The following is a 72,089-nucleotide window of genomic DNA, read 5'->3' on the forward strand; positions in this document are numbered from 1 at the left end:
TAAAACCAAGAGTTGTATGGGTAAAACCTCTTCCCTATGAGGTGAACATTGATGAAGAAAAAGACATAAGTAAAACCTTAATAAAAGAACCTATTGATCCAAAGGTACCATACTTTGGAACATATGATAAGGCTAAGGCAAGGATAGAGCTTGAAATCAAGTTTCCATAGGTCATTAACAAAGGTAAGAGGAGAATAGAAAAACTCAAATCTAGCACACCTCTTTTGTTGACCAAGGGTAAAGGAGAATATGATGATGATGTAGAGGTTGAAGATGAGTCAGAAAAGAAAGAAAAACCAGTAAAGAAGAAAGGCAAGGTAATCATCACCAAGCCACCCAAGCCATCCACAGTAGTGTTTACCAGGAGATCCATAAAGAAAGGTAGTAAAGTTGTGTTTAGCAAGCCACCTCTCACCTTCAAAGAAAAATTGAAACAAATGGAAGGTTTAGGCATAACCAATTTCAAATCACTAAAGTATGAGACTAGGACAGAGGCTGAGGAGAAGAAGATTGAAGAATTATTCACCTGATTAGATAGCTTCCCATATTTCTAATGATCTATTAGAGAGATTGAAGCCAAGATGGGACTTAGCCATGCCATCAAAAAAAGATATCTATGAACAAACCCTAAGGCAATTGTTACCAAGCATTACCAATGTTGAGGTAAAAGAGTCTATGAAGAACAATGAAGACAAGATGACTCTTAGATTTCATACTTGTTTAATTTTGTTAAAAGATATAGAGCATGAAGTCAAGAATTCTATAGGCATGTGGAAGAATATTTATCACTTGCATGAGTAGAGTGACTCTCTAATAGAAGTCAAGGATGATGATAGTGATGATGAGGAAGAATGAACAAACCTTGAGACAATACAGTTTGACAAAGAAGAAGTTGAAGAAGATAAAGAGGAAGAAGCCATTGAGGAAGTCAAATAAAATGATGAGGAGAATGATCCTATGAAGATAGCAGTAGAATTCATTGCCTCACCTCCTCATTCTCCAAGAAAATTAGTAGCTACAGCAAGTTTGGAGACCACTTTAGCAAGTTTAATTGTGACCACATCAGATACATCAAATGTCCAATCACTCATTGCTCCGTGATAGCTCAACACATCACCAATGGAAGTGTCTACCACTTCATCTACTAAGCTATAACCTCCCTCATTTTTAGTTCTTGAGTAAGGTTCATCAGTAGTGAGTACAACATGTTCTATGATTCTATGTTCTTTAGCAGTATGTTTAGTTTCAAGTTCTACAATTTTGGATTCTATAGTTTTGTTTTCTACAAATTTGGATATGTCTGTAAGTATATCAATTTTGGATTCAATAAGCATACCAGTTAGTATTCGAACTGTTAGTATTATATCAACTTTTACTACTAGTCTTTCTATCTCTACTATCGTTTCCATTCCAGATTCTAAGGCATTATGTACAAAGGCAATTGAACCTAAAGCTCAACCAAGTATAAGACTTTTGAGTGGAAATGAGATAGAGGAGGACATTAATCTAGATGAGGAGATTGAGATTCAAAAGTTGGATTTTTATAATACCATCGTAGATCAAAAGAAAATAGCTAGTAAACTCTTCCAAAAAAAAAAGAAAAATAGAAGAAATTAAGAGAGGAAAGAGATAGAGAATTTATAAAATCATAGAAAGTGCTAGGAATATTTTGATTGAGGTAATAGGTGTTGAAGTTGATACTTCTCAACACATTTTGTCTCAATTAGAAGAAGCAGTCTAGAAGTTTAATGAGGACTCCAGTGGTCAAGACAAATTGATCGAGAAATCAGAGAAGAATTTTGATAACAAAGTGCTTGAACACATTGCTCAACAAATTGCCATTCAGCAAGTGGAGCTTTCCTCAATTTTGACTAATCTTGAAAATTCTTGCACAAATGTAACATCACTTTTAGGAAAATTATGTAATGTTATGAAGTTCACAAAGGAAATAAAGAGGAAACTAACAAATATTGATGAAGATCTGAAGGCTAGTGCACAACAAATGCAACGTGACCCTAGTTCAAGCTCATCACATCATATGAAAATCAAATTCTTATCAGATATGTAGGAAGAGTTTTTGAGAGAGGAAGCAAGGATCGGGTCTTCACTGATAGATATCCAAAATATGATCCTTCCCATCATGGAAACAAAGAAACAATGCATTGTTTACTCAAAAACATTGATCCATGATAATAATTTTTCATTTGCAAATCACATGATAGAACTCTCTGTAGAAGTCCAAGTTGCTCTACATAAGTTCAAAGTTTTGCAAGAAAATTTGGATAAGACTTTAACAATCATGCTTAAGGTAAATTATGAGTTTCTTTCTTATATTGGTGTCTCTATGTAAATAAATTTTGAATAAATCTTTGGCATTATTGTCAAAAAGAGCGAGAGATGGTGTGGATATATGAAAGGCAGTATGTATATTGTATGGGGGAGAATCATGCAAAAGAAAGGAAAGTATATTGTACATACTTAGAATTTTTTTGAAAAATCTCAAAAATAGTACTAAGCCAGTATCACACTATGATGTATATAAGTTTTTATTGATAAGTGTTTTTGTCACTAATGCTAAAGGGGGAGATTGTTAACATTAAGTCAATTTTGTTATTAGTGACAACACTTAATTAGATTTTGTATGGCTACCAAGCTTATTGATTATTCTATAGTATTTTCCATGTAATTCAATAGCCACTGAGCTTTATAGTTCCCACCAAACATCCTAGTGGTTACCAAGCTTCATAGTTTCTACCGAGTCAGCAATTCATGAGAAGTGAAGATAGTATTAATTGAGCTATGTGATGATCAGTGTTTACTAAGTTCAAATATGGTAAACGTGTAATTTTACCAAGCCTCTACTTCTATCGAATGCATGATAATGCCAAGTAATGATAGTGGACACCATGTATCCAAACTTCACCAAGTGTCTTCATTTGAGCTGACTTTCTCATATCGCTATTAACTTGTATATTGGCCGACTTTGTAAGTTTTGTAAAATTGGATTGATATATATGTAATGTATTGTATCATATCCAAGGTGAAAAAAAAATGAATAGATGAATGTATGTATGCATGTGAATATGAATTAGTAGCAAAGTATATTGTAAGGCCATATTAGAAAAGGAGTAGCAAAGTCATATCTATCACATAAAGGTGATCAGTACTGCAAAGAGTCTCTATTAGAAAATCAGTTGTAAGATAGAGATCAGTTGCTTCATTCTAATAGGCGAACCAATTCAAATCCTCTAACAAGGTAGACTTAATTGTGTTTTGTCAAATCTCTTTACCGAGTGCATATTTCATTGTATATTTGCAAATCTTCTAACAAGGTGGACCTAGCAGTCCTAATTACTCCTAATAGCATAGATCATCAAAATTGATCACTTAATAGGCCAACTTTATGTTGCAGTATTAAAGTTTTGTGGGTATCATCCCCACCCCAGTTTTACTTTCTATTTGGAAGGTTTCTGGGTCACCAAATTATTGTGTTCATGTGCCATGAATGTTTTTAGTTTCTTATGCATGCAGTTAGATCTAATTTATTGAATTAAATGGTTATTCGATTCTTAAATTTAAGATTTGATAAAATATTCAAATTTATTGTTTCACCCCTCTCGTCTTAGTAACTTAGCATAGTCTTGAATATTTCCAACAGGAGTCTAGGGTATTGCTTCATTTAGTGGCCAAATAGAACTGACTATAGTTGGCATACAAAGCAAGAAGGCATAAGAGTATGAATTCTTGATGGGTGAATAATCTATTAGACCTTAAGTGTGTCCATGCCAAGCAAAATGGAGAACTAAAATAGAGATCTATAATCTGCAAGTGAGTTGTAATTTGTTATTAGATCAAGCCTTATTATTATTTTCTAATCATTGTACCAGCCTAGGGTAAATCCTTTTGATTAAAGTTGACCTAAGAGTCATTTGTAAATCCTTTAACTGGGTGATTGAAATTGTTTAACTAGGTAAAATTTAATAGTGTGTATTGTAGCCTTTAATAGGGTTGACCTCTAAGAGGGCATAACTTGAGAAGACTGAGAAATAGTAGCATGTTACTGGTGGTTTTTCCCGAATTGGGTATCCATATAAAGTCCTTGTGTCAAATTGTGTAAATGTTCTTATGTTGATTCATGTTTATATTTATGAAAAGTTATGATGACCTAGGACAATAACCTACAAAGTTTAATTATTGTATGATCTAATAGATGCATGCATTTTGAAGTTTTATGGATATGGGTCTACTATGCATTGAAAAGTTTTATTTGTACATCTAAACCTTGGACAACTAATTTTCCACCACCACACCCACCCCACTCTTAATTATTATATTGAATTCTAATACTTTGGGTCCTCCCCTCAAGTGTGCATGACATTGCCCTACTTATTATTCTTAATGAAGAAAATTTAAATAATATCTTGAATAGATCCATTTTCTTCAGTAAAACCTTTCGGCCTAAAATATCTCATATAAAATCATCTATCATTGGGTGGGATGATTCTCCTCCTAAATGTGTTTTATATAAATGTGGTTATTGGTAGGTCTCCACAAGATTATGAGATACCTAGGCATTTGTTTCTCTGTAGACCCCTCTCTAAAAAATATATGGAATTGGATTTATAGTAAAAATGGAGAATAATAATTATAAGTGGTAAACCCACATGCTCACTTTGGCCAGTAGAGACTAGGTGGTTCAAAGTTTTCTATCTTCTCATGAAGTTTATTGTTGTTTATCTTGGATATTTTCCAACTATCTATAAAATAAACTGCAAAAAAATCATAGACAATTCCTTTGGTATGATGGAATTGATAATAAGAAGAGGCATTTTGTGAAGTGGGAGTGGTGATGTCTCCCAAAGCATCTTGGTGGCCTTGGAATGAGGGATATTAGTCTTTAAGGAATTTCCTTATTTTCCAAGTGTATAATCAAGGCCTTAAATTCTAATCAACCTTGGAAGATGCTGATCATAAATAACCTCTCAAGAAAAAAAATACATAGATGTGCGCAATGGACATAGGTTCCTATTATTAATATCTCGTGCTAGGGTTTGAAGTCAAAGAAGAATGTTATAGTGGTTTTTAGTCTCTATATGTTCTAGGGAATCATTTTGAAAGAATCATTTGTATGCTATAATTGATGGATATGTGTGGTGGGGCATTACTATTAATAATAAATTATCCTTAGCTCTAACTCAATGTTGTTTTGCTAAATCTTGGAAGAGAAAATGCATCTTTCTGCTAAAGGATATTATGAATGAGAAATAATTTCAAAATAGGGAACCTTGTAGAACCAAGTATCATCTTCCTTTCTCTCTAAAGAAAACTTATAATTTAGTCATCAAAGTTGTTTGTAATTTCTTTGTTGGAAAGATTCTTAATCCTAGACAGTATTTTGATCTAGTTATGTGGATTGATGATAAATTATAGAGAGAAATTTCGTGCAAAAATATTTATAACTTGATCAAAATAGTATCATTAATTTAGAATAAATCAAGATTGGAACTTTCGCTGGCCATGTACTAAATAAAAAATTGTATTTTATTTGTTTTGGCACTCTCATGTTGAGCCCAATTTTTTTTTCTTTAGATGGATGCTGCTCCACTAGAAGATTTTTTTTGGTCATTTTCTTTCCCCTTTGGGAAGGAAACCTATTATGTATTCTTTGTGTAAATGTTTAGAGTCTTTTGAAAATCTTTTCTTTCAATGCATTTCTCCTTGTAAAATTTGGTCTATATTTTTTGGTAACCCTATTAAGTGGAATCACAATTTTGGTCTTACTTGGCACAAGATTCTTATTGGTTTTGTTGATAACTTTGGTAATAAACTTAATTATTTTTTCTTTTCTCATACTAATGAATTTACTTTGTTTATCTAGAAGCAAATCAATGAGGTTCAATCTTTCACCATCAACCATGGTACCTTACTATGCTTAATATGAAACTCGCCCTCTATCACATAATGTCCTAGGTTATTGCCATTGAGGAGGTGCCAAGAGAAAGGTTTGTATCACTACTCAAGGAAAGAAACATGGTTATCTTAAAAGAGGACATTGAGCTATCTAATTTTGTGGTGACAATATCTTATATCAGCCACATCAATGATGGTACTCTATAGGACCCAGATCTTCACAATGTGGAATGTGGCAACAATAATCAAGACACTCAATCTCATCCTATAGATCTGATCATAGATGTGCATGAAAATGAAACTAATAGTTTCCAAGAACAATTTTTTTTATTTTGAGATAATTGAGATAATCCCATATATATAGGAGCATCCATAATGATGGCTAGAACTAGTTTTTTTTTTTTTTGTGATTATAGATAACATCTTGTTGTTTATATGTGGATAATGTATATCTTCCATAAAGGTAAATATTTTATGTCCAATCTAATGGTAATCTCAGAATGAACTTCTTGACATCTTTTGTGATGTTTTTAAAATTTTTCTCTTGTAAACAATCAACACACTATCTCGAATAGAAAACAAAATCATCAGTGAAAAATGTAATTTAAGCTAGAATAAGAGCAAGGTAAATAAACTATGTTGATGTATACTAGCTTTAAAAATAATAAATTTATTTTCTCTGACTAGCTTCTACATTTTCTTTATAGGATAATGTGGTTTTTATTCTGTACTCTATAATTAGTTGTATAGGGTGTAAAAATGCAAAAAGGGTTCAATTAAGTGTTCAAAATTTGCACTGTCTTTCAATTTATGTAGAATAATTGATATTTCATGACAGTTTTTTTTGTTCTCTTCTTCAAATACAATAATTGGAGTGATAGGGTGCACTAGAGCAATATTAAGACACGAGCATTGCATATGCTTCTTTGGGGATCATGCAAAATATTTGTGATCTAGTTCATAAGTATTGAAGTCATTTTGTTCAACGTTTTCTTTGGTAATCATCTATACATGATGGTTTAAAAATTAAAAGATTAAAATGGAAAATATAGATAACAATATTATTAACATACTTCTATTTATTTTCGTCAATTTCTATGCTCAATTTGTGGGTTGGTGTTTCTTTTGATTGAAAACTTTGTTTATATAAAACATTTAATAAAATAGTTTTTAAATTTAATATAGCATTTAATAAAACATTTTTCTAAGTTACTTGCATATTCAAGATTAGATACACCTTTCAATATTTGTGTCAAATTTAATTTTTTTTTTATAATTTATTTTAGAATCTTGATCACATTGAAACAATGGATCAGCATGGTTTGGGTTAGTATTTTTAATCTTGTCTATAGACTTCCAAAAAATAAGACATCTTTATGTTCAATTATATTAAAAATAGATACCAACCATTTTATAAGGCTGCAAAAGATGCAATGTCTAAGATACAATAACTCTTTTTAATGATCATTAGATAATCCAAAATCAATGGTATAAATCCTATTTCAGGTTAAAACGTTAAAGTAGAAAAAGTTTCCAAAATAATGACCTTCATCACAGCATAATATATTTTTGGCCAATGATTATAAAAATTAAAAAATTCCTTAGAAAATCTTCAGAATAGAGACACTTGTCAAATCTATGTACTTTACGTATAACCCAACTTAATATGACCATTTATTAACAAATGGCTCAAAAATTGTGGGTGAAAATAATTAATTTAACATGTGGAAAGATTGGATTCCATTGGTGAAGTCATCTTCAAAATAAAAAGAATTATAAATTTGGGGTCCCCGATGAGTAAGATTCGTTACTAAAGTAAACAGTGGTTTGGGAAAGGAAGATTGTTTTAGGAATTTCTACATGAAAGGATTTTATTGAGATTGTTGGATCTTTAGGTTTATAGTTTTTATTTTATTTGTGATATACTTAAGGAAATGAAGATGACAACTTTTTATATCATAACTAGAAGAATTGTGGCTAGAAAAGGGAATAGAGAAAAGGATTTAGTGAAGCTATTAGAACATGGTAGTAGTAAGTGAGTGCAATAAAAATTGAAATAAGAGGAAACTCAATGGTATGTAATTGTGTTGAAAGGATCTCATATAAAAGAGATAGTGGAAACTACAAATTATTTTTTACTATTATTCTTTTAACCATTCTAATAGTTGAAACCCTTAAATGTATTGTCCTAATAAGTCTATTGTAAAATCTTTAACAATGTACCATTCTTAGATTCAAGTGTTGAAATCCTTTACCAAGGTTATTCTTAATAGAGTAAAGATGCTAATAGATCTAGGGAAAAATCCTTTAACAATAGAGAATATTAAAAAAGAGTACAATATCTATGAGCATCAATGTCACACTTTGGTTTTAACCCAAATTGGGTTTCCATGAGATAAATATTGGTGTTACTACTATGTAATTTTTTTTACTATTCTACATGAATGTTTATGCACTTAACTAATAATAGTGTATAGGCAAAACTGAATTGTATTAGTAGTAGTACAAAATATTGTTCGTAAGTTTGAATTTTGCAATTATTGATTTACCCCCCCACCCTCCTCATTAATAAATCCTATACATACACCTCTACCATTAGTTTTATCATAAGGGCATCCATTTACATTTATCCCTTGTTGTACCATAAGAAGGATTAATGCATAAAACCCTATGAGTACTAGTATAACACAATCTTATAAGAATAATTTAACAATTTAAGCCTTGAGATATGTTATATGAGACTTTAATCTCAAGGACATTGTTTTAAAAATAATAGGTTAGAAGGGCTAGGGTTTCACTAGGGTCATTCTTGAAAGATGTTTTTTTCTAAAGGAAAATCCTTGCATAAGTAAACTAGAATAATAAAATTGATAACTAAGAAATGTCTAGATTTATAATTTTCTTCAAGCTAAAACAAAATACTATCCTACTTCGTATCTTATCCCAAATGTATCAAGAATATATTCATTGACCAAGATCCCTTTCCAAGTATTGAATGAGGTAGGTATGGATTATTTTTTAGATTCTCTAATGAGATAAGAAAATAATCTCCTACAACTCAAAAGATCCATCCAAGCAAATCTTCCTAATTAAACTAGATTCCTAGAAAAACAAATAGTGAAGACATGATAGTTATAATGGTTCTTATCTCATAGTAGAGATATGTGTATAGAGATGAAAATATGAAGATATGTCTATGTAAAGAGATTGAAATCCTAAAGAGGATGTCTGTGTAACCTAGAATGCAAAAAAAATTGTCTAAGACTTAGAATGTTTGACACAATAATAGAAAAGGATATAAAACATAATTTACTCTTTAAAAAGAAAAATGTAAAATACTATGAGTTTGTTGCCCCACTTTTCATTCTGTATGTATCTTGAAAAAGTGGAAATTGAACTTGTATCATGTTTAGTCTGGTCAAGTTAGTTGGTCCTTTCATCCTTAAGTGATAAGTATCTCCATTGGGTTTCCATCTTCTCCCTTCTCCTGCATTACATAATCGGGTGGGTTTCCTTATCATCATGAGTCTTGTGGGTAGCTTAAAACCTTGCTCGATGGAGATTCTTGGATTATGTTATCTCAGATGAACTTACTTGCAACTCATTTTGATCTAGGCATAAAGAAAATTGAATTTGCGAAAAATCTAGTTTTGTCTTCTCCTTGGCGGGTTTTTGCACCGTGAAGGTGAAACTCCGCAGAGATTTATGAGTATAGTTTGTGAGCTTGAAGAAGGAGAGTAGGGTTATATTATGGATTGATATTCCAAGTATTGCCATGTTTTTACCATGGGAATCATTCAAAATTCACTAAGATGATCAGAATAAGATTTGGTGGAAAACTTTGAAATAGCTTCTCCTCGGTAGACTTTGAACCAAGAAGTTAGTTTTCCAAAAAGGAATTTATGAAAAGGTAAAGTAAGTTAGTGGGTCCCATTTTTCACTTTTGAAGTCTCATTCATATTTTCTGAACACTTGAAGTCAAGTGATTTGGGCATAGGAGGCAAAACAAAGACATAGGCGGAAAAGCAGAGATTGCCTTCTCCTCTATGGGGTTTCTAACCTCAAAAGCAATTTTTTGCATCTAATGGAAAATCACTCCTGCAAGCATGGTTATTTGGAAAATTGATCACGAGGTGTTTTGGGAAAGTAATGGAAGCAAATTTGTTACATATGTGAAAGTATTTTAAACAAAATTTAGCTAGGTGGGTTTTCTTCCAAGAAGTACTCTATTTCTATTTCTCTAAAACTGGGTAAAAATGGGAAAGTAAGGCTGTAATTAAAGAAAGTTACCATTGGGCCAATGGAAATAGTGAAAGGATAGGGGAAAATCCATTAGAACCCTCACATTAACTAATTCAACAAATAGATTAAGGGTTCTTATATAAAGATGAACATAATAGATTTTCAAGTTACTACTTTCTCTTTTGAACTGCCATGTTGTTGTATTGAATAGTGCTTTCAAAAACTTTCAAAGTTACAAGGTTCACTTGTTGCACTATTTGCAATTGTTGGATTTTAGTTTATCTCTATATTAGACAAAATGGCAACAAGGTTCACTGGTTTTGATGGACTGGGTGGAATCAAGTCTACATGGCAGAATATCATAGACACTTCACTCTGTTTCTTCAACATGCAAGATTTCCAAAGAAGGCTGAGGATGGAACCAATCCATCCCATAATGAAGAAACTGCGAGGAAGTGGACTTGTAGAAGAAGCCAAATTTCCACTAGCAGTACAAGCCTCGGAGCTAATTTTTGAATGTATCAATCACTACAACCTAGATACTAAGAAAATCTTACTACCTGATCAAACAATGTTAATCTCAATCGATAGGCAAGTGGTAGTCAATTGTCTATGAATTCTAGAGCGAGAAGAATTCTCTAAATTGACAGTAGGAGGAGCTATGTAAAAATTCTCTCTAAAGAAAATGGTATGGTAGAAAGAGATTATGAGATCTTGGTTTTAGAAACCAAGGGGAGCTAAGAGTAAGGTTCCTAAAACCCTTTTCGGCACTAATCTCAAGCCTGAGATCATAGACATTTTGGTCCTTTTCCATCGATTAAAAGGCAAGGTAGAAGCACTTAATTTTGTAGAACATTATTTCTTTTTGGTGCAAATAATTAGCTTAGATACACAGTATATTTATTGGGTGTATGAGGTAAGCGAGCATATATCTAGAGCCCTTAGTGTAGCAAAGTCCTACAATTCATTTTACATGTCTTCTTTCTTAATATATAAGTTAGCTTCCCTACAATTATGGCTAGGACTTCCTAGAATAGAGAACTTTCTAGATGATGTAAAGAGTTATTGTGTTTTACCTATGCTTGTAGTTATAGAATAGTTATGTGAAGTATATCAAAGTTGATGATGCATTTACAATGAAGATTTGTAGAGAACTCCAAGGATGCCTAGAGAGGAGATTCAGCCTAGAAGTGATGGCGGCCATCAGTCAGTTTGGTAGCTATTTCATTCAATTCTCATCCTTTTCATATTTATGTCTTGCAACTTTTGATGGATTTCCCCTAAAGCTGCCCAGAAACCCAAATGACATGATCGTGCTCATTTAGATTGTGAGACAAGCAATTTAGGTGAATGTGTTGAGCACCAATTTGAGGAAGAAGGGGTATGAATTGCCCATGAAAGTTGGAGCCTATAGTTGTGATTGTCGATCAGATGCTAAAAACATGCTTAAGGCATTTGAGAACAAGTATAAGTTAGAGGAGTATGAAGTGGTGAGGATTGTGTTTGACCCAAATGGGTATGCCAGAGATGTGCTTCAAATTAGAAGCATAATCAAACATGTTACTACTGTGGAGGATTATTGGGCAGATTGTAAAGATGAGTTGGAGAGCTAAGATTGGTCTTTTGCCAGATTTATAGTCGATCAAGTAAAGACATATGGCATTGACTTGGATGTGGAAGGGCTAGAAGATGATGGGAAAAATATGTATAGTAATACATATTTGACTAAACTAAGGAATACTCCTATCAGTTATGAACCTTATGTGGATATAGAGGAAGATTTAGATGTTATGATGGCTTGGATCATTAATAGGACTGGGAAATGAGCTGAGTGGAAAGCAAAAAAGAGTCGGAGAGAGTAAGACTACTCAAGCTTCTCCAAAAACTACTACTCCTACTTCTTCTCAGAGTGCCATACCCAGTGTTGCAACTACAACTGCTCAAGGACCTACTCAATCTAAAGGAGGAGGTGATCAACCCTCAAAGAAGAACATTTCAATAACTCCAACTTGCCAGGGTGGTCCACTACCAGTTATTGGAGCCCAAGCTAGTACCAAAGAAAATAAGATAGAAGAGTCAAAGGATGGTGTTACTACTCCAATCTCATTGCCTCACACCACTCCAACTCCATCTCCTCATGTTACTCCAATTCCATCTCCTCATCATAGCCCTATTCCATCTACAAGTGATCCTCTTTTGAAGTCAACTGGTTCCTGCATTCAGATAGTCAAGAGAAAGAGAAAGTCCCAAGTTCATCTAGGCTTCTTTTTGAAGATCCAAAGAATTCTTTCTCTACAACTACAGTAGCAGTGACTCCAGTAAAGAAGAAGATGTTTAGCATAGAGTCACTTGGGATAGCTTCTAAGGTGATTGGTATAGAGTCTTGGTTAGAAGAAACCTTAGAAAGGAAGAAGAAAAGAAAAGGTGAGAGTGTACCTGCAAAGGACATTGTGTCTCAAGTGGTTTTCTCTGAGACTACAATGATGAAAGCTAAGAAGTAGAAGACCCTATCGATACTTGGACAAGATCTAGAAATAGGGCACTTGACCATGGAGATAGTGAAGCTGAATAAAGCGGGAAGAATTGAAGATATGTCACCTAATCACTTCACTCTACACTTAATTAATCTTGGAGAAGCTAGACACAATACAAAAGTGGGCTTGTTGAGATCAAGTAACAAGGTGATAGAAGAACAATTGGAAAGCCTAAAATTGTCAAAAATTAAGATGAAGGCCAAGATAGAAGAATTGAATAGGTTTATCAGGCAACTGGTTGTTCCATTAGAAACCATCATTGGTGTACCTACTTCTCATAATCCTACCGCAATAGAAGTATAGGCTTTTATCTCGCAGCTCCAAAAAGATAGGCATTTTGGCCAAGTTGGAAAGGAATGGATTGAGAAACTCAATTCAGATGGAATTGCTCTGATTGATCAAATTGGAAATGTTATCCTTTGATTGGAAACTGAGAAAGATAATATCATATCTAATTGCAAATCTTCGGCTACAGAGAAGGAAAGATGTGATGACTGCATTTCCCTCCTGGAAATGATCATCTAAATGAAGGAAAAAGAGGCAGTTGAAGCAAAGATTTTGAAGAAAGGGACTGATCCTCTATTTGAATGGCTTCAAAGTATGCAATTTAAGCTAGAGATGATACAAGAAGATGAAGAAGGACTCAAAGAAATAGTGAAAAAAGTGAAGAAGACCCAAGAAAAAGCATTCAGACTCATGTGAGGATTACACGCTGATTCACAAAGCAATGGGCAAGGGAAAGCTCTTATTGGAGTAGAAGTAATGAAGAAAAAGTTCTCTACATACTTGAGTAATCTATCTAGAATGATTTCAAGCAGTCAAAATAGAGTGGTAGAGCTGCAAACTCTTGTGGATGTGTACACGTGGCTATGGAAGAATTGCCAAATTAGTTAAATGTTGTGAAGAAACTGGCTCAAGAGCATTCAAAGTGGCTTTTCACATTCACTAATGTACATGTGCCTAGTCATGAGGAACTAGTTCCAATCATAGTTGTTGCCAAGGCATATAGGGTGAGAGCTAAGAAGGGGAAGAAGTCCAAGTGATTCAAATGATGCCTCTTTTTCACTTTATTTTGCAAATTTTGTCAATTTTGTAAATTTTGTAATGTGACAAACTGGCATCTTGCCATTTGTCCTTCTTAGAAGATGAACCAATTAAGTTTCTATTGTAACGGTCATCTCTTAAGCCCTATATGTATGAGGTTGAATGAGGAATAGAGGGTCAGCAAAATTTTTGGTGTGAAATACTTCTTGTTGTAGAGACAATTGAGGGTATTTTATATTGATTACTTTCTGTTCCAGTTAGTGTTAGTTTAATTTTGTATCTTTTTCTTATGGTTTGGATAGGAATGAGGAAGAAACAAAGTTTTACTTCCCCTATTTGTAATACAACAAATGAATGTGATAAGTATTGTTATTGTTCATTCTGAGAGGAATTTTAAGTGTTATCAATTTAGTAGCTAAAGTAGACATTTAAGTTCTTGTAGTTTAGCTCATGGGAAAATTTTTGTGAATTCATAAGATGTGTGGATGCATAAAACCAAATAGATTATTAAAAACTTCTATTCGCCTGAGTTAGATCTTGTCTAAGTCTAGCTTGGTTATACCTCTCTTGTTCTCAGGTTAAGAACACACCCCCAATTAGATGATAAGAATAAACATAAATCGCTAAAAATCTATCATAGGGAGCTGTACCTATTAATTCAAAGAAAAGCCCATTCATATATAGATGGCTTTTCAATTGTTGTAACTAGATATTGTTCAGAACTTCGGGTATTCAAGAGTCAAATTAAAATGAACAAATCTGTTTAGCAACAAAGTTCTAAAAGGAGAAAGTGAAACCCTTAAATAAGGTGGAATGATATAAAGAAAAATCTTTATCACAAATATCTATCCCTAGGTAGAGACATGAATGTTTAGATATGCCTATCTATATGGTGAATTACAAATGCATAATAGAAAAATAATACACAATTAGTTTTTTTAAAATCAATGAAATTTCAAATATCCAAATGACCTATATTGACAAAGTGCCATAATTAAAAACTCAAAAAATGATGGAAAGTGACAATCCAAAAAGCTAAACAAAAATTGAAAAGTGGAAAGGTCTTTCTATCATCCAATATTAAATAAATATTAAGTATTACATATGTGAGGAGACTTTTTATATATGTGGAGATGCTAGTACAAAAATTGACAAGATATCGAGAGAGAGAGAGAGAGAGAGAGAGAGAGAGAGAGAGAGAGAGAGAGAGAGAGAGAGAGAGAGAGAGAGAGAGAGAGAGAGAGCAAATATAAATGTGGGTCTCATTGGGTGTGCCAAAATATATGTGATAGAAATGTGACATGTATGTTGTAAACCAAAAACATGAATATTTTGGGAAATACAAGATTTACATATTAAATAAATATCTATAGAGATAGAGAGAAGATGTAACCTATAAGGAAATAAAATATTTAACCTAAACTATATATTTTTTATTTAAATGAACATATAAGCCACGAGAATCCTTCACAAAGACTTCAATGAGTTAAAAACAAAAGGCATCTAATAAACCTTGTTTGATATACTCTTAGAGATTTTGTGTATATTCTCTCCCAGTACAATACTATAAATCTAACTACAATTTCTTGGAAATGGAACTAGAAATTATATCTACATTATAGGATATAATGGATGAGTAATTGGAAGTTAGTGTTAGGTATGAAAGAGTACCCAGATCTTCAAAAAATAGAAGTGAATGCATATATGATCTAAAGAAATTCAAATACAAGGATTAACAAACAAAATTTGAATGGAAGCTACGTTAAGAATGAAATGCAATATTTAAACAAGGCTATGGAATCAAATCTAAGCTAAGAGAAAAAAAATTCAACAATTATGACATGAAAATTCTATGAATGCTAAGTGCTAACTTTCTCAAAGCGTTACAGTTTCCCCAAAATAAAAATGTATAAGATGGAAAATAAGGGAAGATGCCTCCTTTTTATAAGAAATAATAGAGGAAAAAAGAAAATGTTTGGTAGGGTATGAGAAGATTGAAGAAGATGTGGCATGCAAGTCACATCCACATAAGAGACATGTAGGCTACGAGATAAATTGTGAAAGAGTCAAATTCTTCTTTTATGGGGAAAATAAAAGAAGTCAAAATATTTTGAGGAGAAGAAATGGAAAGGTAAGAAACCTAGAAAATATTATTATGGACATGTATAGAGGTAATCCAGAATAATTAGAAAGAAAATGAGATTCAAAATCTTGTAAAAATAGATTTAATTTAATGATAGTTTAGAGGAACTTTAGGCTAGTGAAGGAAAATAAACAAATAAAATCTATTTTCTATTAAGAGATAAAGAAATAATATATTGAAGTAAATTTAATTTATATAGTTTAATAGAAAATATAATAATATAATTTCAATTAACAAAAACAACTATATTATTAGGGTGAATATTAATTAATGAAGGATGCCCCCCTTAATACCTCAAATAGACATAGAAAGTATCGAACAACATAATTTTTACAACAACAAAAAAGCATCTTCATAATATCTCCACAAATATGGAATTGGAAAAGTTTGAAATACAATATGCAAACCCACATGGGAACCTCACTTACAATAATCTTAAGATAGATCTAGAATCTATCATGTTGAACTACCTAGATATCACTACAAGTTTTCCTAAAATGGGTAAATTTTAACCATCTAGGAAGGTTCTAAACACTTACCCTAGTCCTTGAGCCAAGATAAACTCCAATAAAAAATTATTTTCTAATTTATTGCATAGGGTTAGCCATAACTATATTTTTAGGTACCACAAATTTTAGAGGCCATAACTTTTTTAAGCAAGCTCTAATTATCAATTATAATACTTTTTAGGATCATTAGCTCCTATAATACAATGCTTGACTAGTGTAAATGTCAATAATCTCAAGTATGACCTCATTTTGGAGCATGTAAGGCCTTCAAATCCGAGCTCAAAGTTTTCATAACCAAAATGCTCAATAGCTTCTAGAATACATATAGTATGATGACGTAACTACACTAACAGGATTATATGACTAAGATGATCCTACACCTAGGAAATTAGTATATTATGAGGGGTGAACCCACAATAGTGGGTTACACTTTTTTGGAGGAAGAAATTCATCCAGAAATGTGCAAGACAAATTTTTGGCCCTAAAACTTTCAATAGAAACTCCTCACATTGTTTCTATCAAAACTACTATTGAAGGTAGTTTTGATCGAAACTAACTAAACAAATTTTTTTTGGCCTAAATAGTTTTGATAGAAGCTAAATAGTTTCTATAGAAACTATTTTTTAGTAAAAGATTGTATAACCCACTCAGTAAAAAACATAAATTCCCAAAAATAGTAACTTTGTATTGCTATAGCCCTTATTAAAAATTACAAAACAAAAGTATTTTTGGGTGATGCAATATTTCCCTTACACCCAGGGCAATTTGAGAAAGAACTGTCACATTGTAGGTGTTTAGTGGAAATTCAAGGTAACTAACCTCCTCCCTTGTTATCCCTAATGAATCTTCGATAGGACATCCTTTCCATTTGACATGATATTTTTCATATTTCTTATTCTTTGTCCTTATGCCAGATCAACTATCCAATATGTCTTAAATCTCTTTTGTATTTTAAGTAGTTGCTGGAATATTGCACTGTACCTCTAAAACACCATCTTTATCACCTCCTTCATTATACTATGTCATATTTTAAATGTTGAATAATGGTGAAATATTTAGTTCAACTAGTAACTCTATTTCATAGGCATTTCCACAAGAATATATTTTCACCATCTTACATGGTCCAAACTTCTTCATTTTTAGCTTATTATATATACCCATTAGAAATATCTTCTTCCTAAAATGAACCATGACTTCATCTCCAAGATGAAATTCTTTATACCTTTGTTTCACATCTTTGTTAGACTTTCTTTATGTATTCATTCTTGTGATAAGATTCCTCACCTCCTTATGGATGTTGCTCAAATGTTCAATAGAATCTTCTACACCAACACTACTTACCTCTCCTTCATCCAACTCCCTGATTCAAAATAATTTGTGGGACTTCTCTATATAAAATCTTGAATGTTGATTTAGTAGTACTTTTATTAAAAAAATTATTGTATGAAAATTTTGCATGTTGTAAAATTAAATCTTGTTGTTTTGGATTATCTCCCACTAAACATCTTAAAAAAATCCTCAAACTCTTATTCACCACCTTTTTCTACCCATTAGTTTGTGGAGAATGTGATGAACTAAACTTTAAATCTATCTTGGTAAATGTACAAACCTTTGTCACCCTTTTGTAAAGGAAAAGGCTAACAAAAGTATAACTGTTCACATTCAATAATATAAAACTAGTATAATTATTCTTATGTTTTCCTAATTTTTTATAGATATTTTTTTAGTTGCTAAAAAATGCTGAAAATTAGGGGTTTAGTTCCCACCACAAAACTATATAGAAATAAACTTATTTTCATTTAATCTTAGACTATTTTATTGATAACATATATAGCTAGAACAATCAAGCATAAAAATTGATTCAAATGTCAACTCACATGAAATTGATAGTTTTCATCTCCCACCACATTTTTCAAAACAGATCTTTTCTAACCAAAAGAAAAATTATACATTCTAAAAGAGGACTTTCTCCTCCAGAATGTCATATAATTTTTAAATTTTTATGATATGATTTAATATTTTTTCTTTCTCAAAATTTACATATTTATGAGTGTTAAAATATGTTCTTGTAGAATTTTTTAATTACAATATACTATATCTAATTAAGACACTATAAATTCTATATGAGAATATTTTTGATTTTGAGCTGTATATAATGGTGTTTATATGTTACTAAAAAAATATCATAGAAAATAGTAAGAGTTATTGAAATGTTAGTTTTCTAAAATAATTTTATTTCCTTAGTAATTGGATACAAACCAATATAAAACATGAATCTCTTAGACATTTCCAATTGTAAAAGTGTGAGACAATATATAACTTAGCCAAAATGAACTTATCTAGATCATATGTTTGAGCAAAATTGGTTTTTGGATAGAAATACTCAAATTCAATCATTTTGATAAGTTAGCCTAAAAGGTGATATGTGGGAAACTATGTAGTTTCACCATTTCTCTGAAGAACAACACTATTTCATGGACATCATCATTAGCCTTCTTACAGAGAATGAAATTTTTCATCTTTGAAACTCTATCAACTACCTTGAATATTGAATCATGCCCTCATTGTTTCCTTGGTAAACCAACAAAAAAATCCATGCTAACATCCTCCCATGGTTTCTTTATTATAGGTAATGGACAATAAAGACTGATATTTTTCTACAGTCCTTTTAATATTTGACATACTCTCCTAATTTGTAAAAATTTCTTCACATATCATTGCAACTATAGATAGTAATAATTCTTAACAACCAAAGAAAGATTTTTATCTTGACAAAAATATCTATCCAATCCTATACTATGTTTCTCCTTGATGAGATCCTCTCTCATAGAACTAATTTGAAAGCACAAGTCACTTCCTTTGAGCGTCATGCCATCTTGGATTATGAAATCCAACCAATTTGATTTCTCAAATGTAACAAGTTATGAACAATATTTCCATGTTTCAACAAAATTAGGATCATCTGGATAAAATTTCTTGAGTTCCTTGAACCCAACTACATCAATCTACATATTTCTTAGGGAATACTTTCTAATCATAAATACAACACTTTCTGTTGGCATCATTCAACTTCTCAATAAAATAAGTTATGATCCTACCTTTTTAGCATCGAACAACTCCTAGGATAGTACTACTAGCATCATAGTCTACTTGAAGCACCTTGTTAAAATATGGTAGTGCTAAAATATGCTTCTTGATAACTTTTTATTTTAATAGATTAGAACTTTTATCTACTCCTATAGTCTACTTAAATTATTTCCTATTCCCTCTCATTATTTTAGAAAAAGGTCCAAATATACCACTAAAACATCTAATAAATATTTCATATCAACTAGATAGTTCACAAAAATATCTTACCTCCATCACACTCCTTTGAGTAGGCCATTCAAGGATAGATTTCACTTTCTCAGGGACCATTTCTAGAACTTCAACTAATACTACAAATCTAAGATACACTAATTCCTTCTTTACAAAACTACATTTCATCAAATTTATAAGCATCTTTTCTTCCTTCAAAATTTCAAACACCTTTCGAATGTGCATAAAATTCTATTGAAATGTCTTACTAAAGATCAAAATATCATCTAGGTAAACAAGGATAAATTTATAGAAAAACTACTTTAGTGCCTCATTCACAAGTTTCACTAAAGTACTTGGTGCATTTTTTAGCCCAAAAGGAATGACTAATCACTTATACAATCCTTCCCTTATCTTGAAGACAATCTTTCACTCATGTCATTCTTTGATATGAACTTGATGGTGCTAACTCTTCATATCTATCATTGTGAAATACATAAATCTACTAAAATAGTCCAAAATATTGTCCATCTATAGAAATGAAAATATATACCTGATTATGATCTCATTGACAACTCATGAATATGTGTACATCCTCCATTCTCAATCATTGTTTGGTGCTAGTACACACAATACAACAAATGGACTCAAACTCTCTCAAATCAACCCCTACTGCAACAACTCATGTTTTTATCTTTTCAACACTTCAATTATTGTCAGTATCATTCTGTTTGCCACCTTGTTTGGAAAAATAGCTCTCGGAATGAAAACTATCTAGTGATTGATCTTTATCACTAGTGGTAATCTATCAGGTACATTATTCAATACAATATTTGGAAACTCTTCCAACAAATCTACAACTTCTATAGATATCTGTTATAATTCTTCTTTAGTATCTTTTGGAATTATAGAAAAATAAATATTCTCACACCTTATACCCTCTAAGATCTTATTTCCATTAAGTAAACATACTCTAGTAGTACTTCATACATTTTCATCTCTATCTTTCAATGACTTCATCTTATGTTTCAATCCACCTTTTATTAGAGTGTACATATTTGCAAGCCCATCATGTACAACATCCATATCCAACCTTTGTAGCCTACCCAATAATATATGGCATATGTAAATAAGTATGATATCAAAAGGTACCTCATCATTGTAGATTCCAATCTTAAGCTTCTCTAGGCACTACTCATTGACCATGACCTCGTGGTCATTTTGCATGTAGGCAATATGGTATGGACACTGGTGGTTTTCCCTCTTGAGTCTCAACTTCATAACCTTGTTTTCTCACACAAGATTATCAATACTTCTTCTATCAATGACCACATCACCATACTTATCTCCACACTTCCACTTGTTATAAAACAAGCTTCTCCTTTGATCAGGTTTATTTTCACCATTCAGCAAGACTCAAGTTTGTTAAAGAGGACTTCTCCCCTCTTAGTATCTTCAGAATATTAGAATTTTGCATCTTTATCACTATGTACAAATCTAAATTGGCCTTCGATTCATTGGTTTTTCCTTCCTTGATGCTGGGGACATTGAAATGCCTTATGTCCTCTAGAGTAAAAATAGGTTCCTTCAAAAAATTCTCTAGAAGATCCTTTCCCTCTTTGTCTTTTCCTCTTTGGTATTTATTATTCAAATGATGGAAATCACTGTAATTGTTTCCTCTGTGGTTCTAGCTACTATTTCTCCCCAGATTCTTTTTCTATTGATCATCATTTTGGCAAGTCATCCTCAAGATCTTTCACCATGATCTCTACCATTATTACTATTATCAATCTTCTTGTTCATCTTTTCCTCAACTTGTAGGGAAATAAGTATGCCTCTTCAATAATGCTCATTCAAACCAGAATCAATTTATTATGAATGTTAGGACTCAACCCATTAAGATAATGAGAAGCTTTCTCTTTTTCAGCATTCACGTGGCCAATTCTATAAATAGAACTCCACTTTGTAGTCCTTTAAAGTCAATCTTCCTTCCTGCTTCAACCCTACTATTTTCTCCTATAGATCAAGCTCACAGTCCACATGAATGAATTGCCACTTCAATTAATTTATCATTTAATCCCATCTCATCATTTTATCATTCCCTCTTTGATTTCTCTTTGAATGGATCTCCTACCACCAAATATCTACATGAGCTTCAGTTTGGCCTTTGTAAACTTGACCCTATCAGGATCCTCAATATCTTCATTGTCAAAGCATTCTTTTAACTCATTGATCCAATTGATCAATTCCACTACATTAATATTTCCTAAATATGTTAGAACCTCAAAGTTAGGACTATTTCCAATCTTGGAAATGATCTTAATAAGGCTTTATATTTTTCTAGGTCAAGAACTACCTATTATGCATCTTGATCATTTTATCCTTCTCTTCCATAATTTCTTTTATCTCTTACTATAAGACTCATCCCTCTATGCATCTTCTCTTGTAATGCTTGCATTTGACTCTTGAGGGCTTTAAAACCCTTATAGGTAACACCTCTAGTACCATGGTCTCTTCATGGAGGTATTTTTACACTTTCACTAAATCCCTACTTGAAAGATCCTCACAATCAATGATTTGTCTACATGCCTAGCCCAAGCCAAGGTCCTATTGCAAACCACCTCATATTAGGTGATTTGTTCACAAACTAAGGAATTTTTTCTCTGATAAAATTTAATGAAGAGTGTTCTCCATAATACCAAAAAAATACATAGAAAATAGAGAATAACATAATTTTTGCAAGAACAAAAAATGGGCTTCTTATTATCTAGACAAATGTAGAATCGCTAAATTTTGAAATACAATACACAAATTGACATAGGTGCCTTTCTTACAATAATATGTATAGAGCAGTGAACTATCATCCTAAACTTCCAAGAAATGGTAGGGGCCTTACTTAAATATGTAATTCTCATTGGCTAAGAAGGTAATAGAAACTAACCATGGCCCTTTAGGTCAACAAATTCCCAATTAATAATTATTTTATAATTTATCACATGAGGTTGACCATAGCTATATTGTAGGTACCCCAAATTCTAGAGGCCATAACTTTTGCATATGAGTTTTGATTTTTAACTATAAGTACCTTTTAGAATTGATATCTCTTGAACTACATCGCCTAACATGCCCAAGTGCCAATTGGCCCAAGAATGACCTTTCTCTAGAGCCTCTACAACATTCCAATCCAAGCTCAAAAGTTTTGTACCCAAAAACTCATATAACTTCTGCAGTACATATGATATGATGATGCAACTTCACTAGTACAATGATATGACTAAGATGAATTCCCATCTGCGGAATCTAAACATTTTGGGTTTGTATGACTGACTTATTAAAAATAGAAGTTTCCCTAAATAGTAACTCTATATGTAAATAGACCTTATTAAAAGTGACAAAACAAAAGTAGTTTTTGGTGATTGGGAGATTTTTGGGTGATGTGAGATTTCCCTTACAACAAAGATACTCTTAGGTGTCAACTACATGCTCTAAATTAAGATTCCCCTTATTTGATAAATTTCTCTAGTGTCAACTACATGCATTAATCACTAAAACACATTCATGTGTTTCATGCATATAAGTTTTGGTCATGCTAAGTGGTATGTATTGTGCCTACTAGAGAATGCATATTAGTTTATTTAGCTACACTTGCAAAGTCAAAAAATAAATTTTCACATTCATGCTAAACTCTAAATAGTGAGTCAAAATTAAGCCCAAACCAATTTAGTAATGTTGTAGTGTTGATGTGTTGCATATCATACACCTTTTATTTTATTTTCTTAGATCTATTTTTCTACTTTTAAATTGAGGTTTTTTATTTTTTTTTCATGCTATTATTTCAGTATGAAGAGATATATATCTTTATTGTAACTCATCTTATATTTATGTCACCATAAAATTTGTAGTCCTTTTTTGTGGAATATAGAAATTATTAAGTTGCTACCCTTGTTTGTAAAAGGTAATTTAGTTTGATATTTTACATAAGTACTTGGGGTGTGTACTTCAAAAAATGCCTCATCTATCAAAACATATTTTTTTGTGAATAAAATTGCACTATCCAATTGAGGAAGACAATGAACCATGAAAATCCCCAAATAATTTCCTACAACTTAAAATGCAGCCAATGCACGAAACTCTATCATTGGAAGATACACACAAATGCATAATTTTTTTTATCAAAGTAAAGGAAGGTTTTGAGGAAACCCAAAACATCTTACAAATAGATATTAACAATAATATAGAACCCCATCAAGATGGAAAATTACCACCAAGTAATTAGGATAACCAAAAAGAAAAATAAGGAATAGAAAAGCTAGCTGTGAAAGGGAGACCATGAGTTAGTCTCATTATTATGAACACGTCTCTCCATGAGAGATATCATTGGGGTTTTTAGGATCCCAAACCATAAGATAGTATAATCATGGATCCATAATCCTTTAGAATAAAAACTATAAGAGTTCAAAAAAATATGATATATAAGAAGAGATGGACTCTCCATGGGGAATATAATCTTCTAAAACCTACCAAAAACTAGATATAAAAAAGACATCCACAGAATAGGCCCTTAAGAATTATGAACATCCATCTAGTTCAAAGTAAAAGAACAAAAAAATGACCTCCAAAGAAAATCTTTAAAATATAAGAGGAATTAAACACAAAACCTCTAATTGGAGAATTTTTTTAACAATCCACTAGTTGGGAAACACCATTATTACATGCTAGATGAGGAGAGAAGAGAACAACATGAGAGAAATTAAAATCTCTCTCATCATTTGTGAAGCACGGTATGCTAAGAATTAAAAGCTTCACCTCAGAAATATTGAACTTTTAAATACATAAAAAATACACAAAACCAAAACATGGTCCTTAAAGGTTTCTATGACTAGCACATATTTAATCTTATAATAATAGTTTACAAAAATATAACCTACTAGCCTCCAAGCCAAGGAAGGATGAAACCACTTATAGCCACACCCCATGATCCATATGAAGCAAGGCATATGAAAGAATATAGGGATATCCAAAGAACAGCTTTGGGTCAAGCTAGGGATTCCACAAACCAAATCCAAAACCTCCTCAATATTAGAGTGATAGAGAAAACAAGATATTAAGGTTAAAGGATAACCCCTCAAAATCTATTTTAAGATTAAACAAGCATCCAAAAATGAGAGAGCTAGGTTTTCACATGTCAAGAGATGCAAGATCCATTACATGGGAGCCCAACAAAGCTAAGGAACACTCTAACAAAAAAATCCAAACAAATTGAACCCAAAAATACTAATAATATCAACTAAGTCAACAAATAAGAGAACCAAATGGGTTGAGAAAATCTCACCTAAATAAACAATAGTGTCAACAATAGAAGGGGTTGTCTCAAGAAAACTAGAATTAGAAAAACCCTTGACATAGTGGATCACCCCCAAAAATAGCTTCTCGTGAAAATGCAAGGCTCAGAGGCAAAAAATGTTGATAGAATAACAACATCAAAAGTTGAAGGAAGCCTAAATGTTTTATTTGAAACTCAAATTCTAAGGCTCTTATAGGGAAGGGGAGACATGACCCATCTATTAAAGGAACACAACCACTAAACCTTGCAACACCACTCTAGACAAGAAGGGGCTCTAATGGCTTCCATAAACTAGTGCAACCAAGGATACCATGACCCAGAAGAGTCTTGGTTAGAAACAACTCCCATACAGAATGATCTTGAGAATACATAGACACTAGGGCTAAGAACCCCCAAACTATTGCACTAGAGACCTCTACCATATAAATGAAGACACCAACAAGATCCATCTAGGTTTCTATCCTCGTTAGATTATGCATGTAAATCACCACAACAATTGAAAGCCCTACCCACTTACTCACCCATATCACTCAATTCTTAACACTTTATAACTTATTATTGCAACATTATGCAAAGTTGTCATAGTTGCAAATGCATAGACCAAAAGTACATAAAGTTAATTCTCACAAAGAATGGATTAAAATTAGGGCACCATATTTGAGAGAATGAACTACACACTTTCATGAACCAATATATCATATTCTATTGTGGGAAGATAAACAAAAAGGTTTTTAAAGTTAACTAACACAAAGAATGGAATAAAATGAGGGCACAATTTTTTAGGGAATAAACTACGCACCTTCATTAACCAAGATTTAATTGATGAACCTATGTGGAAAAGTAGAGGAAACAAATCTCTTATTGATGCCATCTAAGATGTCATTTCATTTTTCTATGATGAAAACCATTATATTTAATGCATTTTGTTTCCTATAGTTTTCGAAATATCTATGCTTAGGTTTGATGATGCCATTTGTATTGAAGGAATGCATGGGAGCCAAAGCTTTTGAAGTTTAATTACTAGACTATGTACTTCATTAAAAATAGTAATGGTTAAGTGGTTTTTGATGTCCTAATTGACCAATTTTGGTAATAAACAAAGAAATTAGATGAATGACCACATTGCTAAGATAGGATGGAGGACTATTGGACTTGTTAGCATCGACCTCCTCACGAATTTAAATTTTCAAAATCTTTTTGTTGGAAATTTCTAACTAAAGGTGGAGCTCCCCATTAAGATTTGATCAACATTATTAATATTATCATATAATCTTTAACGGTTTAATTTCTAAATGTTATTAATAATAATAACAATAATAATGAGCTGGATACACATGGATGGGCTGTGATTGCTTCTATGGGTGATCTTGTACATAGTTGAGTGGCCAAGACATCTTCTTGGTCCCCTCATTCTTAGCGAGATTTTGAGGTGCAAGATTTCTCGTGCAATGGAGGAGTAAGAGCTTTTGAAATGTAGAAATTTTATTGCATTACACATTATACATGTTGTAATTGTTGTTTAGTTATACTCAAAAGTAACATATTACTTCAGATTTTGGCATATATCATTTTGTAAAATACAATGATATCAGATTTTCTTTCTAATTCTTTCCCACCTGAATTTTTGAACTATTTTATTATATAATAATATATATAGTGACACTTCCACTTATATATATATATATATATATATATATATATATATATATATATATATATATATATATTATATACTACTCAGTTCTAAATTTATGAATTTCCATTTAAATTAGTTTTAGAGTACTACATGTGTAATCATTATACGATTTAAATTAATAAAAATTAACTAATACAATATCTTGTGGGCCTGATCGGTGATATTTTTATTAAAGCAAAAAGGACAACATTAGATTAATAAAACATAAAAATTGAATTGAAGGAAAGCATTAGTATCCTGTCTTTGACAAGAACTAAAAATATAGGGGTTGGCCAGTGACTTAGCTAAATATAGCGTCAGCAATTAACAAGGCGTCTTCATTTTTGTGTTTCCTTCAATTTTGTACAGCATAAATTTCTTGGTTGGCATGGCGAAGGAATGCTAAGTGCGGTTGAAAAGCTCAGACGATGAGATTTTTGAGCTCGATGATGAGGTGGCACCGACAACATCATCCCCTTACTAAACGTGAAAACCCAAACTAGGATCCCCATCTTCTCTGTTAGTGTTGATCGAAAAAACCATGAAAAAGAAAACAGAGCTCTGAGCTCAGATGTTCAAGATCTAGACGTAAGCCCTACTTATATAGAGAGAGCTCAATTTAGGGAAGGGCTAGGGGGGCAGAGGGAATGCAACTTCTCCTGACTATAAGTAGTTCTGTCTGGTTTGAAATACCTACTCTCCGCCATGAAAAGAGCCTGCGAGTCTTTGGCCACTTAAAAAGTACGCTGCTGAGTGCAAGGAAGGTTTGTTGTACTTGTTTATTTAATGGTCGCCACATGACCTTAGATAGTGGGCAGTCCATAGTGGTTTCAGTGGATTTTTCGATCCATTTCTCTAATTATCATGTGGAAGCTGCCAAGACAGCCATTTTGGAGGAGGATGTTAAGAAGTGGGATGAGGAGTTTGTGAAGGTGAATCTGTCTACAGTTTTCGAACTTATCATGGTATGTAGGTAGTGTTCGAACAAAATTGAATATTTTTATGTAATCAGGGTTGAGTAAGGAATTTAGTGTCTTCAGGAAATGTTATACATAATTTGGCTTTAAAATACATGAAGTTAGATAGTTGATATGCATTGGAAGGATGGTTTTCATTAGTATTTAGTTTTTAGGGTTTGAGATTTTCGTTTTTAATTGTGATTTTAATTTGGGTATAGCTCTTGTCAAACTATTAAGTTCCGTGTCTGTATATATTGAAACCGATTCAATGCAGCTTTTGAATTTATTCATTGGTATCGAGGATTGAAATATTGAAATTTTTTGAGGATTCATATTTTTTGAGGCTTTAGATTTTGTGTGCTTTGTTTAATTTTTACAAGCTTCGTATTTAGTAGAAATTATTTGCTTAAGATTTTCGCCCTTTTTTGAAGCAGCTTGTTTGATGCAGTTTAATGAACTGCTTTATTTATATATTTTTTAGAAAATATAAACCAATTGATTTGTTCCAAAAAAATAATAATCTGAAATATATTATTTTAAGATTGTCCAGCATATCTGAAGCTCTTACCTTTAAAAAATGCTTTCCGAATAAGACCAGTATATAGATTGCTTGTCAGTAGGTTTCTTCGATTAAAGAATCCTCGTTTCTAAAAGACAGTGAAACAAATGTTATATATTGAAAATGCTAATAGAAATGCACATATATGTTTAGTCTACAGTTTAGATGCAAATCTCTGTGTGAGAACTCTCTTATCAGTGATATATTTTACAACAAATTTATTTCTTAGTAAGCTTAGACTGAACTCTATATAAGTGATAATGATAACTTCTGATGTGTATTTCAGTGTTGTCAACAGGCTGCAAACTATCTGAATATAAAAAACTTCTGGAATTAATGTGTCAAACTGTGGCTGACATGATCAAGGGAAAAACACCAGAAGAGATCAGGAAGACATTTAGGATTAAGAATGGCTTCAATCCTGAAGAGGAGGCAGAAGTCTTGCGTGAAAATCAGTGGCCTTTTGACTAACTATGATAGTCTTAAGCAAGGTTGTTTACAACTAGTCTAGTGGAATAGTACATGATTCCTTTCTGAAGTTTCTTTATAATGATGTTTCTTTATAGTGAATTGTTGGCCATTAGAAATTTAAATATTTGATAGCATTGTATTTGCCTCGTTCCCAACAAACAATATTTGATGTATTACATTTAGTAGATGAATATGTTGTAATCTTAAAAAATATGGAATGCTTTATCATGATTGTTTTGCAAAGATTGACATTAAATATATATATATTTTTAAATGATAAATTTTTAAATGATAATTGATATCTAAGTTTTATATTTGTGGTTTTAAAATATGGTGATATCTCAGTTTAACATCTTAATTAATGAAACATGCTGACATTAACTTTTAATCAATAATCTTTTATTTATAAAAATTAGTGATTAATATCTTTAGTATTAATTAGTTCTCATCATTTTGATGGAGTTTCAAGTCTATTGGGTGATAAGATCTTCTATTTGTAGACTCCTTTATTCATAGTTTTATTTGAAACTTTTGTCTATAAAATGGATATCTCTAATATTAATTGTTTAGTTTACATAGTAACAAAATATTTACAATAACATACATTTTGAAATCTAAAATATCTTTATTTTTATAATACTAATAATAGCTAATGTGCACCACTTTTGTATTGATTAATTTCATTAATTTCTTATTTTTACTAGTGACACATGTGAATTGTCAATGATAAGAATCTTTATTGTTGTATCATTTAATTTATTTGCAACTACTATTATTTTTCTGATAAAGGTCAAGGGAGAGAGCCCTAAACTCAAAGTTACAAATGTTGCAAGGTAGAATGCAGGTTATTATAATGGACCAACTAGTAGAAGAACTAGAACCAACACGTAGACCAGTCCCACAAAATAATCAAATACACATGCCTAGGACTACCATAGCTACTGATACATATCACAAGAGAAGTAGGTTGATTCAAAATAATACAAAACCAAAACTACTAAACAATTGGCAATTAGAGTGATCAATCCAAAATATAGGAATCAATATGATAGAGAGCACATTAAACTTTATACAAATAAATGTGCAATATGTATGTTCTTGGTGGCCTTTTCAAACCATAAATATTTCCCTTGTTATGGCACAAAATAAATAGATTTCAAGAAATATCTACCTAAAGCAATCATCTTATCATTAAAACTATTTCCCATAAGATGGATATCCTATCAACATATATAAATACATCACCACCTAGAGGTCACCCAAGCTTGTGCCTTTTCTAAGAGGAGACTATACAATGTTAGAGCAATTAACTCTAGTTCGCTTAAGCTAAACTTTAGGTATCTAATAATTAATATCTTTTATTAATTATTATGATACAACCTATATTAAATACTCTTCCTATATTTAATAATTATTTTATAATTACTAAATACCTAGATTAAATACTCTTCATGTATTTAATAATTATCCTGTAATTATTAAATACCCTAAAGATTTTTACGTTACCTTTTGGGTTACGATCTCCTTTTTAAGGATGATCTCTCATTGTATTTTAAAATTTGAGACATATCTTTTCTTTATTGAGTATACAATTTTCATATTTTTAGACCAAACATTTTCCTCCTCTTGTCTTTTTATTCTCTATGATAAGTTTTCTACATGTAGGTATTCAAAGGCTTGTGGATTTGATTTGAGTATTTTCTCAAATCCTACATAGTATCAGTGCCAGATCTATTGTAGCTTATTCAAAATTTGGAGAGAAGGGGAGAGCAAGGGTTTAATGGATCAGATCTAGACTTGTTCGAGTATTTCCTGAGAAAATAGGGGGTCATTCTATGGAATTTTTTTGCCTTGATGGCCATTTTACCATCAAATTTGGGCTCGTCATTTTCTTATGTCAGCACTACATTAGCACCCCTGCAAACCCTTCAGGTGTTTTTCTGACCTACTATTGGTTTTTTGGTCGTAACACAAGCATACAAAGGTCTTTTTTCAATGTGACAGAGCACTAGAAAGTTGGTTACAAGGCAGAGATATTGGTGTAGGAGATCTTTTTGTTTTGATGTAGTTTGGTTTCCTTTTTTGGTAGTCAAAGCTAAATGTTCTATTTTTCACTCCAGTGGGCATATCTAGAGTGTCCCATCTCCATTTTTTAGAAATGTTATATTTTTGGAAAGATAATTTAGTCTTATTTTCACAAATGCTCTAATTTCTTTCATATTCTGCTCCATGCTCTTTTTATCATGTTTTTTTCTTTTTTGCACTATGGTGGATATCTTGGGTGTTTCAGGTTTGGGGGTCATTTTTCTAGCATGGGATTTTTTCTTTTGGGATGTACTATATGCTGTATCAACTCTTTTCCCTTTCTAATCATTGTTGATATCATTTGTGAGCAGTTTTTTATGCCAACCCACTGAGATAAAGTGTCACTCCTTGCTTTTTGGGATCTTTTTCATCATTGTGTCTTATTGTACTCACACTACATTTTAAAGTTCCATGGGGAGATAATTATTTTTCTTTTAGTGCCCTCTTCCTCTGTCAAGTGAGTGTACATTCCATGAAATTAGCCTCATGCTAAGTCAATGAAACTTTCCTTTATAGGTGTTTGTACCTCTTCCTCACTCTCGATGTTCTTGGTTCTATTTTGGAGGAGATATTGGCCCACTTTCTCAGTTGCCTATCACCTCACCCTTTCTATATTGAGGGGGGGGTTTCTATTGTTTCTAATACTTCCTTGGTTTGTTGGAGTGAGCTATGTATTCAATATTTGATCCTATGTACTAGGTGATTGTTGTGGCTAGATACCTATGCATTTCAGTGAGATGGATCACCTACCATATAGACACTCTTCTTTTTTTTCCTACTTTGGTTGCATCCTTCCTTGGTTCAATTGATCAAATCTTTAGGTTTTGGTGTTTTATGCCATCTATATTTTCAAGTTTAGTTGTGTGCCTTTATTCTCCCCTTGATTCGATGCAGATTATAGTTTTCTCTACCTGGTCAAGTTCCATTTGAGAGGAGGTTCTTGAGATCAGAAGTTTCTTTTCAATAAAGCTTTGTCACTTCTATAGGCTTCAGTGATGTTCTTCATGATCATCTCGTGTTCCTATCTTCTAGGATATTCCTCTAGTTGGAGGCTTTTGTAGTCCTTCACTAGTTTTTCAACATTTTTTCCATCTCTTTTTGAAGTGGGGTTTCTCCCATGTGGTTTTCTCTATTTCTCCTCTTTTCAAAGATTTGGTTATACTTGGGTACCTCATTAGGCCTTGTTTTTCGGGACCCAAATCTACTTTTAGTAGTAGTTTCTAGGTTTTTAGGTACTCCCTAAGTTTATCTTAAGGGGGGGTGTTAGAGTAATTAGATATTTTCTAACTAATTCTAGTTTGCTTAAGCTAAACTTTAGGTATCTAATAATTAATATGTTTTATTAATTATTATGATACGACCTAGATTAAATTCTCTTCTTTTATTTAATAATTATCTTCTAATTATTAAATACTTAGATTAAATACTCTTCCTGTATTTAATAATTATCTTGTAGTTATTAAATACCTAGATTTTTTTTTAAAAGAGGGTAAATTCTTTGACCTGGAGCTATGAACCAGCGAGTCAACAAATAGGGGACCTCATCCCCATTAGATTTGAACCTTGATGGCAAGGATAACAACTCAACAACTTAACCATCACAACATGTCACTATTGGTGATAAATATTAAATACTCTTCATGTATTTAATAATTATCTTATCATTATGAAATACCTAGATTAAATAATCTTCATCTATTTAATAATTATATTGTAATTATTAAATACCTATATTAAATAGTTTTCATGTATTTAATAACTATCTTGTAATTATTAAATACCCTAAAGAGTTTTACATTACCTTTTGGGTTTCAATCTACTTTATAAGGACAATCTCTCATTGTATTTTAAAATCTGAGATGTATCTTTTCTTTATCTGAGAATATAGTTTTCATATTTTTAGACCAAATCCTTGTCTCCTCTTGTATTTTTCTTCTCTGTGACAGGTTTTCTACATGCAGGTATCCGAGGGCTTGTGGATTTGAATTGAGTATTTGTTCAAATCCTACATACAATAATCTCCAAAGCCATATTAGTCACCCCCAAATTCTCAAGAGGATACTTATGTTGATTCTTTTTAACATATTTTATTTTCCCTCCTTTAACATAGATTATGAATGGATTTGAAGGTGATCAAGGTAGCTTCTAATTGGCATAATCTATTTACATAAATGAACCTATGGATTTCATGTTCATTAATGGGAAGGAATATGCAAAAGAATAATAAGATGAGACTTATCTTGAGTAATAATTGGAATAAAAATTGGAAGCAATATTTGAGATGGTATTTCCTATTGGAGTATCAAAAACTTGAGGAATTATCAGAATAATGAAATCTAATCAATGTAAAGAGAATACATAAAGTTAGCATTAGGTTAAGGCAAGGAAGATTGTTCAAGAAGTTTATACATGAAAGTATGGTATTGTGATAATTGGATCTAGGTTTAGAGCTTTCGTGATTTTTGATAAACTTAAGAAAAGGAAGAAGATAAGTTTTTGTATTTTAACTGGATGAAATATAGCTAGAAAAATGAAGAAAATAAGAGGCTCTAGACATGTTTATTAGAGCATATAAATGGTAAGCGAGTTGTGTTAGTAGTAACATAAGAAAGATTGAGGAATCTCATCTCAACACAAATGAAATTATACTACAGTATAGTCATGTAATAAGCATTAACTCATAAAATCCAATGAGTCTCTGATAACACAATCCCATAAGAAGAATTGAAGCCTTTAAACCTTATATTAAATTATATTTAATAGAAATGGTTAAGTGCCCTTAGACTTTCATCTCAAGAATGTTTTCTATATAATGGATTAGAAGGGCTGGGTTCTATTATTCACAATAGGGTGATTCTTGCCAAACCATTTTCTTGATGAAAGCCATCTAAAAGTAAAATACTAAAATAAAATTGATAGCCAATAAAGATGTAGATTTGCAACATTCGTCGAGGTAAAACATCATACTAGCCTAGGCCATATCTTACCCCAGATATTATTCAGCGACCAAGATCCATTTCCAAGTGATCAAATAAGTAAGTCTAGTTTTTTTTTTTTATCTTAAAGAGTTAAAAATATTTGCTCCTAATAGGAAAGGATAACAAAATTTGGGTTTGCAAATTTTGAATTCTAATGAACTTGAAAATATACAAATGACCTATACTAAAAAAATACCATAAGTACAACCTCAAAAAATGATGGAAAGTGAAGTGAAAAAATCTAAATGAAAATCTAAAAGTGGAAAACCATTTCTATCATCCAGTCTAAAATATGTGTTAAGCATCATATGTATGTGGAGATGCTAGCCCAAAACTTTGGCAAAAAATTATGAAAAGGAAAAGAGAGTATGAAAATGTAAATGTGGTTCTCATTTGGTGTGCAAAATTATATGTGTTAAAAATGTGACATATATGTTGTGAAATGAAAACATATATGAAGATGTGATCTTTTTGATATTTGTTTGAATCTTTGAAAATATTTCCTAAAGTCACAAAAGAAATACGATGCTTTATTGATTCAATTGGATGCCTTACAATGCCAAATATAAGTATGCTTATAAATCATTGCTGAACTGTATGGAACTACTCCAAATTTCATGATGGGAATCCTAGCAAATAACTACACTATTATTTTGTTTTAATATAACATAATACTAATTTATTAATAAAATACTTCAACCATCCCTACTTATTACAATAATGTGAATAAGAGTGGAAGTTGTAAAAGTTATAAACCAACCCTCTAAAGACTTTGATAAAGTTCCTTCAACAATCATCTTCAATTACTCAAGAAACACCAATCTAATGTTATAAGTAGATCTCCTAGATTATCTAATAACTCCTCAAGTGTTGTAGAAATAGTCACCATTGATATGTTTTCAAATGGACACCTTTCCTCGAAAAAATTGACATGTCTTTTAACTATCTCTAAGGCCACCTTAAGTACTCAAAAATTTTCTTCAAATCCTGGCCTGCCCTCACTCCTTGAAAGGACAATCATGCAGCTGAGCACCCTCTTGACTTCCAGACACAAATCTATCATGTCACCTCTTCTCTTTAGGGACAAACTTGTGAAGCCTCATCTTTAGAGGGACACATATAGTTTTTTCACATGCAATAATTAGAGGAACACATATAGTTGCTTCCCATACTATAATCATCTCTGGATGAGAAGCTATTTTTAGATGATAGATGTCATCCTACCTCTATTGCCTCTAGCCTTCTATTTTAATTTATTCTCTAAGGAAAAAATTTGGTATCAATCCATATATCATTAGGTGGACTATCTCAATCAGATGAGTCATTTATAAGTTGTATCTTTCTTCAAATTTCCATTGAAATGAAATATTTTTCCTACTAAATGCAATTCATTTTCACATGCCCATTTTTATGACAATAAAAGCATTTGAATTCTCTTCCATTAGAAATATTAGATTATTTTTGTCAACCAAAGCACAATCCTCAGCAATTTGATGTTCTTTATTAACTTTACTTCTTTCATCAATTAGTGGGGAAATCATAGTTTCTAGGATAGGATTCATTTTGTTCAGTGTAAAAAAAATATGATTAAAGGTAGAAGGAATGCTATTAAGTATGATTTCCTTGGCATAATCATCTTCAACTTTTAAATTTACACTTGCAAGTTGATTAATCAATGAATGAAAAATATTGATATGCTAAACAATATTGTGACCTTTAGTCATCTTCAATCTAAACATTTTTTGCTTTATGGATATTTTTGCACTTGAAGCTTGAGAAAAAAACCAAGTCTTGAGCCTATGCCAAATTTATTTAGATATCTTCATCAAATCAATGCGATGTAAATATGGATCTCATCTACTAAGTCGAATCAATGCTATTGCCTTATGGTCCTTGTAGAACAAGATTTAGTATGTAAAAAACATTAAAAAATAAAGTAAACATTCACAAACCAAAAACTAAATTCACATATATGCTTAGACAAAGAAAGAAAACAAGAAGTGCAAACCTCACAAGAGAAAACACTCCATGCTTTCTTGATTCTGTAGATGTGTCCTTTTTCTGTGGATGTATGCTCAAGATGCTCAAAAGTTGCTTCAATGGAGATGGGTAATGGAAAATTGGTAGCTTTGTGAGCTCTCAATTTGGCATTATAAGGGTAAGATTGATGGCTTTGGTTCTCAAAATAGCATGGTAACTTTAGCTCAAAGATTGTTGATGAAATGGCTTGGGATGAGATTCAATTTATAGGCTAAGGGGTAGAGGGATGGAGGGCTTAGATGCAAGGATGGATGAAGGCTTAAGGAGGGCTAAGATGTACTCAAAGGGGAGCACATGGATTGTGCTTGTTTAGCACCAATGGGAAGGTGACACTTGTCACAAGGAGGATGAGTGTGAGAGGGTAGGGTAAAGGGTTGGTTAAAGGCATGATGAGTGGGGTTGAGTATGTAAGAGAGATGTAAGAGGAATGAGTGTGGAAGAGGGAAGAGTGTGGAAGATGGGTGTAAGAGTCATGAGTGGGCTTGTAAGAGTCTTTTATGTTTTGTAAGAGCACTCATGACTTAGTGGTTGGGCTTTTTGAGGGGAGACTTTGGTTTGAATTAGGAAAGTCTTAAAATTGTTTAGGGAATGTGACAACATTAGGGGGTGGATTAGGCTTGGGTTTAGGATTAGATTAGGGATGTTAGAGATGTACAAGTGGATGGCATTAATGAGGGTGGGTGAGTTAGTGGCTAAGCTTGGTTAGTATGGGTGGATGGGGTGGATTAGGCTAAATGGAGGATTAGAGATAGGTTAGGGGTTTTTGAATTTGAGAATTTAATTTATCAAATAGATTTATTTAGTAAATGGGGATTTTTGGAATTAGATAGAAGAATAGGATTTAATTGATAAATAATAGATTATTTGATTTATCAATTAGGACTATAGATGATTAATTAAATTAATCAACTAGGGATGGCAAAGGATTAATTAAATAAGAATTTAATTAATGATGCCTTTAGAGATGGCTAAATTAGATTACCAAAGAAGTGTAATCAAATTTAGGTGTCTACAGTCCTTAGCCATCCATTTGTTTAGTTCCTCTACATCTTGTGTCTTTTTCACTAACCCACATACAATATCTCTTAGATCTCTTTCAATCAAAAGCAAGTGTATCTTAGTTAGCCATGTGTGAAATTCAAAACCTTTAAACTTAACAATAGTTGTCATTTTATCCATTTTGATTTCCTTGATACTCCAATGTTATTGTAATTCTCAAAACTTCTCCAATGCAAGATCATAACATAACTCTGTTGCATTATAATTTTGGTGGTAGAAATAAAGATGAAGTAACTGAGAGGGGGGGGGGGGGGGGGGGGGGTGAATCAATTACCACAAAAACAAATCCACAGATCCCTTAGATGTCTGATAAAACTAGTTACTACTGTCACTTAGTAAACATATAGAAATTTGTTATAAATTGGCAAATGTAGTGTTTGTTAACTTTAAGAGATCTTAAAAATTCATAGTGATTATCATGCAAGTATAAAAAAATAACACGAATACATGAGACACTAGATTTAACATGGAAACCCAACATGGGAAAAACCACCAAGTAACTAGCTACTGATTTTCACTCTTCTGAAGTGAGCCTTGTTAGGAGCCAACCTAGTTAAATGTTACAATACACACTATTAGGAGTGGCCTTGCAAGAGGTCTTTAGAACAATTCAATAGAACTGTCACCTTGTTAGAGGATTTAAAAATGGTTTTTAGACCAACTCTATTAAGAGATTTAGGAATTACTGCTACAATGGCAAGAAAGTAACAATAAAATGACTTGAATGAGATGCAACTGAATTACTGATATAGATCTCTATTCTACTTCACTAGATCCTTTCTAATCAAATATAAATTTTCTACTCCTCAAGGATATCTGACCATCCTTTAAAGTTCACTCACACTTTCTTCTTCAAACAATCAATACACTTGCATACTCGCTCATACTTTCCTCTCAAGTTGACCTTTCATATAGACCTTACAAATTGTCAAGTCAACCCAATTACAAGTTACAATTACCAATAATCATTACCTCAGTTGGCTGGAATTAATACTTGAAACAATTAAACTTTATTCCCCAAATCAACAAAATCCTTTATTGACTGACCCTACTCAGTAAACATTGTTCCTAAAATGATTTCTTGAGTTAATCAACAAAAGCTCAGTTAACACTACGAATCTAAAAAATTCCTTTGGAGACTGAGTGAACTCACTAAACACTAACATTCCTTCATTAACCATGTGAGCTCAGTTAACACTACTTTCTGCCATAATTTCTTTCAACACTCGATCGAGCTTGGTAGACACTGTTTATGCAGAGTAATGTCCAAGAATGCTCAGAAGACACTAAATATCCCTTTTCTGACCAATTAAGCTCGGTAAGCACTATCGACCAACTAATATGACATTTCTGTACATCAAAGACAACACGCAATTAGACAATTGTATCCAATAATCTCCCTCTTTGGCATTGATGGCAACACAACATGTTATAGCACAATGAAATTTGAAAACAAGTCTTTCTCTAGTTAAAATTTTTCTCCCTCTTATATTTAATGCCCTAAACTTTTCTAATGCAGTAATCTTCCCCTCTGAAGGAATTACATAACTTCTTCAAACAACAAACTCTCCCTCAAAAAAATTTCAGAAAGATATAACAGTAAACACTCCCTCTTTGACAACATATGCCAAAGACAACACATAGCAAATGAGTATCAAGGTACCTTGAGTACTAATTCATATGAAATGTTCCCTTCATTATGATACATCAACTAATAGATCTTCAACTTGGTAACTATTGATGCATCACTAAAACTTTATTCTAGTGACCTTCAAATAAGGGAATGACCCCTAACTTACCTCTTAGATACAAGAATGCATCCTTAGGTAATGGCTTGGTGAAGATGTCTGCAATATGTTCTTTTGTATGGACATATTCCAATCTGATTTCCTTGTCCTACACAAATTCTCTTACAAAGTGGTATTTTATAGCAATATGCTTGGTTTTGGAATGCATCACTAGATTCTTTCATATGTTAATTGCACTTGTATTATCACAAAACATAATAACTAGTTCTTTGATCTCAACCTTCATGCCTTCCAACAACTATTTAAACCAAACAATATTAGAACAGTTCACTATTGCTGCAACATATTCTTTTTCTAATGTAGCTTGAGATGTGCAATTTTTCTTTTTGCTTGTCCAAGATACTAATCTTTTTCCAAGAAAGAATACTCCAGCACTTGTACTCTTTTTGTCATTAATGTTGCCTGCCTAATCAGCATTAGTAAACACTTTTATATCCAAATTTCCTCCAAGTTTATACCATAATTCATAATCTTCAGTGCCTTTCAAGTATCTCAAGATCCTTTTTGATTGCCATCATATGATTTTCTCTAGATTTTGTTGAGAATCTTGCCACTATACCATCTGGAAGAGCAATATCAAGCCTTGTATGAACTACATACTGCAATTTTCTAATCATTGATCTATATAGGGTCTGATCTACCTCTTTTGAATTGTCATCTTTGGTAAGCTTTAGTTCAATACACATGGGGGTTCGAACTAGTTTTGAATCTTCCATAGAAAACTTCTTGAGTATCTCATTGATGTACTTAGACTAAGTGATGTAGATACCATTCTTTCTCTGCTATATCTAAAGACCAAAAAAAATCTTAATCTCACACAACATAGACATTTCAAATTCTTTGTTCATTTGTTCTAAAAATTCTTTGCCTTGATCATGATTCCCTGTAAACAAAGTATCATCGACAAATATTTCTGCCAAAACAATCTTGTTATCATTAGTTCTTTGAAAACCAATCCAAATAAGGTATCATTGATGTACAAACTATTTTTATCATTAGTTCTTTGAAAACCAATATGAATAAGGTAGTTATGCAATCTATCATACCATTCTCTAGGGGCTTGTTTCAGACCATATAGTGGTTTGTGTAATTTTCAAACCATGTCCCTTTTATCTGGATCAACAAAACCTTTAGGTTGTTCAATGTAGACTTCTTCATCAAGAATACCATTGAGAAATGTAGATTTAACATCTATCCGATATACCTTAAATCCTTTATGTGCTGCATATGCAAGTAAGGTCCTGACACCTTCCAATCTTGCAACAGGAGCAAAAGTCTCACCATAATCTATACCTTCTTCTTTAGAATATCCTTTACATACCAATCTCGCTTTGTTTCTTGATACGTTACCATCTTAATTCAACTTATTCTTGAACACCCATTTTGTTCCAATCACATTTTTATCTTTAGGCCTAGGTACAAGAGTCCAGGTTTTGTTCTCTATTTGCTCTATCTCTTCATTCATAGCCTCAATCCAACTTTCATTTTCCAATGCATCTTTGACATTTCTAGGTTCAAAATCAGCAAGTAAACATGTACCTTTTAGCTTACTTCTTGTCATAGTACCTTCTTCTTTTTCTCCAATAATTTGATCTGGTGCATGATGTCTCCTGACATACTTGGCCAATACAAGTTCTTTTCCTTTTGACTGAGTTCCACTATTTTTATTTTGAGTTTGAACTTCTGGCTCTAGTTGTTCTATCTATAGCTTGGGTCCTTCAAACTTAGTAGGCATTGGCTCGATAGTTGCAGAATGTGACTTGGGTCCTCATGACTCGGTTTGAACTTCTTGCAACTTTGTGACTGAGGAAGACTTGAGAGTACAAGTTTCCTGATTGATAGATGTGTCTGGCAATGTATCAGGTTCAGTGAAAACAAATCTCCTGTAATCTTCTAGTTCCTTTTTGCTTTCTTCTTTAGTCCTTTTTGCAAACTCATCAACTTTCACATGTGCATTTTCTATGATTTTGTGAGTAGACAAATTCAAATAGCTATATGCCTTACTCTTGCAAGAATATCCTAAAAATATACCTTCATCACCTTTCACATCAAATTTTTCTTTCCTAGATTCTTTCAAGATGTAACATTTACTTCCAAGTATTTTCAAGTAACTTACATTGGGTTTATAGCCATATCATAACTCATAGGGGGTTTTGAATGAGTCTTTCTTCAACTATACTCAGTTTAAGGTATGAACTATAGTGTTGATAGTTTCCTTTTAGGATTTGATAGCAATGTTCTTTTCAATCAGTAGAGTCCTTGCACAATCCATGATAGATTTGTTCCTCCTTTTAGCTATTCCATTCTACTCGGGAGTTCTAGGAGCTGAAAGTTGTCTTTTGATTCCTCTTTCAATGCAAAAGTTATTGAATTCATGGGAGATGAATTCACCACCTCTATCTAATCTCAAGCATTTCAGTCTCTTCCATGTTTCTTTCTCTACTCTGGAAAAAGACCATTTGAACTTCTCAAATGCTTCTGACTTCTCTCTTAAATACATAACAATCATCATTCTAGAGTAGTCATCAACAAAAGGAATGAAGAACTTTTCTCGAGTATAGCTATCAATTCCAATAAGTCCACAAAAATCAATATGCACAATTTCCAAAATATCTTCTGACTAATAGTTTTAACTTTTAAAGCTAGTCTTTCCCATTTTACCAATCTGACAATTCTTGCATAGACCAACATCAAGTTTCTTCAAACTATGAATGCCTCTTACTTTCTTCAATTTTCTTATTTTCACCATGTTATCAAAACTTACATGACATAACCTTCTGTGCCATAATCAACTTTCTTCAACTTGAGCAATAAAACATAAGCACTCACCAAGATCAAGATAAAACAAGTTACCTTTTGTTTATTTGCCTGATCTAATCAATTTTTCGTTGTCATCTAGTAGTCTTCCCTTGCCATGCATGAATTCTACATTGAATCCAATGTTGATTAGTTATTCCATGCTCAATAGGTTATGTTTTAGTCCTTCAAGCCAATATGCATTATCAAATGCAAGTTCTTTGGTTAATGAGATTTGACCTCTTCCTTTTATGCAACAAGGTTCATTACTTCCAAACCTTACACTACCACCATCATAGTTTTCAAAGTGTTCAAACTTTGTTTTGTCACTAGTCATATGATGTGAACATCCATTATCTATGATCCATGTATCATTGTTCCTCACATGAGAGATAAGTGCCATCTTATCTTCTTCATCATTATCAAATTCATCTTTCATATCAATGTAAACATTTTCATCTTCTCACTATTATCAGAATCCTTAGCCATAGAACATGTTTTCTTACCTTTTTCCTTGAATGATTTGAAATATTTCTTGCCATTGCACTTGTGACCTTTCTTCTCATCCTTTCTTTGCTTATTTGGACACCTAGCTACAACATGACCAATTTCTTCACATGAAAAACAAATTAGGGGAACTTTACCTTTTTATTTTCCTTTGCCTCTAGAATTTTCCTTGTAAGTAGAGCTTCAAGAACTTCTAGATCACTGCTAGAACTTTCCTTTGATTCTTGTTCACATTTTGACTGAGTGTCCTTTATCTTATTTCCTTTTTCCTTAAGTGAAGCTTGGCCTCAAATGTTGATTTAATATTCTTGGAAGCTGGAACATAATTCTCATAGTTATCTAGCTCAAAGGCTATCAATCTTCCTATTATGGCATCCAAAGTTATCTTATGATTTGCTTCACATCTTCTTTCTTGAATTAGAGATACTGTAATTTCACAAATGGAAAGCAATGTTCTAAGAACTTTACTTACAAAAATTTCTCCTTTGATATCTCCTCTAGAAGCTTTGATAGCATTGGCACTTTCTTTGATCCTTTTAACATATTTGGCAATGTTTACATCCTCTCTCATTCTCATCAGATCAAATTGTCCTCTTAGGCTCTCTCCTTTGGCTCTCCTCACATTGCCATCACCACCATACATATCTTTTAGTTTGTTCCACATTTCAAAGGTAGTTTTGCAGTCCGTGACATCATCAATTCTTCATAGCTTAGAGCAAATGAAATGTCTATCATCATGATGTTATGAGTCTTCTTCTCAACAATGTCATTAACAGATAATGTACTAGAAGGAGTAGTGTATTCTTCATCAAGGTATTTCAATCTTGTATCTCCAATACTAGCTAGATGAAGCCTCATCAATCCCTACCATGCTTAAATGTTATCTTTGTTAAGCCTTGGAATTTCTCTCTTGTAAGGCATCTTGATCTTTAGGTTACGTCCTTGAAACCTTTCTTGCACACACCAAAAGCTCTAATACCAATTGTTGGAAATATAGATGAAGGAATTGAGAGGGGGGGTGAATTAGTTACCACAAAAACAAATCTATAGATCCCTTATATGTCTGATAAAATTAGTTATTGTTTTCACTTGGAAAACATACAAAAATTTGTTGTAACTCGGTAAATGTAGTGTATGTTCACTTTAACAGATCTTAAACTTTCAAAGTGATTATCATGCAAGCATAAAAGAAATAAAATGAACACATAAGACACCAGATTTAATATGGAAACCCAATATAGAAAAAACCACCAAGTAACTTGCTACTAATTTTCGCTCTTCTAAAGTGAGCTCTGTTAGGAGCCAACCTAGTTAAAGGTTACAATACATACTGTTAAGTGTGACCTTGTTAGAGGATTTAATCACCCTATTAGGAGTGGCCTTGCAAGAGGTCTTAAGAATAATTCAATAGAACTGTCAGCTTGTTAGAGGATTTACAAATGGTTCTTAGACCAACTCTATTAAGAGATTTAGGAATCACTGCTACAATGGTAAGAAAGTTACAATGAAATGACCTGAGTGAGATGCAATTGAATTGCTAATACATATCTCTATTTTTCTTCACTAGATCCTTTATAATAAAATATAATTTTGCTACTCCTCAAGGATATCTGAACATCGTTCAAAGTTTTCTCACACTTTCTTCTTCAAACAATCAATACACTTGCATATACTTTCCTCTCAATTTGACCTTTCATATATATCTTAGAAATTGTCAAGTCGTCCCAGTTACAAGTTACAATTACCAATAATAATTACCTCAATCGGTCAGAATTAATGCTTGAAATAGATAAACTTTATTTCCCAAATCAACAAAATCCTTCATTGGCTGACCCTACTCAATAAACACTATTCTGGAAATGATTTCCTATGTTAACCAACAGAAGTTCTATTAACACTATGAATCTACAAAAATCCTTTGGAGACTAAGTGAATTTGGTAAATAATAAATTTCCTTCATTAACCATGTGAGCTTAGTTAACACTACTTTCTGCCACAATTACTTTCAACACTCAAGTGAGCTTAGTAGACACCGTCTATGTAGATTAATGTCCAAGAATGCTCAGTAGACACTAAAAATTTCTTTTTTGACCAACTAAGCTCACTAACCATTGTTTTCCAACTGATATGACATTTGTGTAACATAAAAGGCAACACACAATTAGATAATTGTATCCAACAGTTGGACAAGACTAGGTTTTGGGGTTTAGTGTAGTCATGTAATAAGACTAGGTTGAGTAGAATGTAATGGAAAAGAATAGAACTATAATTTTATACCTTTGATTTTAATCCACTCACTAATCATTGCTTGCATTTTTCTCCAAACACCTTCCTAGATACAAAACCATGTATCCAAGCTATTCAAACTTACAAACAATATTTTGTACTGCTACTGATACAATTCAATTTTGCCTATACACTATTATTAGTTAAGTGCATAAAAAATCATGTAGAATAGTAAAAAAATTTACATATTAGTAACACCAATATTTATCTCATGGAAACCCAATTTGCGTTAAAACTAGCGTGTGACAATGATGCTCATAGATATTGTACTCTTTTTGAATATTCTCTATTGTTAAAAGATTTTTCCCTAGATCTGTTAGTCTTCCATCCCACAATATCAAATGAGGGGAATCATTTTTGTACAAAAACGAATATACAAATAAAAATTGAACCAAATTTACACTATGCACTGTTTCTTTTCCTAAATCCTCCAAGGTTCTGCATCAGTTATTGTAATTGTAACCAACATCCATATTTATGCAGAGTACAAGAATTTATGTGATATTACCCTTACAAAATTGTTACTAAAAGGATCAGTGATTGTATCCATAATCATACCTCTTTTGTTCTAGATAGCTCCAATATTTTTCTCAATCATTTCTTTAGAATCACTTCTTAGTTTCTTAGGTCGTTCTAGTGTTGCGTAGCTAGTAACCCTATGGATTATTCTCTTGGTAATTTTGGTAGGTCCATTATCCAGCCATAAAGAACCATCATGAATTTAATTAAGCAAAATTCATATCCATTTTGTCTTAAACACATTTGGAAAATCTAGGGCTCATGTTAAATGCTTTTTCTCAACAATTTTGTATTCTTCTTTCAAAAGACCATTTTCGCATAATCTATTGCACGCAGGTCTAATTTCCATGGCACTAATGCTTCCTATCTTACAATTATAAGATTTTCTCACATCTTGTACCATTATTACATTTGGTAGGATCATGGATAATGCACTAGAAAGGTCTTTTTTATATACGATGTCAAGAATGACTTTATGCAAAGACTATTTAATTTCATTACTCACTAACTAAATGTTTAAAACTTTCTTCCCTTCAAAATTTCTCAAGCTCGATGCCATTATATCAAACTAGGGTTTATGAAAATTTAAACTGTGTAGCTCAACTCTTGATAAATACATTGTGAAATCTATTGAACTGGTGTGAGATTGCTTCTAAAATATTTTGCAAGTGATTTGGATGAATTTCTAGATTTCCTTTTGTCCTACTCATTCTTCTTCAAATTTGAAATGATGAAAAATGAACTAAAATTGATTAAATACCCTTTGTAAACCTTGCATTTAATGTTGAGTAGTTATACAATTATAAGCTTGACATCAACCAATATCAAGCTTACTCAGTATCCATCGACATTTCCATTACTCAACAATAATTTCGAGCTTGAAATCAAGTACCTAGTCTAATAGCTCAACATCTTTTAACATTCCACTCGACACATATAGAAAACTCTTCATACTTGGCATCAACATGAAAAACTTGAAGATTTTTCTTGAATTTCTAACAACTTCTTGCATCTTTTTTATGCTAATATAGTCCTTTCAATACTAGAACCCTTTTGGAACTAATATATGATATAATTTTTAGATATTAGTCCCACATACCCTTTTATTGCCTTATTTGATAAGGTGTGATCACCTGACCCATTGGGTGAAGTAATCATTTCTCCATTTGATGTGCTACAATAATCTTTCTTTTTCCATGTCTTATTCATTCTTCTTTGATGCATTCAACATTCACCTTGCCCTTTCCTTTATCAAATTTTAAACTTAGTGCCTTTGACATTGTTGGACAATATCTACTAATATGACCAGTTTTTAAATAGTTGAAACATGTGGTTTGACTCAACCACCTTTGGTAGTTACCTTTGAAATGTGTCCTAATGCAATTTTTAGGAATATGTCCATATTCTTGATGGTAATGATAGCTATATTTTGTATTATAATTCCAATTATAAGAGTTGCCATTGTTCTTTACCTTTGCTTGCCTACTTGATGATGACATGGATTTGGATCTACATTCATAAGCTTTGTGTCCTTACTTTTGACAATTGTAGCAATATCCTTCAAATATTTATGTATGCATTGTCTTAGTTTTGCATTCATGTTCCTAATTATCTTTCTTGCTATACTTATGACAATGTGTCATGTTTTTGGGTATAACATTCTGATTTACAGTTTTGCTCCTACACACATTAGTAGTATGTCCTTTCTTCCCACAATTATGACAAGTAGGTTTGTAGTTGTTACCTTTGTTGTTCCTTTCTTCAACACTTTTGGATGACTCTCCTTACTTAGTACTTCTATATCCTAGCCCCGATGTGTCTTAATTGGATCTCTAAGATCTCAATAATTGCTCGAAGTATTTGATGGCTTTATTTGCCTTGTTGAAACTTTCAGCAGATTCCTTTTCTCTATTTAGATCATTCTATAGTTATTCATTTTGCAATTTCAATGTAGTTATCAAATTCATTAGAGTTATCATTGGCAAATAGCTTGGTAGTGTCAATCTCTTTGTATTGCGTGTCATTTTCTACAATAGAAAATTCTTTCCTTCTCTTTAAGGACTTCTTTAATTCTTCTCTTTCTTTGTCCAATTGATGTAGACTGAGTTGTATCTCAATTCACTAATTCTCAATAATCTTTCCCATTTTGTAGACTTCCATTTCAAGATCTTTCCCCAAAGTTGCAAAGCTTCTCTTTCTTAGAACTTAGCTCTGATACCAATTTTTGGAATTACAATAGGACAGGTGAAATTTTGAGTTGTAGGGGGAGGGTGTTGAATCAGTAGTTAAAACTTGGACCAATAAAACTTTCACCATATATACATCTCATAATTTCAATAGATAAACTGAAATAACATGTAAAACATATGGATCTAAATCATGTAAACATGCAAGCATTCACACATATAGCACTAGATATGATTACCCAGAAACCCTCCAAGTGAGAAGGTAAAACTAGGCTGGAGATGACACCCACAAATATTCACTACTATAGAAATAAAGTCTATCCAATGAAGGGTACAATATTTTTTCCATGTAGCATGATCTACCTTGTGAAAGGTCCACCATGTTAAAGGCTTATAAAGACTATTAGGACTTACCTTGTTACACCCTATTAAAATTGTGCCTAGTTAAAGGACTTCAAGTTTCAACTAAATAAACACCCTATTAAAGGATTTCATAGAGTCTATTAGGGCTACTCTATAAAGTGATTTAATTGAAATCACCTATTGAAATATCTTAGCATAGATCCTATGGTTGACACTTCCTTGCCTGATAATAGATCACCTCTAAACAATGTCTCCTTGATCCTTCTCGATCAGATGTCTCAATGTTGTATTCTTTCCTTTAGCCTCTATTCTTTTCTAACTGATTCTACAATTCACTCTTTCTTCTAAGTAACCATGAGTGCTTTGTTTTCGCATGCAAAATATTCTCTTTGCTCCTTCAATTTCTTATACTCTTTATGAAAGCTTAGTGTTTTGTCCTCCTTAAAATGACTTTGGTGGCTTAGGGTTAGGCATGAATCTACAACTGAGATTAATCCAATTTTCCACTTAAACCTTCCCTTTTTATGATTGGTTACATGTAATTACATAGGGAATTCCAATATAGATTCATCCTTATCTACAAAATATCAAAATCTAGTCTTAAGTTAGGTCAAACATAGTTTACATAGTTGTTTTTGCCATTACTAAAAAATATGCCAAAACTATTTCACTTGGCATCTAAAGTTTATGATGCTTGGCATGTACTCATCTTTATATTGTGACTTGGCACTTTTATCACTTGGCATAGTCTATCTACTTGGCTTTTGTGTTACTTGGCATATACTATTTTCTCAACACTTAGTGACTCGGCACATGAGTGTCTTAGCACTCACTCTGACTAAGCTTAATCTAATATTTATATGTTGTGCTTCACATTTATTACTAGTTTAACATGATCTAAATAAGTAACTTAAGTGTGCTGACACTCACATATCAAAACCAATCTGAGATCTGCACAAGTGTCAAGTTTCATACCTTTAATCCTGAATAATCTATCATTATTAGACTAAGATGTGACCTAAATTAAATTAGATGCAACACAAATTAAATTTTGAAGCTATTCTCACATATCTATGATTTATTCTCATTAAAACCACATTATCATTATTCACAATAGACTTTTCATGATAGAAATTCACAGAAAAGATTCTGAAAAGTGTCCATGGTTTTAGGAGAAAAAAATCTAAAATTCATAGAAGGGAAGAAGTTAATTGGAAAAAATAGAGTAGAGGTTGAGATTAGTAAGCAAAAATGGGAGGTCAGCTACAGTGACATGAACCAATAGAACATATTGTTTTACTTTCTGATGTAGAAGTACTAAGAAGATTTAATGTATGTGGTTGGCTAGGATTTTTTTGAAATTAATGGAGTTTAAGGAAGAAGCAACTACTAAATTTACTAATACATTTGAGGAAGGTGAAGAAATAGTATGGTGATTCACAGTCATTTCCATAAAGGAAAGAATAGTGGAAGTAACTTGGATGTTAGTAGCAGAGGAATGTTACCCCAATGTGCATGATGCTAGATTAGCTAGGGCTTAGTTTTCCCTACCAGGTGACCCTCCATTGAATATTACGAAGCAAGGGTGACAAAGAATGTCTATTCCTCCACCATACAATGAGTTGGCCATGCATATTATTAGGTATTTTACATGTGAAGGAAGACTTTCTAATTTGCATGCACATCATTTTATGTTAGTCAGTTATGTAAGGCATAATTTTCCAGTAAATATCCCCCATTTCTTCTTCAATATGTTATACATTCATGCTGACAAAACCCAAAAAGCAAAGGATAATTTTGTTATTCCCCATGCCCTAATTAAATTGCTCATAGAAATATTTCTTATGGACATCTCTCCTATGTCATGGGAAGAATTTGTGTAGCATAAAACCATGCAGCCTTAGATTGCCCCTAATGTGTAGCCTAGCCAAGATAATGCATTCTCCATTGATATAGTTATTGAGCAAGGTACCCAACATGTGGAAATCAACAATGTGCAGTAAAATGTTCCTTTACCTACTCAAATGAAAAATGTACCTACTTCTGCCCAAGCAAAGAGAAAATGGATGTTACAAGAAGAAACTTCAATTTCAACAATAGAAAAATGAAACCCTACAGTCTTAAAAAAAAAGACAATAAAGTTGATTCCTATAGCAGCTACTCCTATAGTGGAGACACTAAAGAGGGTTAGCAAGAAAAATATTGTGGTGCTTGAAGAAACTCCTATGCAAAGAAGGCATAGAATGAGAGGAAAAATTCCTAAACTCCCCTCAAAAAACTAGTCCACTTTACCTAAACAATATGATGAAGGACCTCTATTACAAGTTATCCCATACGATTCCACCAATCATCTTAAAATTCTAGAAATTCCTCAAAATCTTGATGAGAAATGTAAAGTTGAGATGAATGAATGCCAAAATGATTCCCAAGGAAGTCAACAAGATACCCCAAGTCATGAATAAGAAGAAGACCCAATAGTGCACTAGCTAGCCTATTAAAAAATTGCCCTAGTTTAATATAAGAAAACATGGTTTACAAGCTTCTTAGAATGCTCTTGGAAGGAAAAAAGAAGAAAATAAATCGGGATGAAGAAAGTTGCCCAATTCCGTACAAATCATTCCTTTTAGCTATATAATAAACATGTGTTATGTGATGTCCCTAGAGTGAACCCCTAACAAAAGGTGATGTAGGTTTGTCTGTGTAGTTTGTCACTACCACATGTCTGGGTTACTCACCAGCGAGGCTATCTTGGGGTTGCCCCTTAAGGCAGGGAGGTGCCATTTACTAACAGTCTGGGCTTTTGGTGCAATGGTTACTAACTTGGTATCAGAGCCGAAAGTCTCAAGGTCGAGACCTGTAGAGTGTGGTGGGCTGTGATGTCCCCAAAGTGGGCCCCTAATAGAAGGTTACATAGGTCTGTCTGTGTAGTTTGTCACTACCATGTGTCTGGGGTCCTCGCCAGTGAGGCTGTCCTAAGGTTGCCCCCTTAATGTGGGGAGGTGTCGTTTACTAATAGTCTAGGCTTTTGGTGCAATGGTTACTAACTTGGTATCACAGCTAAAGGTCTTGAGGTTAAGACCTGCAGAGCATGGTGGACTGTGATGTCCCCAAAGTGGGCCCCTAACAAAAGGTGACGTACGTCTGTCTATGCAGTTTGTCACTACCACGTGCCTGGGGTCCTCACAAGTGAGGCTGTCTTGGGGTTGCCCCCTTAACATGGGGAGGTGTTGTTTACTAACAATCCAGGCTTTCAGTGCAACGGTTACTAACTTGGTATCAGAGCCAAAGTTCTCAAGGTCAAAACGCACAAAGTGTGGTGGGCTGTTAACCGTTGCACCAAAAGCCCAGATTATTAGTAAACAGAACCTCCCCGTGTTAAGGGGACAACCCCAAGACAACCTCAGTGGCGAGGACCCTGGACACATGGTAGTGACAAATTGCATGGACATACCTACATCACCTTTCGTTAGGGGCCCACTCTGGGGACATCACAGCACACCACACTCTGCGGGTCTTAACCTCGAGACCTCCGGCTCTAATACCAAGTTAGTAACCATTGCACCAAAAGCCCAAACTATTAGTAAACAACACCTCCTTGCATGAAGGGGGAAACCCTAGGAAAACCTCACTAGCGAGGACCCTATGCACATGGTAGTGAAAAACCGCATGAATAGACCTATGTCACCTTCTGTTAGAGGCCCACTCTGGGGACATCATAACATACCACGCTCTACAGGTCTTGACCTTGAGACCTCTGGCTCTGATACCAAGTTAGTAACCATTGCACAAAAAGCCTGAACTATTAGTAAATAGCACCTCCTTGTGTTAAGGGGGAAACCCTAGGACAGCCTCGTTGGCGAGGACCCTAGACACGTGATAGTGACAAACTACACGGACAGACCTACGTCACCTTCCATTAGGGGCCCACTCTGGGGACATCACAGAGTTAGTATTCATTGCACCAAAAGCCCAAACTATTAGTAAATGACACCTCCCTGCATTAAGGGGGCAACCCTAGGACAACCTCACTAGCAAGGACCCCCGACATGTGGTAGTGACAAACTGTATAGATAGTCCTACATCAACTTCCGTTAGGGGCCCACTCTGGGGACATCACAACCCACCATGCTCCACAGGTCTTGACCTCTAGACCTTTGGCTCTGATACCAAGTTAGTAACCATTGCACCAAAAGCTCAGACTATTAGTAAATGGCACCTCCCGACGTTAAGGGGGCAACCCCAGGATAGCCTCGCTAGTGAGGACCCCAGACACATGGTAGTGACAAACCACACGGATAGACCTACATCACCTTCTATTAGGGGCCCACTCTAGCGACATCACACCAAGCCTTCCTAAAATTTTCCCAAATGACTTCATGATCCTAACCAGGAATGGATTGGTTCATAACATTTATATTAGCACTTATATCAAGTTTGTTTGATAGGTTCTTGTTTTCACAAAATTTTGCACCCTTGTCCAATTTTTTTACCTAAGGATGACCTTGTGAAACATGGAAACAACCTCCAAGCTATGGGACTTAATCTATGAGGTTGAGTCTCTAGAGAAGGATGATTGTCCACCTCATAATAGGTGTGTGATAATCATAGCCAAGGCCTTACTTAGGAATGGTTTATTCAATGTAAGGGTGAATTCTTTCACCATGAGGTGCATTTAATTTTTCAACCCAAGAATGTATACTTGAAATGTTCAACACAATATATGCACTACGTTCCTTAAAGAGTCATTACACTTACGATGCAAGAAAGTAAAATGCATATAAAGAACCTACACTAGTGCTATAGGAGAATAACATAGTTAACTCCTTACTAAAATGAATGCTATAAATACAACTCCATGTTAACCTATATTTCAACCCAAATCGCCATTAAATATAACTTTTCTTGCAGATGCTACAAGAACATTCACAAAGTATGATTTTGGAGGAAGAAACTATAAGTTCTATCTAATATACTAGAAATGTTGGAAGTAAATATACACTACTATAATCTAATCCACCTCCCAAGTGGGTCCCCTTGGTTTGCTTCTACTAATCTACTAACATAGAATGTAAAACAAAAAATTACTTCATTATATTTCAAAATCTCCTTACATAAGAAAAATACATAAAATTGCAGATGGCTTTCTATAGGAGACAAAAACATTTTTCATAATATTTATCCAACCTCTAAAACTATTGATCCAATCCCTATAAATAGATGATCAACACTTATTCTAAAATAGAAAAGAAAACAAACTGACTAAAGATCAGCTAGAGAAGAAGAAGGAAATATAATAGCTCGTGGTATAAGCAATAGAGTCTTGATAACCAATTCAACACAATAGTAAACATAGAGGGAATATAGCAACACTTCATCCCTACATTCCTAGAATAATGGCTCCTCCTTTGTAGTAGTCATGTCTTCTAGTACCATAATGATTCCTCAACCACAATTGGGCCTTGATGCTCCTTGAATGTTGTCGACCACTCTCTAGCTTCTTCCTTTCCTAGCAAGTTAGTTGCAAGGTAGAAATACTTATGAAAATAAGTATAATCAAATTAAATCCAAATATTAGAACATACATTTTGATGTCTATATTAAATACAATATTATATATATAATATTAGCAAAATATGACATAACTATCTAGCCATGGTTTAACAGTTCCATTTGGACTTAATCATAAGTTCAACTTATTATGATTTCACAAATGTACTATTTGTATTAAAAATAGTGTTAAAATTAATATAAAATAGAGGAAATAATTGGCCTCATCATCTGCCCCCTAGTAAGTTTAATGTGTTTCCTCAAGCATTGCATCTTCTAACCATTGATTGAAATTCTCCAACCTTAGTCCTTCCTCACCTATTACTCCTAAAAGTGTAGTAGAATCACATTATTTTTCCCAGATTTCCCTCCTTTGATCCCCTTGAAACCTGCCAAGTCATTCAGAGTTAATGTCATACAAGGGCCAAAGGAGCATGGGTAGTTGCATTGTTAATGACCACCAAAGTTTTGGTCTAATCTGCCTTCCCAACTGCATGTATTTTGGTGTGTGGTGAAGGGATGCTCTAAGTTGATAAGGTTTTGTGATTTTGACCTTGTAACTCCCTTGGGCAGTCTATTCCATCTACTTTTGACACCAACCATAAATATTTGAAAGAAAAAGTAATGCATGTCATCATACATTGCATAAATTTTTGTTCTTGCCTCATAGATTTGTTTTCTTATTTCCTTGTGAATGTCTCCATAGGTCAGCTTGAAACAATCCCTAAGGATTTATTTTGGTGTATTTCTTTATGCTCTTAGTGGTAGGGGTCTTGTTCTCTCCTGGTCTCTATAATTGTTCAATTTTCTATCATAGGTGGCCTCATTATGCATCCATGACATTAGGGCCCTAAGGTGTATATCCCCTCTATAAAATAGAGGGTTCCATTGAGTTTCTGTAGGGATAATGAAATTATGCCATGTCTACAATTGATAGAGTAAATTTTACTACCATGATGGAAGGGTCTAGTAAAAACCATAGAATTCCTAAGCTAATGAAATTTAGTGTGAATGTGGTATAAATCCACCACCTAAAACATTAAAGGAGTTTATATCAAGTTTATTTTCTAATCCAACTAATATGAAGTATTTTTTTTCAACACGTGTTTCTAGAGTATGCAATATACGTGGTAATGTTGCATTATTATTTGAATATTTTTATGAAAATCCTTTAACTAATTTTGAATAGTAATTAGTTTATTTAAAAATATTTAAAAGTGTTGAATAATCATTGAAGGATAAAAAATATGAAATTCATTGTGATCTAATTACGAAAAATATTAGTTTCCACATATTTATGAATTAGTTTAAAAGTAAGATAATACATAAATATTTTAAACACTCAAAACAATAGATGGCTTGATGTAAACAAAATCATATGAAACAATAATTTCTAGTTGTTGTTGGATACAATTTTTCAATAGTGTGTTGTCTTTGATGTCACACAAATGTCATATCAGTCATCAGATAGTGTCTACCGAGCTCAGAAAGCCAACAAGGCAAAGGATAGTGTCTACCAAGCTCAGAAGCTTAGCAAGGCAAAATATAGTGTCTACCAAGCTCAAAAGGTCAGCAAGGCAAAGGATAGTGTCTATCAAGCTCAGAAGCTCAGCAAGGCAAAAGATAGTGTCTACTGAGCTTAGAAGGTCAGCAAGGAAAAAAATAGTGTCTACCGAGCTTAGAAGGTTAGCAAGGAAAAGGACAATGTTTACTGAGCTTTCAAGGTAAGCAAAGAAATTTAGTTCTTATCAAGCTCACTTGGTAATTGAAGAAAATGTGACGAATTCAGTTCTTTCCGAGTTCACTCAGTCATCAAAGGTAATTTGGAAGAAGTAGTTCTTACCAAGTTCACTCAGTCATCAAAAGTAATTTGGAAGAATCATTTCTTACCAAGGGATTTAGTTGTTACTGAGAAAACTCGATAGCCAAAGGATTTTAAGGATATTACAATGTTAATCGAGTCAAGATGGTTAACTCAGGAAATTTCCAGAAGCAGTATTTACCAAGTAGGGTTGGCCAGTAAAGGATTTCATTGTCTTATGAAAGAACATTTATTCGTTTAAAGAGCAATATCTGTAGCCGACTGATGAATGGTTTATTGGTAAATGTAACATGTAAATAGGTTGACTTGACAATTTGAATGGTATAAGTAAGAGGTCAAGTTGCTAATTCAAAATGGTATGATGTGGAGGTATGAGAAGTTAATGTGATATCAAGATTGGTTATTGTTGAAGAAAATTTGAAACATGATCAGAGATCATTGAGGAGTAGCAGAGTCATATTTGATCAAGGAGGATCTAATGATGTTGAATAGAGACCTATATCTAGCAATTTTAGTTGCATCTTGTTTAGGTCAATTCATTGTTGCTTTCTAACTATTGTAGTAGTGATTTAAAATCTCTTAACAGAGTTGGTTTAACAACCATTTTGTAAATCCTCTAACAAGGTGATAGTTCAATTGAATTGTTCTAAAGACCTCTAGCAAAGCCACTCCTAATAGGGTGATCAAATCCTCTAATAGGGTCACACCTAACAGTGTGTATTGTAACCTTTAATAGGGTTGGCTCCTAATAGGGCTCACTTCATAAGAGTGAAAATTTGGTGACTAGTTACATGGTGGTTTTTCCCATATTGGGTTTTCATGTTAAATCTAGTGTCTCTTGTGTTCATTTTATTTTTAGTTACATGCATGAATGCTTGATAATGTAATTTACCAAGTTACAACATTTGTTTACTGAGTACAAGCAGTAACTAGATCTTTAAGACATCTAAGGGATTTATGGATTAATTTTTGTTAGTAACTAATTCACCCCCCCTCTTAGTTACTCTATCTTTAATTCCAATAATTGGTATCAGATCTTTTGGTGCTTATAGGAAAATATTTCAAGGATCTAAGCTAAATATTAGGATGTCTTACAAAAGGGAAATTCCAAGACTTAATAGGAACAACTTCTCAGCATGGCAAGGATTGATGAGGCTTCATCTAACTTCTATTGGTGATACAAGACTGCAGTACCTTGATGAAAAATATGAAGAACCTTCTGGTACATTATCTGTCAATGATATTGTTGAAAAGAAGACTCACAATAACATGTGATAGATATAGCATCTACTCTAAGTTATGAAGAATTTTATGACATCAATGATTGCAAAACTGACTTTGAAATGTGGAACAAGCTGAAAGAAATCTATGGAGGAGATGATAATGTGAGAAGAGCCAAAACAGAAAGTTTGAGAGGGAAATTTGATCAAATGAGGATGAGAGAGGATGAAAACATTGTAAAGTATGTTGAAAGAGTTAAAAGATGTGTTAGTGCAATCAAAGCATCTAGAGGAGATATCAGTGGGGAGACAATTATAAGTAAAGTTCTTAGAACTCTACTTCCTATTTATGCAATCAGAGTCTCTGCAATTCAGGAAAGAAGATGTGAGGCAAATCATAAAATAAATTTAGAGGCCATAGTTGGAAGATTGACTACATTTGAGCTAGACAACTATGACAATTATGTTCCAAATACCAAGAACATTGAATCAAGATTTGAAACCAAGCTTTCACTCAAAGAAAAAGGGAAAATGATGAAGGATCCACAATGAGATAGTGATGAAGAATCAGAACAAAGTTCAGACAGTGATCTTGAAGTGGTTGAAGCTCTACTAGCAAGAAAATATTCAAGAGGCAAAGGGAAATACAAAGGTAAGGTTCCTCTAATCTGTTTCTCTTGTGAAGAAATTGGACATATTGTTGCTAGGTGCCCAAATAAATAGAACAAAAATGAGAAGAAAGGTCATAAATAAAATGGCAAAAAGGACTTCAAATCATTCAAGGATAAAGGTAACAAAATATGTTTTATGGAAAAAGATTCTAATGATTCTAATAATGAAGAAGAAGATGAAATTATCTACATTGCTATAAAACATGAATTTGATAATGATGAGGAAATGGCACTAATTTTTCATATGAGAAAAAATGATACATGGATCATAGATAGTGGTTGTTCTCATCACATGACTAGTGATAAAATTAAGTTTGAATATTTTGAAGACTATGATGATGGCAGTGTAAGATTTGCTAATAATGAACCTTGTTGTATAAGAGGAAAAGGAAGAATCTCACTAACTAAGAAACTTGTATGTGATAATGCATATTGGGTAGAAGGACTAAAGCATAATTTATTGAGTGTGGCATAGCTACTCAATAATGGATTCAAAGTAGAATTTATGCATGGAAAAGAAAGATTGTTAGATGGCAAAGAAAAGCTGATTGGATCAGGCACTCAAACAAAAGGTAACTTATTTTATCTTGAACTTGGTGAATGTTCATATTTCATTGGTCAAATTGAAGAAATTTGGTTATGGCATAGGAGGTTGTGTCATGTAAACTTTGAAAACTTAATAAAAATCAGTAAATTCAGGAAAGTAAGAGGTATTCCTAACATAAAGAAACTTGAAGTTGGTCTATGCAAGAATTGTCAAATTGGTAAAATGGGAAAGACTAGTTTTAAAAGCAAGAACTCTCAGACTAAAGAAGTTGTAGAAATGGTGCATACTAATTTTTATGGACCTATTGGCATTGAAAGTTATACTAGTGAAAAAAATTTCATTCTATTTGTTGATGATTATTCAAGAATGATGACTGTCATGTACCTTAGAGAGAAATCAGAAGCATTTGAAAAGTTCAAATGGTATTTGGCTAGAGTAGAAAAGAAAACAAGCAAAAGACTGAAATGCTTAAGGTCTGATAGAGGTGGTGAATTCATTTCACATGAGTTCAATAACTTTTGCATTGAAAGAGGAATCAAAAGACATGTTTCAACACCTAGAACTCCAGAACAAAATAGAATAGCAGAAAGAAGGAATAGATCTATAATGGATTGTGCAAGAACCTTAATGATTGAGAAAGGCATTACAATCAAATATTGGAAGGAAGCTATCAGAATTGTAGTTCATACCTTGAACCGAGTATAGCTGAAAAAAGGACTCATTCAAAACACCCTATGAGTTGTGGTATGGCTACAAATCCAATGTAAGTTATCTAAAAGTATTTGGAAGAAAATGTTACATTTTAAAAGAATCTAGAAAAGGTAAATTTGATGTAAAAAGTGAAGAAGGAATATTTTTGGGATACTCTTGCAAAATCAAAGCATATAGATGTTTGAACTTATCTACTCACAAAGTTATAGAAAGTGTACATGTCAAAGGTGATGAGTTTGTAGAAAGAATAGAAGAAGAAAGGAAAAAGGAACCTGAAGACTACATAAGATTCACTTACATTGAACCTGATACAATGCCAAGTATACCTATTATTTTAGAATCTTTAACTATAGAGTCTTCAGTAACCGAGCCACAAGAAGTCCAAACCAAGTCAGCATCTATTGAGATGCAAGAACCTGAGTTGCAAATAGAAGCTACTAAGTAGGCATCTACCGAGCTTGAGCAACCAGAATCAGAACCAGAAGTTGAGAGATAGAAGGATAAAAATGCAAGTCATTCAAAAGGAAAGGAGCCCATGTTAGCCAAGTATGTCAGAAAGCATCATGCACCAGATCAGATCATTGGTGATAAATCAGAAGGAAAAATGACAATAAGTAAGTTGAAAGGCACTTGTTTACTTTCTAATTTTGAACCTAGAAATGTCAAAGATGCACTAGACAATGAAAGTTGGATTGAAGCTATGAATGAAGAGATAGAACAGATAGAGAAAAACAACACATGGACTCTTGTACCTAGACCCAAAGACAAGAATGTGATTGGAATGAAGTGGGTATTCAGAAACAAACTAAATGAAGATGGTAAGGTATCAAGAAACAAAGCTAGACTAGTATGCAAAGGATACTCTCAAGAAGAAGGTGTAAACTATGGAGAAACTTTTTCTCCTATTGCAAGATTGGAATGTGTCACAACCTTACTTGCATATGCTGCATTCAAAGGATACAAATTTTATTAGATGGATGTCAAGTCAGCATTTCTCAATGGCATATTGGATGAAGAAGTATACATTGAGCATCTTGAAGGTTTTGTTGATCCAGACAAGAAGGACAAGGTCTACAAATTGCATAAAGCATTATATGGTCTAAAACAAGCCCCTAGAGCATGGTATGAAATATTGCATAACAATCTTATTAAGATTGGTTTTCAAAGAACTAATGACAACAGCAATTTGTACATAAAGGATGGACCAGATAATAAGATTTTTTTCATAAAAATATTTGTAGATGATACTTTGTTCACAGGAAATGATGATCTTTGCAAAGAATTTTCAGAACAAATGAACAAGGAATTTGAAATGTCAATGTTTGGTGAGATAAAATTCTTTGTTGGTCTTCAAATTTAGTAGATTAAGAATGGAATTTACATCACTCAATCTAAATACATCAAGGAGATATTGAAAAAGTTTGGTATGGAAGACTGCAAACTAGTTGGGACTCCTATGTGTACTAGATTAAAACTCACCAAGGATGATGAATCAAAGGAAGTGGATCAGACATTGTATAGATCTATGATTGGAAAGTTGCAATATGTAGTGCACATAAGACCAGACATTGCCCTTGCAGTAGGGATTGTAGCAAGATTCTCAGCAAAACCAAAAGAAAATCACATGATGGCAATCAAAAGGATCATGAGATACTTAAAAGGAAATGAAGATTATGTTTTATGGTATAAACTTGGAGGAAAACTGGATTTAAAGGTGTTCACTAATGCAGATTGGGTAGGAAATATTGATGACAGAAAGAACACAAGTGGAGGAGCTTTCTTTCTCGAAAAAAGGTTGGTTTCTTGGACAAGCAAAAAGCAGAATTGTACATCTCAATCCACAACAAAGGCTGAATATGTTGTAGCAGCAGTAAATTGCTCAAACATTATATGGTTTAAACAATTATTGAAAGGTATGGAGCAAGAAATGATAGAACTAGTGGTTATGTTTTGTGATAAGACAAGTGTAATCAGCATCTCCAAGAATCCAGTGATGCATTCAAAAACCAAGCATATTGCCATAAAATATCACTTCGTTAGAGAATTGGTGCAAGAAAGGGAAATAAGATTGAAATATGTGCATATAAAGGAACAAATTGCTAACATATTCACAAAGCCTTTACCTAAGGATGCTTTCTTGTATCTAAGAGGTAAGTTAGCGGTCATTCCCTACCTAAAGCTCACTAAAATACAATTTTAGTGATGCATCAATAGGAACAGAATTGAAGATCTATCAGTTGATGTAGCAAACCAATGAAGACATTGCATATGAATCAGTAAATCAAGTATAATACTATTCAATTGTTTTAAGTTATCTTTGACATGTGTTGTCAAAGAGGGAGAATATATTGTCATATCATTCTGAAATTTGCATAATAAGAATTTGTGTAAGAGGGAGAGATTGTTATGAAGGAGGGAGTTTTATATTCTGTCAAGAATTTTTTTAAGAGGGAGAGATTGCTATGAAAGAGGGAGTTTTGTATTCTGTCATTAAAAGACTTGTTTTCAAATTTCATTCTGCTATGACAAGTTGTGTTGCCATCAATGCCAAAGAGGGAGATTGTTGGATAAAATTGTTCAATTTTGTGTTGTCTTTGGTGTCACACAAATGTCATATCAGTCATCAAATAGTGTCTACCGAGCTTAGAAGGTCAGCAAGGCAAATATTATTGTCTACCAAGCTTAGAAGGTTAGCAAGGCAAAAGATAGTGTCTACCAAGCTTAGAAGGTCAGAAAGGCAAAGTATAGTGTCTACCAAGCTTAGAAGGTCAGCAAGGAAAAGGAAAATGTTTATCGAGCTTTCAAGGTAATCAGAGAAATTTAGTTCTTACTGAGCTCACTCGATAATCAAAGAAAATGTGATGGATTCAATTCTTACCAAGTTCACTCGGTCATCAAAGGTAATTTAAAAGAAGCAATTCTTATTGAGTTCACTCGATCATCAAAAGTAATTTGGAAGAATCAGTTGTTACCGAGGGTTTCAGTTCTTATCAAGAAAAATCAACAGCCAAAGGATTTTAAGGATACTGCAATGTTAATCGAGTCAAGATGGTTAACTCAAGAAATTTCCAGAAGCAGTATTTACCGAGTAGGGTCGCCCAGTAAAAGATTTCATTATCTTATGAAATAACATTTATTTGTTTAAAGAGTAATATTTGTAGTTGACCGATGAATGGTTAATTGGTAAATGTAACATGTAAATAGGCTGGCATGACAATCCAAATGGTATAAGTAAGAGGTCAAGTTGCTAATTCAAAATGGTATGATGTGGAGGTATGAGAAGTTAATGTGATATGAAGACCAATTATTGTGGAAGCAAATTTGAAGGATGATCAAAGATCATTGAGGAGTAGCAGAGTCATATTTGATCAAAGAGGATCTAATGATGCTGAACAGAGACTTGTATCTAGCAATTTTAGTTGCATCTTGTTCAGGTCAATTCATTGTTGCTTTCTAATCATTGTAGCAGTGATTTCAAATCTCTTAACAAAGTTGGTTTAACAACCATTTTGTAAATCCTCTTACAAGGTGATAGTTTAGTTGAATTGTTCTAAAGACCTCTAGCAAGGCCACTCCTAATAGGGTGATCAAATCCTCTAACAGGGTCACACCTAATAGTGTGTATTGTAACCTTTAACAGGGTTGGCTCCTAATAGGGCTCACTTCAGAAGAGTGAAAAATTGGTGACTAGTTACTTGGTAGTTTTTCCCATATTGGGTTTCCACATTAAATCTGGTGTCTCTTGTGTTCACTTTATTTTCAGTTACATGCACGAATGCTTGATAATGTAATTTATCGAGTTACAGTATTTGTCTACCGAGTACAAGTAGTAACTAGATCTTTAAGACATCTAAAGGATTTGTGGATTAATTTTTTTTAGTAATTAATTCACCCCCCTCTCAGTTACTCTATCTTTAATTCCAACAGTTGTAAGGATAGTTTTAGTCATTGACTATGTAGATAACTACACACTTACATGACAAGATGAGGTACAAGTGCAATATATTGTAATTCAATTCAACAAGAAAAAAAATTTATGTTGTTTATAGGCATGCACTTGATAGTATAAATGAGGATTGACTTTTTTGAGAGAGTACCATTTCTATTTGAATGATTATAAACTACAATCTCTAGAGTTTTTCGAGTATTTCTTTAAGAAATTTAATGAGAATTTAAGGGAGTGACAAATTAAGGTGATATGACATCTAATAGAGATAGATAAATGCACAAGAAATGTCAATAATGATACAATGTTTTATTGGTTGAGTATAATAAAACTATTGTCCACATATGTGATGTTCTTTATGGGTTGGACAATTAAAATGAGAATATGATGGTATTATTACATGTGTTAAAATATCCATTTGTAGAGAGTAACTCAACTTTTAGGAAAAAGATAAAATTTAAAAATCCAAGTGCAATTATGGAATGATGTGATTTACATCTTTATCTGGAAGGTCAAGTTAGAACTCTAGAATTAGCCTTTCCTTATAAATTGTTGGAGAGAAGACTATCCTTTTAAGATATGAGTGTGATACAATCAACAAGTTGGCTAAATAGAATTTATTTTAAAAAATTATTTGTAACACTTGCACTATATATTATTTAGGAATCTTGCATGTTTTAATCAATTTTTTACTTATGGTAATTAGAGGAATGTGAGAGTATCAAATGGGTTGAAGAACGAAAACATAAATCCTTAACACCTAGTAAAACACAACTTGAAGATAATACAAGAAATGAAGACTTAGATTATGCATTTTCATCTAAAGAGTACGATCATGTTTTAGACCTGATATAACATGGTAATTTACTTCAATTTCCTTTTAAAATAAATTATATTATTTTATTTTTTCATAGCATTTATTAATCAATTTGAATTAAAATTTATAGCAAGTTTTATTTGTACAAGTACTTAATATTTTTTCTAAGGTATGTGTATTTTGTTGTTGCACCTAAGGATAATGATGAGTAGAATTAGTATTAGCTAACTAGATGCATTGAATCTAAGACAAAAAAGTCATTAATTAGATGATGATATTTTTAACTATATAATTGGGTCCATTTTTATAGTTGATACATAGCTATAGAAATATAAAATAATAATAATTGGTTTACCTTTTTTTGAAGACTACCAATTAGAATAGAAAATGTTAAACTATTCTAGTTTAGTGATGTAAAAAATATCAAATTAAAATGATACAGAGGAGATGCTGCAATTAATTAGTATGGATCATACTTTAAATGGAAGAGAAAGAGGAGATCATAGATGCATTTAATGTTGATCTCATTTTGGTTTTAACAAGGCATTAAAAAAACACTTAAGTCATACTCTAGAAGAATTATAGTGCAAGCCATGTATAAGTTGTTAGACAGTTTATGTTGAGCAATATATATATATATATATAGTTTGTGTGAAGAACTAGTATGTGTCAAGTAGATAGTATGTGTCGAGAAAGCATATACACTCTGAGTGATATAGGTGTCGAATAAATAGTGGATGTCGGTCCATTTAGAAGCTGAGCTACAACATTGAAGATATAGTGAGTGCTGACTGTCAAAGACTTTAGGTGCAAAGTAAATATTTTTTGGCACAGTTGTTTGTAATGGCACAAACTTCTATGTAAACTATTTTTCGGCTGATCTAATGATTTTTTTACTATTCTAGAAGATAAGGATGGATGTATCTTATCAATCCCTATGCATTACATGAAGCCAATCAGAAAAAGGTATGTTCTAGGGGGCAATATGGATCAACGACAGTCATTGATTCTAACCTAGCCCTAGTCTACCTATGTCTACTTAAGGAGTTAAACCCTAAAAGAGTTTGTGTGATAAAGTGTATGTGTGAAGAAGTGAAGGAGATGAATGCTAAGTGTAGAGAGGGCATTCATGGTGACTAAGGAAGTTGAGATAGAGGGAAGAACTTCTCAATTAGTTAAAGAGAGAGAGAGAGAGAGAGAGAGAGAGAGAGAGAGAGAGAGAGAGAGAGAGAGAGAGAGAGAGAGAGAGAGAGGAGGAGGAGGAGATATATCTGATCAGGAGGATCATCTACACATCAAGAAAGAGAAGATTTGACATCTAGCAGTGAGGTCCTAACTAAAGGATCATGGTGTTGAATCGTATTAATAGGTGATGTAGAGAAAATCTCCTTACAAAGTAGCATTAATAGGTTTGAAGTTCTCAGAGACTTTTGTAAAATCTCTTAAGTGAGTAGATACTTTATTGTGAGTTAAAAGCCTCTCACAAGGTGAGACCTAACAGTCTTTGTAGCCTTTGACAAGGTAGACCCCTCATGTGATAGATCATAGATTATGATCAAATAATTGTAACCTTAATTGGATACACTTTACAATTGTAGTAGTGAACACTTGTGGGTGTCATTGCCACCCCAGTGTTACATTCTCTTTGGAGGGTTTTTGGGTAACCAATATCTTGTGTCAGATGTTATTTACTTTCTATTATGTATGAAATGCATGGATAGTTATTTAAGTTTACATATTATATTTTGAGATGGATGTGTGCTAATCATATTTTGGTTAAAGTTTTGAAGTGTTGGTTCACCAAACCCCCCCCCCCCCCCCCCTTTAGAATTCACTTTTCCATTAAGTAATTCCAACAATTGGTATCAGAGTGATGGTTCTCTTGAAGATAAGCTTGATAGCTTGAGAGGAAAGATCCTAAAGATGGAAGTTTACTTATTTTAAGAGAACATTGAAAATCAACAAATTGTAATACAAACTATCCTACATCAGCTGAATGAAGCAAGAGAAGTGTTATAGTAGTCATTGAAGAAAAGAAAAGATTTGGTCATGCAATTGAATGACACACTATACAAAGAGATTGACAGTACTAGATTATTTGCAGAAGGAAACTCTAAAAAGTTTGATACAACATTTACAGATTTGATGGAAAAGAGTGAAGCCCTAAATGAAGAAATTAGGAATCTGAAAAGAGAGAAAAAGATGTAACAATTATTGTGATGTGAGATGATTAAAAAGAAAAAGAAAGATGAGGATGAAATGTCATGATTGAAGAAGAAAAAAGGGTATTATCTAATAGACTTGAAGAGAAAACATCAGATGTGCAAAGGATAGCCAACATGAAATTGGACACAATGAATCACTTGATGAATCTTAATCATAAATTGAATGGAATGGATATTGAGATCACAATTTTGAATTCAGAAAATGGCCTGTTGTAGAATAAATTGATGGCTAAAAGAGAAAAGCTCAACAAGCGTAGTGAAGTCATAAAATATTTAGAGAAATTGATGGAATCACCAAGACCTATCAATGATGCTACTAGATTGGGTTACACTACTATTGAAGAAGGAGAGTCATCTAGAAGTGGTGAACAAAGGAGAAACAAAGGTAAGAACAAAAAACCCACTTTTCATCATTATGGAAAGCTAGGTCACATAGAACATGTCTATAGGAGTAAAATTGTCAACCAAAGCCCTAGGAAAAAATACAGAGGAAACTATTACAACTACAACAAGAAAGGACATCATGCACATAAATGCAACACCAAGACCATGGACACTCAAAGATTTGATGGATACTGCTATAATTTTTAGAAGTATGGACACAAAGCATATGAATGCAGATCCAAGCCTAAGTGGTCATCAAACAAACAAGCCGTGGTAAACAACAATGAAAAATCTAACAATTGGGATTATAATACAAGATATAGTTATCACTATTGTCAAGAGTATGGACATGTTCCTAAGAATTGCATAATAACACATTTCATAACTGATTATAGTAGAAGGTTGAATAATACTACATGCTTTAGTTGTTTAGAGACCAGTCATATTAGCATAAATTGTCTAACAAGGTCACCACCACCCAACTATAAATCAAATTAGGGAAAAGAGAAGATTGATGTTGAAAAGGTAAAAGTTCAAATGAACAAGACATGGAAGAAAATATAATATTGCAACAAATCAAGTCAAGATGAGGTCACTTCATCCAATGAATTAGGTGATCACATTACCCTCAACTAGGCAATCAAATGATATGTGTCGTATTGATATCTCAAACTTACATTATGCATCAGTTCCAAGATTCTATGATCTAAAAAGATAATATATGCATGAATTGAGATATAATGGAGTAATTATAAACCTAGAGAAAATCTTCAGTTTTGTTGTTATCAAGCATGGAAATTTTTAGTTGTTGCTGAGCGAAGGAGTCATGTAAGTATTCACCGAGCTTTCTATATAAAATGAGCATAGTGGAAATCATATGTAAGCCAAGTGAGTTGGAAACCCTATGATAGCCAAGTTTACACTTATGTAAGAATTAAGCATTTATTGTAGAATTTTAAGGGTTATATAGTCATTTCTTGACTCATTTGTATTCACCAATTGATTAAAGAGAGCACAAAGAGCACAAAGGTGAATTGAAATAGGAGATTTGCATCTGTGAACTAAATTCAACTAAAACTTGACAAAATTCATTAGATTGCAAGGTATTTATCAAGTGTCAATTTTTCTTGTTTGAATTTTTGTAAACCCTAAGTAGGAAATATAGTAGCCAACTCTTCTGCAAATTTTAGGAAGGAAGGAAAGGAAGTGTTTAATTTTTAGTTAATTAGTAATAATGTGAGACAACCACCTTTCTGAGAAATACCTAAGATAGCATATGAAGGATACTTGTATGGTGTGTTATCCATGATACCACAAAATTTCTAATGATTCAGGATGTAAGGTGTTGCTATACTGGTAAGTTTGGAAATATAAGAGACATGGAGATAAGGGATTTGTATAGTAAAATTTGTGAGAATGGACTCTTAAGGGAAAAGAACAAAATTGTAGAAAAGAAAGGGTTGACCCAAGCCCTAGATTTCTTTAATGTATTCAAGATAGAATGGATAAATATTGTAATCAGTTGAATACATGATGACTTTATATGGTTTGTAAATGGACCAATTAAGATCACTAACAAGCTCATCAATCGAGTGTCAAGGTATCCTACCCTAAATAGACCTAAGAGCATGCAAAGTGATGCAAAGGAGATAATTGAGAAAAATATAGGTGCAGTATGAAATAAGAGAGTGATGTCTATATTTTCTATCTCAAACCCCCTATTTTTCTTTGCAGTGAGAGTGATAGAACATAAGTTCTTTTAGTCTAGTAGATTCAATAGTGTGTCATGTATGGTAGTGGACATGGGATAGAAGATAGTAAAAAGAGATCACAACTATGACCTTGCCAAGTTATAGCTTCAAAAACTATCTAAAAACTTGGAGGCCATAAGGAAAATAGAGAGTGCATCTTTCATGTTTGGTTCTCTACTTGTCTACATATTCTTCTATGTGTAGAACACTTTTCCCACATTTGGTAAAGTGGTATGAAAATCAAATACGACAGTTAAACTTCAAATTACAGAGTTGATAGAGAAACATTACAATGATGTTTTATTCTTAGTAGATGTAGATTATACATTTGTGTAGGCAACTATTCCTAGGGTTAGATGGCCTAAGCCTTTGCCATATGAGATTAATGTGGATGAGACATTTGTAACTATTACAGCTCTACCAACAACAGACATTGATAAAAGTTCTACTTAATTTGGAAACTATGCAGAAGCCAAATCAAGGATCAGCATTAACTTTTAAACAAATTCTGTGTTAAGGGAAAGGAATAAACTAGTCAAGAAGTTGAAGGAGATATTTGGTGAAGGGGGAGAAGAAGAAGATGATGATGAAGAGGATGAACAAGTCCAAGCTCCATTTTCACTCACACAAGGACAAGGACAAGATCAAGGAGAGAATATAGAAGGTGTCGAGGAAGAAGAAGTCAAGGAAGCACTTGAACCAGCTAATAAGAAGAGAAAAATAAAGGAGCCTACAGTGGAGAAGCCAAAGAAAGATATAAAACCTATACAATAGAAGCCAATAGTACCAGCTACTAGGTCTAGCACAAGGGAAGCCACTAGGAAAGTGAAAGAAGTTGAGAAGCCTAAGGGTAAAAGAACCATTTCTACAATATATTTTGATAAGTTAGGAGTAGTTGATAAGAATAAAGTGGAAGAAGCCATATACATTATGATGGCTACATTGAAGAAAAATCCATTAGATATTTCCTACTCACTACCTATTGTCAGAAACATAGGATAGGTTAGGTTACTAAGAGGGGAGGGGTGAATCAAGAACCAATAAAATTATTCTTATTTTGCCAATTAATCCTTCAAATATATTCTGATCTAATTACATGCATGAAAGACTTAAACCATTAAAAAATTCATGACACTTTGACACAAGATATGGTGACCTAGAAAGCTTCCAAATAGAAAGTAAAACTAGGGTGGGGATGATATCCACAAGCTTTAGTACTATAGTATAAAGTTGGTCGGTTAAGGCTTATAATTGATCACTTCTAATGATCTTCCTTGTTAGGAGCAATAAGGACTACAGGGTCTACCATGTTATATGATTTACAAAATATACAATGGAGTATGCACACGGTAAAGAGATTTTCAAAAGACTATTAATGCTACCTTGTGAAAGGATTTTACTGATACACCTATAAGGATGAAGCAATGGTTGATCTCTGATTTGCAACTTTGATTTTTTGGTTGAGATTACTTTGAAGTGTAATGATCACCTTATTGTGATAAATAAATCTTTGATTCTCATTATACTATTTGTAGCCTTCTTAATTAGCACTTCTACTCATGTGATTAATTTCTATTCACAGTATTATCATCTTTGGATGTGATACAATAAATTACATATATATCAATCCAAAATATAATTCATCAAAGCCAGGTACAACACAAGTTTCACCAAAATACACAATGTTGGCTCAAGTGTTGGCACTCAGGTTCTAAAGACAAACTTGGTGAGGTTTTGACACTTAGAAACCAATGTCAACACTCACCATCATCATTCTCTTAGTAGACATAGAAGCTTAGTTCATACTAATCACTTCCAAGTAGTCTAAACTTGGTCAACAGTGGTGACTCAGTGAATATTGTGAAACTTGGTATATAAACAAAATTAGTTGGTTGACACTGCATGACTTGATCAACACTAACACTTTGAGCTTAGTATAAACTAAATCACTTGGTTGACACTTCCTGGCTTGGTCAATAGTAAATTCACATCACTGATACTATGAACTCAGTGGACACTACAGACCATGGCTGATGTTGTGCAACTCGGTTAACACTATGAAGCTCTTTTTGCACTACTACTTATCAACTTAGTAGATACTACTTGGTATGAACTGAATACTGATTTTGGAACTTGGTAGCAACCATAGAACTTAGTAAAACTTGGATTACTCTGTTAACACTGTAAACTACAAGATAAGCTCCATAGCTTCTAACCATTTGATTAAGTGTGAGTCAATAATAAATAAACTTGACCATAATGTGAATAATCTTCCCCTTTGGCATTAGTGACAAAAACACTTATCAATCAAAAAATTGAATTCTCAACATTTTATGTCCAAAACTTTCTTTTTTCTCCATCATGTGTCTTCAACTCAGTAACATACTCTATTTTTGAGATTTTTCAAAATTGCCTTTGTAAAAGAAGGTTTTTGATTATCAGTACATGCATTTGCATAATATTATGTTGCTCCCCCATAAATATATCACATATCTTATTTTCTCTCCTTTATATCACATATTCTCCCCCTTTATATATCACATCTTTTATCACATCTTCTCCCCCTTTTTGACATAAATGCCAAAGGTGTATGCTACATGGTAATGCCAAAGTGTGACAAGAAGTCAGAATCTACCTTCAAAATAAATTCCATTATCTTGTCCCAATATTCTTGTAACACCTTGCTTGCATGAACTACAATCTCTACTTCTGTAGATAACTCCATCATGTGATAAGCTATGAAGAAGTTATTGCCATGGATGGGAGTTTCAGAATGTGCAATGTGTTTCTGTAATGCATCCATGTTTTGGAAAATCATGCCTTGGATATCTACAAGTGTGGCCCTAATCCAAGTTTCTTCTCTTAATATTTATGCTGGCAAATTAGTCAAAATCTAATCTTTGAGTAGTGAGTAGAACTATGGCTCGAGTCAAGTGACAACTAGTGTACACTTGCCTTCAAGTCTTCATCTATCTTAGATAATTTATCTTTGATTTCCTAAGTGAAGATAGATGTATCACATAACTTGTTGAATAATGAAGTAACATTATTTACAAAGGTTTCCAATGAGCTGAGAATAGTAGTTAATTTTACTTGATTTATTGCAATTTTCTATGCAACTTGCTCCAATACTTTAATCTCAAATTTCCTCTCTGCTCTTTGTAAAAAAAATTCTTGTCCATTCATATCTTCATTGAATTTTTGGACAACTTTCACTAATTGAACCAAAATAGGTTGTGTACTATCAACCTTAGTACTTAGTGCATCTACAAGTATGTTCTTCACATCTTCTAGCACTTGATTTTCTCTATTTTTCTCTTCTCTAAGCTTATTCTCCTTAGCTTTCTTTTCCAATAGTTTACCTATGATGTTCATTTGGTCAGGATTCAAAGTAGAGATATCCCAATTTGGGATACCTATACACTCATCAAGATCAATGTCTTCTTCTTTACCTTTATCTTTAGTTGAAACTTTAGTACTCGGTTGAAGATTGCTCTCAACTATATTTATACTTACTATTTGCATACTTGGAATTGAAAAAAAAATATAAATAGAAGGGATAGCAAAAAAAGGAGATATTGCACTAACAATAGAAAAACCTTGTTGTTGTGTAGCTAAATCTGATGATGGAGGAAGCAGTAGCTGGTTGATAGATGAAGTGCTAATCACTTTAGTCAATATGGTACTCATCTGAATAAGTATAGAGATTGGATAGGATGGTGTTGCAGTGATTTCCACAACCAGCTTGGCAAAGGCTTTTTTTGAGCTTTATTTCATTAAATCTTTTCTTAGAAACTGAGGAAATGAGGGCATAACTACTACTATAATCTTCTCTAGGTCAGTTTCCTTAATACTCTAAATCTTAGGGAGATTCTCCTTAGTAGCTTCCTATTCTTTCTCCTCATCATTTATATTTACACCATCTATTTCTATATCTTCTTTATCATTTTTGTCATTTTCTTCCTTGTCATCTTCATCATCTTTATCACTAACATGAACAAAATTACCCCGTTGATGAAGATTTTAGATACTCTTCCATGTAGTTGTAGCCGTCTTCACCACATGTTCAATGTCATTAACCAATATCATGCATGTGTTGAAATTTAGAGTGAGCTTCTACTAATTTTTCTTCATTTATTCTTTCAACTCTTTGTCACTAAGACTCAACATGATCTATCTCAAAGTCTGTTCATAGATGTATTTCACAGTTTTCTTACTATTTTCCCATCTTGGCTTGATTTCTTGCATAAGCTTATTTGGAATTTTCTACACAAGTTGATTACGTGAGTATTTCCATTTATATAGTTTTGACATTATTGTGTCTTCAACTTTTTTCTTCTCATCTACATTCTTGGTCTCATATCTAAGAGATTTGAAGTTTTCCATTCTAGCTCCTCCTTGAATTTCTTTGAATTTTTCCTAAAATGTAGGTGGAGGTCTTTTGAGAATAATTTCCTTTACATCATCCTCACCTAATTTCAATTTCTCTTTTGATCTAGATGCTCTTCTTGTAAATATTGTAGTAGATGACTCATTGTTTCTAGTTATGATAACCTTACCCTTCTTCCACATCATCTCCTTTTCCTTCTATCAAAAAGAGAGTAGAAATTTCTTGCCTCAGTTTCTCTATCCTCTTCTTTCCTTTACTGACTACTTGAGGAAGCTTAATTTTGAGTTCTATTCTAGCTTTGGCTTCATCAAAAGTACCAAAATATGTGGCCTTGGGATCCACAGGTTCATTCAATAGTACCTCAATTATGTCCTTGGTGTCATCAATGTTAACCTCATAGCTTATAGGCTTAACTCACACCACTCTAGGTTTGACTGCTTGAATATACACTTGGTCATAGTTTACCATGAAAAAAACATCATCCTTGTAATGTTCTACAAGTTTAATTGGAATTCTATATCTACTATTCATCTTTTCCTTGAATGAATCAAAATAATTATCCATGATGTTGACAAAGATCTCACCCATCTCTACTATATATTCATTAATTTGATATAGTATTGCTACATTTTTTCTCCATATGATTTTACCTTTTGAAGGGAAAAAATTTTATAGAAAGAAAAATAAACAAGTCAAGAGTGAACTAAACTTAGACAGATTATTCTTTGAAGTTTTGATGCTCTC

At 32.8% G+C, this 72,089-nt stretch overlaps 1 pseudogene; it reads left to right on the forward strand.

Moving 5' to 3' along the window:
- Nucleotides 1-27,086: 27,086 nt before the first annotated feature.
- LOC149555464 (SKP1-like protein 1B) lies at nucleotides 27,087-28,687 on the forward strand (annotated as a pseudogene).
- The last annotated feature ends 43,402 nt before the right edge of the window (nucleotides 28,688-72,089 follow it).

Source organism: Cupressus sempervirens, chromosome 5, assembly GCF_028749045.1.
Source record: "Cupressus sempervirens isolate cs-2001-9-10 chromosome 5, ASM2874904v1, whole genome shotgun sequence".
Taxonomy (NCBI): domain Eukaryota; kingdom Viridiplantae; phylum Streptophyta; class Pinopsida; order Cupressales; family Cupressaceae; genus Cupressus; species Cupressus sempervirens.